The sequence below is a fragment of the Danio aesculapii genome, chromosome 7 (assembly GCF_903798145.1).
Source record: "Danio aesculapii chromosome 7, fDanAes4.1, whole genome shotgun sequence".
Lineage (NCBI taxonomy): Eukaryota > Metazoa > Chordata > Actinopteri > Cypriniformes > Danionidae > Danio > Danio aesculapii.
In genome coordinates, this window is record NC_079441.1 from 15,389,293 (window position 1) to 15,446,792 (window position 57,500).

General features: G+C 34.7%; 3 protein-coding genes and 1 long non-coding RNA gene across 4 annotated transcripts in view; 2 read left to right on the forward strand and 2 right to left on the reverse strand.

Annotated features, from left to right (window-relative positions):
- Positions 1 to 218, reverse strand: part of nitr8 (novel immune-type receptor 8) — a 3,536-nt gene extending 3,318 nt beyond the window's left edge. The window contains 2 exon segments of the mRNA XM_056462615.1: positions 1 to 58; positions 188 to 218. The exon segment at positions 1 to 58 is cut by the window's left edge and continues 293 nt beyond it. Of these exon segments, the coding sequence (XP_056318590.1) occupies positions 1 to 58; positions 188 to 218 (89 nt within the window).
- Positions 219 to 18,926: 18,708 nt separating this feature from the next.
- LOC130232413 (uncharacterized) lies at positions 18,927 to 19,560 on the reverse strand. Its single transcript, XR_008838111.1, has 3 exons — positions 19,469 to 19,560; positions 19,164 to 19,225; positions 18,927 to 19,085 (listed from the first exon to the last, which is right to left on the reverse strand). It is a non-coding gene; the product is annotated as an uncharacterized LOC130232413 (long non-coding RNA).
- Positions 19,561 to 30,943: 11,383 nt separating this feature from the next.
- On the forward strand, positions 30,944 to 35,056 carry nitr7a (novel immune-type receptor 7a). The gene is made up of 4 exons (XM_056462724.1): positions 30,944 to 31,007; positions 33,994 to 34,344; positions 34,460 to 34,504; positions 34,628 to 35,056. The coding sequence occupies exons 1-4, from the start codon at positions 30,965 to 30,967 to the stop codon at positions 34,768 to 34,770; spliced, it is 582 nt and encodes a 193-aa protein (XP_056318699.1). The 5' UTR covers positions 30,944 to 30,964; the 3' UTR covers positions 34,771 to 35,056.
- A 20,381-nt stretch (positions 35,057 to 55,437) lies between these two features.
- The window catches only part of nitr7b (novel immune-type receptor 7b), a 3,378-nt gene continuing 1,315 nt past the window's right edge, over positions 55,438 to 57,500 (forward strand). Inside the window, exons 1-3 of the mRNA XM_056462725.1 lie at positions 55,438 to 55,480; positions 56,954 to 57,304; positions 57,407 to 57,448. Of these exons, the coding sequence (XP_056318700.1) occupies positions 55,438 to 55,480; positions 56,954 to 57,304; positions 57,407 to 57,448 (436 nt within the window). The remainder of the gene's footprint in view (positions 55,481 to 56,953; positions 57,305 to 57,406; positions 57,449 to 57,500) is intronic.

Consider the following 57,500-nt stretch of genomic DNA (forward strand, 5'->3'; position numbering starts at 1 on the left):
CCAAGTGTGGTGGCCTGGAAGCGTTTTGGCTGCTTAATAACGTGTGCCCCGATGCAACCTGAAATTGAAAGGCAATAAATACAAACATAAAGCGTTCATCTTAGTTGCTTTGCATAAAAAAGTTAAAATAGAGACAATAATTGATAAGATTAGCAGTTCATTATGTCAATCTATTAATAATACTTACACACAAAGGTGAGGAATAAAACTGTGCTCATGTTGCTTTGATTTGCAAGTGAAGAATAAGAGACGATAAGCTGCACAATGCACAGTAAGAAGCTCAACCTCACTCTGATTGGAGGTTTTCAAACATTCTTCCATGACAAAGTCAGATTTCATTGGCTGTTACAGATTTGGGTGTAAAGTGCAACTCTCACTGTGGAAGGAAATGTTTTTTTGTTTTGTTTTTTTCTGATGAACTCCAATAATTAACATATCAATTAAATATAAGTTACTTAAAATATAAACAAAAATCCAATTGCCACTTAGAAATATCATTTTATCACCTTATTTGACTTTTCTGATGCTCTTTTACACGAGTAAATCTGGAGATAAATGTGCATGATCCTGGGGAACAGGCGAAATGTGCACTTTAGCCCGTGTTTAAAACCACAGCAGCTCTACTGTGTGTGAGGGGGTGTTGATTGACCTGTTTATATGGGTTACTGACTGTGTAGGCTGAGCACAGCTTATCAGAGTTGTTTTGTAAACTGTTTTATTGCTTCGTTTACTTTACACAGGAAGCAGCAGAAGTGCTGCACTGTTAAACATGTCCTGTCCATGGTGCTGAATCAGGTCAGCTGAGTTATATACATTATAGTTGTAACCACAATCGTATCTGTTAAGACTGAAACCGAGATAATGTGGCAGATTCTAATCACGAAGATTTTCAAAAGCAGACTGACGTAATGAAATTCATATTTGTTTGTTTACTTATTTATCTTGAAATATTGCAGTATTATTACTGTTATAATATTTGAGGTTTGTGGTTTATTTATTTTCATTTATTCTCAGCAATACTGAGTTTGAATTATTGCAGAAAATACATTTATATATAAATATAAAATACCTGAAAATTCAACATATATAGACATGCGCTATAGGTGAATTGGTTAAAACATATTGGCCGTAGTGTATAAGTGCTAGTGTATGGGTGTTTCCCAATGATGGGTTGTGGCTTGAAGGGCATCCGCTGCGTAATATATATGTTGGAATAGTTGGTGGTTCATTCCGCTGTGGCAACCCCTTATAAATAAGGGAAAAGCTGAAGGAAAATGAATGATTGATTGTTAAAAAGTTTAAACATTAAGCCCAAACATTATGTAGAACTAGCATATTCTTATAGTAAACATTTTCAACCCTCAAACTCAGTTTTTATTTTTTAATATTTAGAATTATTTTCAATTAATTTTATTTTAACTTTTTGTTTATTTAATAATTTTTATTAAACATTATTTTTATTCGTTTGTTTTTGTTGTTGTTGTTGTTTTCAGTATTATATTCCTAAGAAGTTCCATTTGACAGTGGTACAGTAAGCGAAAAAATAACAACAATAGGAAAAGACATAATAAGTGCATAAGCAGACAGTTGATTTAGGCCAGAAAATATTCATTTAGATTATTTGTTGATTTATGGAAGTTGTTAGCACAGTTGGTAGTTCATTCATTCATTCATTTTTCATTAAGCTTATTTTCTCTATTTCAAAGGATCACCACAGCAGAATGAACCACCAACTATTCCAGCATATGTTTTAATTCACCCATAGTGCATGTCTTTGGACTGTGGGGGAAACCGGAGCAGCCAGAGTAACCCATGTGAACACAGGGAATGCATATATCCAAGAAATGCCAACTGGCCCAGCCAGAACTTGAACTAGTGACCTACTTTCTGTAAGGTGTTTGTGCTAACCACCTGAGCCACCGTGCTGCCTGAAACAGGTAGTTACGGTATTCAACTTTATTTGTACTCACTAAAATTAGTTGAGCCAGAATTTGTGCAAAATATGGACTAACCCAACAGCTGGTTGTCATTTTTTGATTAAACATTTAACTGTTAGGCTCTGTGAGGCTAACAGCAGGCTGCCCAAATCTGTGTTAAACAGCAGATCATTTCTTAGGTGTAATGAGTTTACTCTGCGTTTTGGTGCCTTGATGTAACATGTTTTAACAGGACATATGTTGACATTCAGAGCATGTTTCAAGACCACTACAGAGGTGTGGAGACCCTTTTCATAGTTTTTTTCATATTGAAAGTAACAGTTTTATGTTCACATGTTTTTTATTTAATGTTGTTGTGGAAACTTCTGACCACAGAAGGTGAGCTGTGCTGGCATCTTCTCACTGCTCTTTTCTCTTTTCATTCACACAGACTGACTGCAAATTGAGCAATACTGTAGGTCAAGTTCAAAACCAGAATGGTTTGCATCAACCTCTGCAAACATCAAACAACAAATCACTCGCTGACATGTCTTTTGTTCCACTAAACGTAAGGTAAGGTTTGTTAGTGTAAATGAAATCAAATTCTGCTTAGCTACAACTGCTTTGTTCAATTTAATGATGTTTACAATTACTATTGCCTGTGAAATTAAAATGCCTTCTAATTTCTTTGAAGGATTATTAAAAACATTTTTAATATATAATTTATTTTTAATGTTTAAGTTAAGGCTATCAGAGTACAAAGTGCTCAGTTTTACAAACTGCATTGATAATGTAATTTTGCATAATTTCTGTTATATTGATGGCAGTGTGTTGTGAAGGAGGAGGGGATTTTGTTCAGAAAAAGAATTGTGTCGTGAAAAAGATTGCTTAGCAGACCATGTGGTTTTGAATGCAGTGTGAAGGGGTCTATCTTGCGGTTGGAAAACATCTACACATTGACGCACAAAAATTCAAATGCAAACAACACATGCTAGAGAGTGTTTTTAATGCAGGGCTAAAATATTCTGATCTGAATCTGAATTTTTTTTTTTAATAATTAGTATTATAACTCATCTGAATTACTTGCCAATTTTAATGTATAAGTTGGTCCGCTTATGTTCACATCAGTAGAGCTCAGTCTGTTCTGAACTTGTAGTTTCTCTTACTGACTGCGGAGGAAATGACTTCAGTAGCTCCACCTTCTGCTCTCACATCTCTTCTTTATACAGAATATTACTGTAAAGCTTCTGAGGCTTATGGTTTGTGGCTCTAAAACAGGAGTCTCAAACTTGGTGGGGGCCATATCAGTGACTGAAAACTCATAGGAGGGCCATTTTAACATTCTAGCACACGAAAAAAAGTGGAAACCTGATGTAATTGATGGACTCAGACATTCTTCCCCAGAGTATCAAAGCTCCTTTTTGTTTCTTGTTGTACATATTGAAGGGGTTGTTTAAATTGTTTTGAAAATACTATAATTTAATAATAGGCAAAATAATAATAAATATTATGTCCCAAAATTGTTGCTTAACCAAACATTTAACAGATAGTGTAAGACAACAGAAAGCAGTGTGGGTAACTTTATTGACTTTACTGACAATTGTTCTCATCAGTATTTTTCTCTTTTGTAAAACTTCAACAAAGAGGGGGAAGTATGTATATATTCACATTTACTTCAATTTATGTTCAATTTAGCCAGCAGTAAAATTTTACTAATGCACATTTTTATACAATTCTTAATATACTTATTAGGAAAATCTATTAATAAGGCCATTTGAATCGAATATTAGCAAAATGGTCATATTTACAGTATAGCGTGTAAGCCATGAAGAGAAGTTGGTACAACAAAATATAGGTGGTATAAAACTGATTATAATCAAATGACCTTTAAATATTTACAAAATATAGCTTTTGTAAAAATAGAGCTCTTACAAAGATATATTTTAACGTTTAAATCAGCCCCACAAATAATCTGCACGTGCGTTACTCTTGACCGCACGCTAAGAAACCCGAATATATATTACAGTACCTTAAATGTCCAGTAGGCAAAATCACAAGTTTATATGTGACTGTACAGCAATGATAGTGGTTTAAAAATGTTTTGTTGGGCCGAATCTTGTTATATTTTTCATGTCAGTTGCGGACCAGAGGGAGGAGGAGGGGCGGCTGCAAATGGCATGCCGGCAGTTTGAGACTACTGCTCTAAAAGTTTTTATTTATTTACAAATAACTAAAATCTCTATTTTCTTTTATTATCATTACTTATTATCATATTTTATTTATGCTCTCCATCCATTTTATGTTTTTTTAGCTCTAACATTAACAAACCATTACTGATGTTTGAGGTCAAACCTCTTCCCCTCTCGATGAAGTCATAAAAGACTTTTTTTATATTGTATTTTTTCTTGCTATTGACATTATTCTGCAATACAGAAGTGCACTTGTTTTCGCAATTGAACTTCTGATTCAGTTGCCTATGAGACAAATGACTAGGAATAATAAACGGCAGGCGACGCAGTGGCGCAGTAGGTAGTGCTGTCGCCTCACAGCAAGAAGGTCGCTGGTTCGGGCCTAGGCTGGGTCAGTTGGTGTATCTGTTTGGAGTTTGCATGTTCTCCCTGCGTTAGCGTGGGTTTCCTCTGGGTGCTCCAGTTTCCCCCACAGTCCAAAGACATGCGGTACAGGTGAATTGGGTAGGCTAAATTGTCCGTAGTGTATGAGTGTGAGTGAGTGTGTATGGATGTTTCCCAGAGATTAGTTCTGACTGGAAGGGCATCCGCTATGTAAAAATGTGCTGGATAAGTTGGTGGTTCTTTCTGCTGTGGCGACCCCGGATTAATAAAGAATTGAATGAATAAACGGCAGAAAAAGGTCAAACTACCTGCTCCACAATTACTATGGGTTCATGACTATACATAAAAGTAGAATAATATAATCAAGCAGCATACCAATCTGTTTTAACATCTAAAAGTCATAGAAGTGAATGAAAGCGAAAGTCTTGAGCCAAAAAGATTCCAATTGTGGCATCAGAGAGGTAAGGTTCAAAAGAAGTCAATTGCTTACCAACATTCTTCAAAATATCTTGTTGTGCTAATGGTTGATGTTGTTGTTTTTTCGTCTCTACATCTGTACACTAAAACAAAATCTTCTTTAATTGATCAACCGTTCCAGTTATTTTAACATTGATAATTGACTTTTGAGGCAGACCAGTCTTATAATGCAATTTTTTTTGTCCATTTTGATTTATTGGGGAAGACTTGTCAGTACTGGGGAAGACTTGTATACAGTGTTGTTGTGCAAAAGTCACCAGATTTTTTCATAGCTTGACTTCATGGGCAGATTTGAAAGTGATAATTCCAATTAAAGTGGCACATCAGAATTTTCACAATCTGGATTTTGTTATTCTTGTATTTGAATGGATCGGCAGATTTGCCTGCATGGGTAAGCGTGACAGTCCTGTAAACATTTGTTACTCAAATAATAAAACCTCTTCCTCTGAACGTGACATTAGTGCTGAGTTACAACACAACACAACACATATTGGAAATACTGTATGTGCTTCAGTCAACATATTTGCAAAACATAAAATACGATGCTTTCAGTAGGTATCGTTGCACATTTTAGATGACAAGTCCACTAGAGGGCACTATACTGTGTACATTTTGTGAATCTAAAACACATTACTTATGCCGAGTTTGGACTGCATGATTTTAGCTATGATTTTGACTTGCCGACAGGTTTTGAGAAATTGCTGACAAATGCTTGAAATCACAGGCAAATCGTTGCTCGTTCACGTGAGCAATCATACAGTGTGAACTATCAAACTATCAAAGAAGTGATCTGAAAGAATCGCAGATGAGAAATCATGTCGTGTGAAATGTGTTCTAATTGAAAATAACATTGGCGATTGCCTACAGACAATGAGAGAGCAGCATCCACAAGTATGGGTATCTGGATCAGCGGGAGGTTGGGAGAAATATGAAAAAATACCTTTACGGGATGATAGTGGGATAGAACTGTATAATTCTGGATAATTCCAGGAAAAATGGGAGGGTTGACAGGTATGAGAGTTGTGTGGCTTAATATAAAGTGAATGATGTCTCTTACTAAAATTGCTCTGCCTCCACACATACTACTAGAGAATATAAACTGGAATTTTGGAGATGGGCAAACTAAAATAACATTTTATTCCAGCAGATTAATGTTGTGTTATTTGCTAGACATATTGAGTCGCTCCGCTTAGCCTCGAGAAAGGCCATCGGCCACAATATTTTCAATACCCTTCTTGTGCTTAATCTCCAGATTGCATTTCTGAACCATCAGTGCCCACCGCATTAACCGTTGGTTGTGATTATACATCCGCAATTAAAAAAAACAGTGGATTATGTTCTGTAAAAACTACGACGTGGTGTAGATGCAGACCCCACATAAACATCAAAATGCTGTAAATCCAACAGCATTGCAAGTGTTTCTTTCTCTATAGGAGAATAGTTCAATTGATGCCAAGAAATAGGATACTGGATGTAGAAGTTCGTCAGCACCATGCTGCAAAAGGACAGCTCCCGCACCTGCCGCGCTCGCATCCACGTCAAGTGCAAATGACTTCGTAAGGTCTGGTGTCGACAGTACTGGAGCGCTGCAAAGAAAAGACTTGGCACAAACAAAAGCATGTTGACATTCCTCAGACCAATTAAAAGGAACTTTTGGACTACATAAAGCAGGCAAGGGTGCTACAATCGTCGAAAAATTCCTACAAAAGCACCTATAATGCCCAGTCATGCCCAAAAATCGCTGAAGCGCCCTCTGCGTTGTGGGAACTGGATAATCAAGAATAGTGGACACTTTTGCATCTACAGGCCGGACCTTCCCCTGACCAACCCGCTTACAGTTATTTTTACAAATTCACATTTCTTTAGATTAAGCGTGAGAGAAGCTGAATGAAAATGACTAAAAAACAATGTTCAAACGTCGCCATATGCTCAATCCACGTGGAGGAATAAATCACAACATCATCCAAATACACATTACAGCAATCAACATCCTTCAGGACCCGTATCATTAATCGCTGAAACGTCGCCGGCGCGTTTCGCAGACCGAAAGCCATACGTGTGTTTTGGGCAAAATTATCTGGTGTAACAAAAGCAGTAACATCAGACGCACCAGGACTTAACGGAACTTGCCAATATCCCTTCAAAAGGTCTAACTTGGTGATGAACTTGGCGGATCCAAGATTGTCAATACAATTCTCGGCTTAATTCATTCCAAGTTGCAATTGACAGAGAAATTTCACTGGGACATGCTGTAGAAGTGAACTGGAATATACATGGTGTGTGAGAGTTTAATGGTTTTACAGTATATATACATACAGTAAGTGAATTATATACAGTTGAAGTCAGAATTATTACCCCCCCCCCCACGCACCCCCCTTCATTTTTTTTTTTTATATTTCCCAAATTATGTTTGACAGAGCAAGAAAATTTTCACAGTATGTCTGATAATATTTTGTGTCTTATTTGTTTTATTTTGGCTAGAATAAAAGCACTTTTTAAATTTTTTAAAAGCCATTTTAAGGACAAAATTATTAGCCACTTTAAGATAATTTTTTTTCAATAGTCTACAGAACAAACCATCATTATACAATAACTTGACTAATTACCCTAACCTGCCTAGTTAACCCAATTAACCCAGTTAAGCCTTTAAATGTCACTTAAGCTGTATAGAAGTGTCTTGAAACACATATAGTAAAATATTATTTACTGTCATCATGACAAAGATAAAATAAATCAGTTATTAGAAATGAGTTATTAAAACTATTATGTGTAGAAATGGTTTGAAAAAAATCTTCTCTCCGTTAAACAAATTGAGGGAAAAATTAAAAAGGGGGCTAATAATTCAGGGGAACTAATAATTATGACTTCAACTCTATATATTCAATTCAAACTATGTTATACATAGTGTAGTGTATATATATATATATATATATATATATATATATATATATATATATATATATATATATATATATATATATATATATATATATATATATATATATATTAATATATTAATATATATATGATTATATATATATTAATCAGCAAAGCTTCTTGTGATATATAGTGTTGGTGTTGGTTTGGTGTTTGTCTTGTCAAAATTAGACTGGTCTGATGGTGGGATTCCAAATATATTTGAAACTAAAACGTTTGGGGTTTTAGCAAATATTTCTTCGTCCTTTTCAAACTCACCTGAATAAATTTTCCTTCACTGCTATTATACCTTCAAGTCATAATAAGAAATTCATTTTGGCTTAGTCCCTTTATTAATCAGGAGATGCCACAGCGGAATGAACTGCCAACTTACCTAGCATATGTTTTACTTTGTGTTTTTATGTTACTATATGTTTTTATGTTTGCCCTTCCAACCACAACCCAGAGCTGGGAAAACCCATACACTCTTGCATTCACACACACTCATACACTACGGCCAATTTAGCTTACCCAATTCACCTATAGCGCATGTCTTTTAGACTGTGGGGGAAAACGGAGCACCCGGAGAAAGTGCTAACCACTGAGCCTCAGTCCCCATAATCAGAAATTGACAAATCATAAGTTATTTCTAACGAACGTGCACCTTAAAGATGACAGTAGACAACCCAATAATTCATGTAATTCGCCAGTTAGAAATTGTTATAGTTCTTTATTATACTATAGTTCCCATTGAAAAACTGTATTATATCTAGCACGTTTTCAGTTGTTAAGCAAGCAAAACTTGTCATAATGTGCAATATTTCATGCATGCAAGTACTGCTGTTATCACTCTCTCATGTGGTTTGTCCTAAAGCGACTATGCTTAGCCAGCCGGGTGCAGGAATTACACATTACTAAGCCATACTTACATACTTTTTCAGACTGAATATTCAAAGTAGCATGGTGCACAATATAGGGAGTGTGTCACAATCAATGTGATGTGAATATAAAACCAACTTCAGCTCAGTAAAGCAGGCTAGGCAATACAGCGCTATTTACTGATGTTTTGTTCTTAAACTAAATAAAAATAGACATTATCGATGCTGTAAAAGGACCTTATGAAAATGAAAATAGTCACATCAATCGTTCAGTGGCTGAACAACACTTCTGTGCATATAACCCATTCGTAAAACAACACAATCTACATCAGCTTTGTGTGACTAAAAGAGTTTTAAAACAGAACATTACCTATCTGACAGAAACACTTCAGCCATGGTGTCATCCTTCCTCCAGCATGCAAAAGTAACTCCAATTATAATTCAGGATTTTTAAAAGTTTTGATTCAGCATTTATTTTTACCGCTGACAGTCATTCAATTCAATTCACCTTTATTTGTATAGCGCTTTTACAATGTAGATCGTCAAAGCAGCTTCACATAAAAGATCATAGTAAATAGAAACAGTGTCAGTTCAATTTTCAGAGTTTAAGTTCAGTTCAGTTTAGCTCAGTTCAGTGTGGTTTAATAGTCACTACTGAGAGTCCAAACACTGAAGAGCAATCCATCAATGCGCAGCTCTACAGATCCCGAACCATGCAAGCCAGTGGCGACAGCGGCGAGAAAAAAAAAAAAAAACAATTGGTAAAAGTGAAGAAAATAAAAACCTCGAGAGAAACCAGACTCAGTTGGGCACGATCATTTCCATTTCTCCACTGGCCAAACTCTCTCTGCTGTGTGCACGTGAAAGCATGTACATGTGCAAACCGCGGATCTGCATGATCGGGGTGCATAGATGTACAAGTCTACATCTGTTACATCTGATCTAAATCTACATCTGGTCAGTATAAAACAATAAAAGTCCTCATAAAGATTGCACAAACAATTGTATGTGTGTGTGTGTGTGTGTGTGTGTTCCAATTGCTTTGTTTATTTCCAAAGGGCATCTATTTTACCCATTTTTCAAGATTTAATATGTCTTATGTGTCTCCAGAATGTGTCTAAAGTTCCAGCTCAAAACACCCATCAGATTATTTATTATACCTTTCAGAATATTGGAGTTTACTGTTCTGAACACATTGCAGCTGTTTTTGTTGCCTGTGCCTTTAATGCTAGTTCTCCTCGCCCACCATTCCCATGTTCCTGTCAGAGTGTGCCTCAGTCTTCGACTGTGTCAGATAAACATTACAGTGACAGACATGAAGAAAGCAGATCTTATGTAACGTTTGTGAGAAATACTACAGTAAGAACTTTCCCAATGACAATTTGATGTGGAGTTAATTCAAGCCTTTCAATGAGTCACACAATGTCTTTACAAAGTTCACGCACACACACAGCATGTGCATTTAATTTTGTGCGGTTTATGCACAGCAAATGTGACAGGAGACATGTTAATATCCACTGCTGTATAAACGTCTATTATGTTAAAGGGCACCTAGGTTACCCTTTTTTCAGATTTAATATAAGTCTTTTGTGTCCCCAGAATGTGTCTGTAAAGTTTCAGCTCAAAACAACCATCAGAGTATTTGTTGTAGCTGTCTGAAGTGTCTGTATTATAGCCAGTAAAACCTAGTTGCAGTAAAACCTGAACATGCCTCAGTCGCCACCCTCGGCTGCCACAGGAAGCAGATCTCACGTCGCGTTTGTGAGAAATACTACAGTAAGAACTTTACCAATGAGTATTGAGGCATTTTTTTGTGAGTTGCAACCATGAGTCACACACAATGTCGTTACAAAGTTCACGCGCACACACAGCGAGGACACACACACACGCGCACGCACGCACGCACGCACACACACTTTTTGCACTCATATGTGACAGGACACAGGTTAATTCTCACTGCTGTATGAATATCTGTTATATTAATGTTCAAAATAAACCTGATTTAATGCCCAAAAACTGGGATTGAAGCATCTTACTTTATAATTGTTCTGACACGCGGCTGTGCTGATGAAGTAAAGCTAAGCTAAATCGCTGTACACATGCACTGTTTTAAAAACATTTTAAACTTGTAAAACTCACTCTTGATCATATTTGATGATGATTGATGATCCTAGAGAACTGAACAGACCTTTTATTCCCGGTTGCTTTGCGCACGTCTGGTCTTGTTGACATGATTATACACGTGACTACCAGGACATGTTAATACGCGCAGCTATCAATCAATTCAGTGGGCGGGGGGACCGCACTTCTACGTCAAGTTGCGGTCGGTCTGAAAACTGCTCCAATTGGTCCACCGTTTTTATGTTGTTAAATTTGAAAAAAAGGACTGGGTGTGTTTATATCACCCCAATATGACTGTCTATACACTACATCTACACACGTCTGTCCAAACAGCTTGAAAAAGTAGATTTTTCACCATAGGTGCCCTTTAATATTCAAAATTAACCTGATTTAATGTCCACAAACCAGGATTAAAGTGTCTTTTATAATTGTACTGACATGCGGCTGTGGTGATAAAGACGGTAAAGTCGCTGTAATTCATTACAAACATGCACCGTTTTAAAAATCGATTTAAACTTGTAAAACTCATTCTTGATCACATTTGATGATGATTGATGATCAAAGCTAGCTGAACAGATCTTTTAATCCCAGTTGCTTTGCGCACATCCTGTCTTATTAATATGATTATACGCGTTACTACAGAGACATGTTAATACACGGCTGTCGATCAATTCGGTGGGCGGGGAAACTGCACTCCTATGCCACGTTGCGGTGGGCCTCAAAATAAGAAGGATTTATATTCTATTTTATGTCAGAAACACAAGAAGTCTCTTTAAAATTTCCTATCTCCCCAATATGACTGTGGACACAATACCTACACACAATCCAAACAGCTTACAAAAGATCATTTTAATGGTTCTTTAAGACTATTGGTTTTTGAGCATGTCTTTATCCATCAATTTGGACAAAACACCATGCAAAATCCTCTACATAAATTAACCATGATTTTACTGTATTAAAATTGCAGCAGTCATGTTTTTGTGCACTCGTTACTATTTGCATAACCACTGCTTTAACACAAATACGTTGGTTAAACTAGTGCAGCAAAATCATGATGTGCAATTAATTATTAGTTACAGTTTAACAACTACAACCATGTTTTGTTTTTTAAGGACAATCTATCTTGTTCTACAAGAAAACATACAGCACTACAGTTTTATTTAGAAACTAAAGACTTATCTATCTGCCCATTTTAATGAATGAAAAATATACTGTACTGTACACTGCGATCGGCTGTAATTCTGCATTCCCTAAATGCATTGGTATCCAATAATATCTGCTTCTGTATCTGCTGAACTCACTTAATGAAATGTTACTAAATATTTAGTAGAGTAGCATGAAGAGTTTGGGGCTGATTTTATAATCCTGCAATCATAAAAAAGTATTTTAAAGGATTTCCCTTAACAAATCCTTTTTTTATTTTATATTAAAACCAATCGTCTTGCAAAACAGCTGAGGACCATATCAATCATCAGCATGTTTGCAATCAATCATGATTTCTTTAAACATTTGTTACACAAATACTTGAAGAGTATACAGCAGTCTGATTGGCTAGTGCCTTTACTTTTTTATTGAGCTCTTATTTAAGAGACTAAAACATTCTAAAGGTATAAGAACACTCTCACTGAACACAATAAAGGGCATCACAGGAGATCATCGGTATAGAAATGAAGGCTACAATTGCTTTTTTTGTTGTTTTTAATCTCTTCAGACTCAACACCAGTTTCAGAAGACACTTTTTTGTGACTGAACAAATGACCTGGAATGATGCACAGACGTACTGCAGAAAACACCACAGTGACCTGTCCACCGTGACCAAAGAAGAAGCACAGCTGCTCTCCAGTAATACAGATGCTACATATTTATTTAGCTGGATTGGGCTTTATGAAGATCCAGACCATCCAGATGTATGGATATGGTCTGGAGGTCAGGTGGAAAAAGTGGACAACTGGGATACAGACCAACCAGACGATAGCGCTCAGCATTGTGTTTCATTAAAGCAATCCACCTCTAAGCTACACGATACTCTTTGCTCTGAAACGCTGTCTTTTTATTGTATGGATGTCGTTGAGGCAATATTGGTCAGTCAGAATAAGGCGTGGGATGAAGCCCTGGACTATTGCAGACAGAATTACACTGATCTGGTGAGTCTAAGTTCGGAGATGATTGAGGCAGAGGTTATAAATAACACCGTAAAATCCCAGACAGATTTTGTGTGGACTGGTTTGCGCTTCATGGCTGGTCATTGGTTCTGGGTCAGTGGTGAAGATCTTCAATATAAAGCCTGGTCTGTGGAGGGGGAACCCAAGTGTCCTGCTGGAAATCTGCGCTGTGGAGCTCTGGATAGAAATAAGAAGGTTTGGAAAGCCATAGACTGTGAAAAGAGACTTAATTTTGTCTGCATCAAGAAGCCTTAAAATCGATGTTATATATATAGTCAAGCTCAAAAATATTCGTAACTCTTGGGTATAAATCATTTCAGGCTTGACTGTATATACAAATCTAACATACTGTATAACTGATTTGAAAACAGACGCTCTAATCAATCTTTTGTGTTTTGCATTGAATATATTTGTGCATATAAATTACACATATTGTGTGAACTTTTTAAATATTTGCATGTTAGTCAATATATACTGCCATAGCTCACAAAATATTGGTTTTTTATAGAGTGTTGTGCTGTTGATGAAACAGAATGTTGTAACGTTATGCATTTATTGCAGGCGAATCTTCAAATAATTGCAAATCGGATTCTGTTGCATTTTCCAGCATATTTCTTTGAGCAAAAGTAATTTAAAATTTGGCAGAAATAAATAAATATTTACAAAATATTTATTTTTATTTGATATATTTTTGACACCATGATTAATAATATTAATAACTTTAAAAATAATCAAAACAGTGATACATTTTAATGAAAACTATTCTTAACAAGTGACAAATATTGTGTCCATTTCAGCTCAGACAAAAACAAAGAAAAATCCTATCAATGCATCTCAATTCTTCTTAGCTATGACCTTTCAGCATACAGTATGTACTGTTTGGGTGTGTGTATATAACATTTTTACATATTTTATACAGATTTGTATCTAAAACTTTTACAATAGTAAAAGTTTTTATTTGAGATGATCCTACAAACATATTCAGAAGAACTATTTGATAAGCTGTACTAGCACAAGATCGCTTTATATCCACCAAAACTTAAAGAAATTTGATCAAATAAACCTTAACATTGGGGGGTTTTATTATAAATAGCACACAAATACCAATTGTTTTCTTTTTTGTTTTTATGTCACAGACAACTTTTTAGTATCAAAGTCTCTGGTAAACAAACGTACAACATCTATACAGAGTGAATGAGATATCAGAATAAGTGCAATAATGCCTTGTATTATGCAACATAATGTAAAATTATTTACAAAAAAATATTTGACAGTCTAGCAGTAGCTAGCAAATGTCAGTACATTGTTATTACATTTATGTCTCATCTTATTAACTCCCCCTACTGTCATTGGAAAGGCATTTGATCATTTTTCTGTGGACCATAAAAAAACATAATTTGAAGAATGTTTAAACCTTTTTTTCACACATTAAAAATAACGGGTGAAAAAACAGCTTAAATGAATACAAATATTAAAGTCATAAACATATAATGGTGATAAAATTATATTTTGAGGCTGAACAATTATTTAACCAAAACACTGACTTTTATTCTGCAGTGCTTATATTATGGATTATATTTAATTTTCTAAAATTAAATGTAATTGTGTGCTTATATCATGGATTAAAAGTCATCCTATTAATGCTTACACTAACTCTATTGCTTTCCCACAGGCTCGAGATCTCCCAGTCATGCACAATTTGCAGTTTGTATTTCTGATTTTGCATAAATGAATAATCTGCTCTTTCAGTTTCAGCAGATTTGTTTTAGCTAAGCGTGTCATTTCTTTAAAAATTTGTTACACAAATATTTGTAGAGCATGACCTACTGACTGTCTGGCCAGTCTCGTTTTTATTATTATTTGAATGGATTATTTTTATCTACAAAAACACTTTAATAACTATCAATGAATTGACAAAGTTGATGAGGGTGAACAGAAATGAGGGTTAAAATAACTGGCCTTTTTTAAAAAATTGGAGCCAGTTGTTTATTTATTTGGACGATACATATAGATTCAGTTTGGATGAAGAGGAAACAATTAACTAGAGAAACAATCATGCACGATACTCTTAGATTACTGTATATCTTTTTACTGTATATGGATCTTGAAGCCCATTCAGGTGTATCAGAGCAAAACAAGGCACGAATACTGTTGACAACTGATGTGGTGAGTCTAACCTCCAAGATCACCTTCATCATAACTTCAGGACAGTGTATGTGTAGACTGGACCGTGATTTATAGATGTTAATCAGCTCTGGGTCAGTGATGGTGATCTTCAATATTTTTGTTGGAAATCTGCACCATGGAGTTCTGGAGAGAGAAGAGAAGTATTAGAAACAGAGAGACTGAAAGAAACTGCATTCATTTTTTTAAATAAATAGATATTATATTAAAGTTGGTGATTCATTCCGCTGTGGCGACTCTTAATTAATAATAGGACAAAGCCGAAAAGAAAATGAATGAATAAGATATTACATTATTAATATGCAACACTTTTTGACATTATGAAGTATTAGTCTCCTTTCCACTCTCTCCAGGTTTTCCCTTTCACTCCACATAAACAAAATACATGTTTTTATTTCTTCTTTTGACAGACTTTGACAAATATAATGCTCAACAAAATACACATTTTGACATGAAAGGCATATTATGTAAAGTTTTTCTATGCTGAAGTTTCTTTTTAATAGTGGTTAATTGAAATCTTGCTTTTTAAGACAGCAGCTTTTTCTTCAGTAACAACTTCCACAGGTCAATGATAGACATTGGAAGAAACTCAGTTAATTGTAACAAAACTTTTGTAATTGTTTTAAATCAGAAATAATTTGCATGTGTAATGCTGGTTTTGGGGTGAAGGGGTTGGTAGGTTACTCCATGCAGGTCAATTCATAATTATTTATTCAAAAAGTAAACTTGCCGCTTCAGCTTTGAGCTGCTGAACTGTCTTCAATAGTTATTAGCAAAACACAATCATAGTTAATATGGATATAAGAGTTTTATACTGAAGGTTGAGTGTCAAGTAGATACTAATACAACATTTAAAATTGGGTTTATATACATTATTCACCACAATGGCGACCTTTGAGAATTTAAAAATAAAATACAATGTTTTCTTGAAGTTTTTATCAAAACTCCTTGTACTAAATGCCGGTCATCAATAAAGTGATGCACGCAATGTCAACACTATCTCTTGCCAATTTGTAACTATTTGATATAGTGGCTTATTCGTATGCATTTGTACAGTCTCATTTATACATTTTAGTACAATTTGCTCATCTCCCAATGATGGTTGGGTTTAGGTGTGGGCTTTGGTGCCACACTTACTTTTAAAAATCATACCTTTTCATGCGGCTAAATTTAGCCCAAACTAACAAAACAAAAGTTACTATTCCTCACCACAACATTTCCATTTGCTCATGGTCTGCTTGTATCACATTGTGTTTGAGGTGTGTCCAGCCAAAAATGTACGAGAACCTTGTTTCAAATACAATAAGTCAATTTATATTTGTCAATAGCAATCAAAGTTACTAAAATTAAGTGTGGAAATCCTTAAAGTGGCATTTTCAGGGGGGAAACCAACACGAGACTTCTGCTGCCACGTGCTCACGAAAAAACCCTTTGTGTACTCAGGAAAGTTCACAGCGGGCTTGCGCATTGCTTTTGTAAATAATGTGCATACTTTTCGACTATGTTGTTGCACGTAGCCTACCACATATTTTCTTTTGTGAGACATACTTTTAGGTAACTGTTGTGGCATTTTGGCCAGTATCATCTCCCAGCCTGATCAGCTAAGACCAGGCAATGGCTGAAACCAGCCTGAAAATGGCCAAAACCTCTATCAAACCAGGCAGCTTGACCTGCTAAAAACCGGTTTAGGCTAGTTTCAGCTGGGGTTTTTCCAGCAGGGAAGAATTACAATGCAGTCCATTTTTAAACTTTTTACTTCATATTTTCAACAAGAAGTTGAAATCATTAAAACTATCACAAGATTTAGTGTTTACACATTAAATCACATTTGTACATTTGAAACGATGAATGGCATTTCATTTGTGACCATTGTACACCTGTGACCTGTATTTTTTCACATACACATTCATATATACAGTGCATCCGGAAAGTATTCGTATCGCTTCACTTTTTCCACATTGTTTTATGTTACAACCTTATTCCAAAATGGATTAAATTCATTTATTTCCTCACAATGACAATGAGAAAAAAGATTTTTTGAAATTGTTGCAAATTTAATAAAAATAAAAAACCTGTACAGAAGTATTCACAGCCTTTGCTCAATACTTTGTTGATGCACCTTTGGCAGCAATTACAGCCTCAAGTCTTTTTGAATATGATGCCACAAGCTTGGCACACCTGTCTTTGGGAATTTTTGCCCATTCCTCTTTGCAGTACCTCACAAGCTTTATCAGGTTTGATGGGAAGCGACGGTGTACAGCCATTTTAAGATCTCTCCAGAGATGTTCGAGAGGATTTATGTCTAGGCTCTGGCTGGGCCACTTAAGGACATTCAAAGACGTTTGGCCACTCTACCATACAGGTCTGATTGGTGGATCGCTGCACAGATGGTTGTCCTTCTGTCAGGTTCTCCTCTCACCACAGAAGAACGCTGGAGCTCAGACAGAGTGACCATCGGGTTATTGATCACCCGATCAGTTAGCTAAGGTGACCGGCCAGCTCTAGGAAGAGTCCTGGTGGTTCCAAACATCTTTCACTTACGGATTATGGAGGCCACTGTGCTCATTGGAACTTTCAGAGCATCAGAAATTTTTTCTGTAACCTTCTCCAGCCTTGTGTCTCGAGACAATCCTGTATCAGAGGTCTACAGACAATTCATTTGTCTTCATGCTTGGTTTGTGCTTTGATATGCACTGTCAACCCTGGGACCTTATATAAACAGGTGTATGCCTTTTCAAATCGTGCCCAATCAACTGAATTTACCACAGGTGAACTCCAATTAAGCTGCTGAAACATCTCAAGAATGATCAGTGGAAACAGAATGTACCTGAGCTCAATTTAGAGCTTCACGGCAAAGGCTGTGAATACTTATATACATGTGATTTATCAGGTTTTTTTTTTTTTTTTATGAATTTGCAACAATTAAAAAAAAAAAATCTTTTTTTTCACATTGTCATTATGTGGTATTGTGTGTAGAATGTTGAGCAAATAAACTAATTTAATCCATTTTGGAAAAAGGCTCTAACATTAAGAAAAAAAAATGAAGCGCTATAAATATTTTCCGGATGCACTGTATGTTGCATGTTCAGCCAGCAGATTTGGGTAGTTTGCTTTGGATCGTGTGATGCTATTTGAAAAAAAATAGGCTTACTTGAACACTACATGTGAATCATTGACAGCTGCTTAATTAAACGTTAAAGGTTATTAGGATGAAAATAATTTGTACTGTATACACTTAGAAATAAAGGTACAAACCTGTCACTGAGGTGGTACCTTTCCAAAAGGTACAGTCTTCAGGTGCATATTGGTGCCTTAAATGTACAATGATGTACACAATTGTACTTTTTGTTATTATTATACTTTTAGGGCACAAAAAGTGTACATTTTGAAAAGGTACCACCCCAGTTATAGCAGTTCTGTACACACCATTACACAGCTGTATTTGCATATTGCAATTTTTGTAGTGTAGATTTGCTGTACAGTGCATTTATATATTACTGAAGAAAAAAACATGATGTTCTTATCTATTTGAAGGTCTGCATTAAGAAATTATAGATTGTAGTATAATCTGACATGGATGAAGAAAAGAAATGGATTTGTAAAACACCTTAGATAATTCAAAATTTTGTCCAAATGCATTCATAAACCATGTAATGTATTTATTTACATCTAGAACATATATAGCCATCAGACCTTTCCTCAGTCTTCCTCAGTGATGTTGGAGATTTGACATTTTAGGCTGGAATAAATAGTTTTCTTCCCTCTTTCCTCTCTCTCCTCATTCTCTGAACTCTCTGGATTTGTGTTTTCTATAGGAAACTGCAGAACTGTGTAGTTCACATCTATACTCTCTTGATCCTAGGAAGAAAAATAATGTTAAAACTAGCAGAAGCAAAGTTAAATTAATTAGATCAAAAGATAAACCCAATTACTAACGTCTGATACAGATGCGCATGGTTGAGGAGGAGCAGACACAGCACAAAGATTTTTGTGATGTGCTGTGAAAATCAAGAAGATAAAAATTAAATTATGAAGTCATAAAAAGCTATAATAATAATAACAACAACAACAACAACATAAACAAAATAATAATAATAATTAAACCAAAGAAACATGAAACTTTTTAACACTGCTATTAAATGTCCATTAAGTATCTACATACAAAAACCTACAACATGGTTTTATTTAGCATTTCTGAAAATACAATTTAAAGCGAGTAAAATGATTAAAATGTGTTTTACCTGTACACAGTTTACATTTTGTTCTTCTCAGTCTTTCACTGAGAATTATGTTCACGACTCCACTGAAGAGCAAAATCAGGATATTACAGGCAAACACTGTCTGAAAGAGGGCTGTGCATTCTACATTAACCAAAACAACAAGTCAGAATAAAATAACATAAAATATAAATGTTATTTCTTGAACAGGTGACAACGCAACGAATACACAGATAGAGGAAAAAAAGTTGTCTGTCTTTCAAATTTCTCAGGGTTCCACACAATCATTTCATGTTGTCCCAAAACAGATAATGATAAAGTTGACTTAATTTTTTATTATTATTATATTAAATTTTACATAAACATAAAACCATCAAGTTGTTAAAAAAACTCAAGAATTGTGTTGATTTTGCTCCTTTTACATAAGTAGTTTAAACAAGCAGCAAAAATTATTTTGAGTGTGGGTTTACAATTTATAGTTATGTGTTTAGCAAAATGTATTTTGTTTAATTCTGTAAACAACTGATGATATTTCTTCCAAAAAACAGTAATTTTTATATATATATATATATATATATATATATATATATATATATATATATATATATATATATATATATATATATATAATTTATTTTTATATATTTTTTGCATTTAATAACAAAGTGTCATTTTTTTAAAGACATGTTTATATTATTATTATTATTATTTTTTTTTTTTTTAGAAAACATATTACAATTTAGTCACTTCAGAAGGTTTTAAAAATAATCCTGATTTTTCCATCAAAACATAAAAATGTTGATTACTCTGAGCAATGTTATTACCTGGGGAATTTTATTATTATTATTATTTTGAAAGTTGGAAGAAATGTTATAACCCTTAATAATAATACAAATATTAACATTTTACTCAAATCCATAAATGCAGAGAAATGGATTATTTTCAAGTATTCTATTATTTGTTTCCATTATACACAAATCAATCTTGGAATAGATCTATAAATGTTTGCTTGGTGCAAAATAAGTTATCAGTCAAATATTTATCAAATAATACCATTCATTTAAAAAACTTAATAGAATTATCTATTGTGTTTCATTAAAATGTACAGTTGAAGTCAGAATTATTAGCCCCCTGTTTATTTTTTCCCCAATTTCTGTTTAATATTATTTGACTAGATATATTTCATGACACTTCTATACAGCTTAAAGTGACATTTGAAGGCTTAACTAGGTTAATTAGGTTAACTAGGCAGGTTAGGATAATTAGGCAAGTTATTGTATAACAATGGTTTGTTCTATCGAAAAAATATAGCTTAAAGGGACTAATAATTTTGACCTTAAAATGGTTTTTAAAAAATTTAAAACTGCTTTTATTCTAGCTGAAATAAAACAAATAAGACTTTCTCCAGAAGAAAAAATATTATCAGACATACTGTGAAAATTTCCTTGCTCTGTTAAACATCATTTTGGAAAATATTTTAAAAAGAAAAAAAATTAAACGGGGGGCTAATAATTCTGACTTTACTGCAAGTTGTTTTTCTATTACATTTAAACTTTATTCAACCAAGAAATTTCTTCAAATTAAGTTATCATTTGCATTCAAAAAGCTGTGCAGTTGATAGAAATAAGTTGCAACATTAATATTAAAGTCTTTATGTGTTTGCATCCTGCAGAACTTTTGACCGTTTGCAAGTTCAGATATTTAAAAGATGTTACTGTACCTGTCATTTTTTCAGCTAGAAAAGATAAACATAAAATGAAGTTAACATTTTAATAAACACATTTTTAACATGTACAACAATCTTGGAGAAATGGTTAGTTTGGAAAATGAACTTACGTATTTCCTGTCTGCTGTGAGAACTCATCACGTTCAGTGTTTAGAATTGAACGAGGCTTCAAGCAGAGCTTTATATAGGCCGACATTCACAGTGCAGAGCCTCAACCAGAGCAAAGTGCACAAGAGTGGGTTTGCTCTGAAAACAAGCTGAGAAACATTTAAAAAGAGCATTTAAACACAATCACGATTTCAATAAATGTCAGCTGTTAAACCATTCAGCTCTGATAACTGATGCAGACTTTCACTTTAATACTATTGCATTAGGCTACTAATGTAATAAATGATTTATGGATCTATATTTTGAGGGAATTACATGTTGTTTTCTGCATTTAGGGAAAATATGCTTTAAAGCATGCTAAACATTATTAATTTCAGTCAAGGTTTAATTCTAAATTAGTTATTTTACATTTAAATCCATTAGTTTATATCCATAATGTCTCTGAGATTATTAAAACAATATTATTTATTGTGAAATATTTATTAAATATTTGTTTTAATATAAATTATAATGGGTTACACAGTGGGTATAGAGCTATCGCCTAACAGCAAGAAGGCCACTGGTTCGAGCCTTGGCGGGGTCGGTTGGCATTTCTGTGTGGAGTTTGCATGTTCTCCACTAGTTCATGTGGGTTTCCTCCGGGTGATCAGGTTTCCCCCACAAGTCCAAAGACATGCGCTATAGGTGAATTGGGCAAGCTAAATTGTTTGTAGTGTACAGTATGTGTGGGAATAAGAGTGTATAGGTGTTTCCCAGTGATGGGTTGCAGATGGAAGGGCATCCACTGTGTAAAACATATGCTGGATAAGTTGGAGGTTCATTTCACTGTGGCGAGCCCTGATTAATAAAGGGACTTAGCCAAAAAGAAAATGAATAAATGAATGAATTAATTAATGAATTAATTAATTAATTTTTATATTTATGCTTTGCATTTTGTCATGTTATATGAAAAACAAAGCTGAATATTTGCTGCTATGTGAACAATGGTTGAATATATTATTATTTGTAATATTTAATAGCATTTTAGGTTGATTTGCTTACAACTAAATAACTATAATTAGAATAGCAGATAGACATTAGATTATTAAAAAAAAGACAGAAGTTCAACTTTCATAACATCCCATCATTTTCTATTCACAAATGTAAATATGAAATCAATAGCATATGGTATGTAATGTAATGTGTATTTATATTGCGCATTTATTGTGTATGGCCTTACACCCAAAGCGCTTTACAATCATGAGAGGGGTCACACACCACCACTCACCACACACTGGCAATTGGTGGAGCAGAGAGACAGTGATAGAGCCAATTTAATGGATGGGTATGATTGGGAGGCCAAGTGCCAAGGGATTTTTAATGGCCACAGAGCAGGGGCGTTGCTAGGGTCGAAAGGGATAAGGGGCTTAGCCCCAAAGAAGTTTCTGTTTGTTTGTTTGTTTGCATGTCATCAAATCTTAAAATATGATTTATTTTATAGTGTGAGTTGTTATCCAATGTGATACAAAGCTACAAACATTTTCATTTGGACAGAGTGATTAATTAAGGTGTAGTGTTGCCAAGATACTGGAATTTCTAAATTCAATACCTTAATATTTATTAGGCTACTTTTTTTTTGATATAACAAAAAAAAAATAAAGATCTATATGCTAGAAATATGGGCGATCGCTGGTTCGAGCCTCAGCTGGGTCAGTTGCCGTTTCTGTGTGGAGTTTGCATGTTCTCCCATGGGTTTCCTCCAGGTGCTCTCGTTTCCCCCACTGTCCAAAGACATGCGGTACAGGTGAATTGGGTAGGCTAAATTGTATGTGTGTGTGAATAAGTGTGTATGTGTTTCCCAGTGATGGGATGCAGCTGGAAGGGCATCCGCTGCATAAAACAAATGCTGGATAAGTTGGCGGTTTATTCTGCTGTGGCGACCCCTGATTAAGAAGGGACTAAGCCGAAAAGAAACTGAATGAATGAATGAATGAATGCTAGAAATATGTTTACTTCAAATTTCTTTAGAGCAAGATTGTTTTTTCAGTTTTCCTCAAAATAGTTTGAGGTGGGCATTGTGGCACTTTAAGTGCATGTAATGCCGGTTTCATTCATACTTGAGCAGAAATTCCATACATGCCTCACAAAAGTAGTTGAACATTCCAGGAAATCCCTAATATGGATGAAGGCATCCAGCTATTGCTGTAGTTGAATGAAAATAAGATCTGAATAAACTGAATAAAATGGCTTTAACTCATCATTTACACGACTGCGACAATAAATGGTTTATATGTGTTCTTCCAGCCATCATAGGTATTTTCATAAGAAAGTCGATTTATAGTTCAATGTTAACTGACATAGCATGTTACAGTAGAATATAGAATAATAAGCTAGATGCATGAACTCACTGTGATTTAACTATTACAGAAACAGATGTGACTGGCTATATCATATCTAGATAAATATGTCTAGATATCTATATTATATCTAGAAAGCTAGTACAATTTATGTTTTTCTGACTAATTCTCATGTATTTACATTTGTATGACGCACATTTTATTGATTGCAGTTATTTTAGTTCACCAAAACTACACACATTTTATCAGTAGTTAGAACTATTCAGTTTCGCGAAACAGTTGTATTATTACCTCATCAACCTCAGCTCCTAAAAATAATGGATAAATGATGACAGTGCAGTGGCGGGTTTTTTAACACCATGTGACAACAGTGCCACTCCCACCTGCCGATAGAAACAGGTGCTGCTGAACAGCTGACTATTTAATTACCCGACACAAACGCTGCGTTAAGTGGAATGTGCGTGATGTGGTAATTTTAAGTACTTAGATAACAAAATAAATGTTATACAACCTATTTTAATTTAAGTGCAACATATTCCAAAAGATCAGGGGCTTCTGACTATACATCAGGGGCTTAAGCCCCCAAAGTGCAGTTCTTGCTGCACACCTCATTAAATCTTTTGTTTTGCAAATGCATGCAAAGCAGAGCAGAGGCCATCATGTGGTGCTGTCGTGCATGATGAGAGAGTCAGTTATTACAATTAAAGCTTTCCAAAGTCACTGTGAAAATCAAAACAAACAGCTCTTCCTTTTATAGAGTACTATAGCTTATTTAAAACTATTTATCCACACATCTTCTGCCTATGTTTATTTAATGCTTGATCACAATAACTTCCCCTATTTCATGCAATAACATTTACGATTACATTTTTCTTCAATGCATGCTTTCAATTTGCCTAGAGGGTGAGTCAATAGCTTGTCATTCCCATGACATCCATCAATAATAAATCATGTTGATCCATTTAAATCCCAATGAATAAAACCAAAAGTAATATCGCTTGATACAACATCGTTTGATGTTGACTTTAGCCATTTTTAATGTTTATATTCTGCCTGCTAGATTATCTCAGTCTCCCATCTTTTACAACAATATGAAAACAAAATTCTCACAATTTCAGAAGTACTACAAAGCTGTATTACAATATACCATAGACACTAAATGCCTATATAAAACCAGCCAAATGGTATTAAAGTGATAGTTCATACAAAAAAAAAAAAAAAAAAAAAAAAATTGTCAATTTGTATTCACTAAGCAAAATTTTCTGAAGAATGCTGAAAAACAGAAGGTTATTGTGTAAGTAAATGATGATAGGATTTAGATTTTTGGGTGAACTATCCCTTTGCTGACAGCAATATTAATCTTCTTTTTTGAGTTTCTTGCTTGTTCTGCTATTGTGTGATGAGGTTGACAACAATCAGTAACAAAATATTCCAGTAGAGGGCGGTATGTCTTTAAATGTTTCCTTTTTCCTTATAGAGGTAAATCTAATTGACAAATGCACAACAATTTATTGTGCATTAGTCAATTATGAACATAATAAATTACATACCAGATGTTAAAAGGGTAGACTGAACCCACAGACTAAGACAGGAATTAACACATATACAACACATATCTGTTTTGTTAGAGTTTTGTAACTTTTTGATGAAATTCATAGAGTTTTGCAGTTTTTCAGTACTGTAGATCATTTGCAATAAAGCTCTTACTGGTTATGATCTCGAACTCTGAAGTATGTGTGTGTGTGTGTTTCAGATTATTTTGATGATAAACTGGGCAGTGGTTTGATGTTTCTTTAAATAACCAGCAGTGTTTGTCTGTTGAGGAGGATGTTGTTGTGGTTTTGATTCAGAGGGGCTACAAGGCTTCAAAACAGAAGCAAGAGGTCAGTGCCGTGGTTGGAAAATCATCAAACCACAATGTGCGCAAGCAATGCATGCATAAAGGTGCACAACCAGCTGCACACAAACATCTCACTGAGGCTTTCTTTTTTAACAATATAACTTTAATTTCATTTAACAGTTTTTTTAACTGAACATGTTAATTATAATTGAAAAAGTTAATCTGAAATAACATTTTTAATCAATGATTTATTTTAGAACACAATGACTCTATTTTCTTGATAATTTTAATCCGATTTCTAAATATTGTATTTTAAATTCTGCATTTTACTAGTGTTATTTATATATTTCTAAAGAGTTGTTTATAACAGTATAATAGCCTACACAGGTGAAAGTGAGCGGTGGCCCGCTGAAGTTATCAGCAGCTCTTCTCACTCTGTACTGAGCAGTTTCTCTCTGTCGCTGCTCTACAGGAAGTGATGCTGTTACAATATCCATTCATAGACACTGTTGAGGCATTGCGTGTGCATAATCACGTGGTTTAAGTAACGCCTTCTTTTAGCTATAACTTTATATCTATCTCTTTTTGTGATTTGTATTGTGCAGCAGATTGGTCCATCTTTGGCTGTGTTTAATAGTGCTATATAAATAAAATTGAAATATTACCTTTAAAAAGAATTATATTATTAAGCTGCACAGTTCAGAGAGTAATTATATTTTCTAGAGAGGAACAGTCAGGTTCAGGAAAAACATACATTTTCTATGTAGTCAAACAGATTTTTAATAATTGCTGAGTGATAGCTATTGTGAGCTCCAGGGTTGTTATTCTTTTGTTGAATACATCTGTTTACATTATTTATATTTTTATTATTCATTATATATTCATATATTTAAAAGAGCATTTGTGTTTAATTATAATTTCTGTACATTATATTCAGTTTTGTACCTTACATTTTATACAGTTGAATAGTGATGTGCATAAAAAAGAACAATAATAAACAGTGCGTTTGTCTTATATTTGAGTTAAGCAACAATGCAAATGTGATGGGGCAATTGATTTTAAATTAAAACTGTTTCATGTTTTAGAGTAAAGTTGATCTTGTGGGAAAATAAATTAAATAAACTGTAAATCCACTCCTGTTTGCTATATACATTTACGCACACGCACACGCACACACACACACTAGTGTAGTCTATAGCACATGCTGGAAATATATTCAACTAAACATTTTATAGTACATGTGAGTCACTCAAGTATCATCAAAGCAAAGGTCAAATTCCCCATGTGGTAAATAAGATTACTCAGATGAATCAACAACTTATTACTAACTAGATGTCCTGGAGGCTTTCACACACACTTTACTGTACATCACACGATCCAAAGCAAACTACCCAAATCTGCTGGCTGAACAGACAACATACAGTGCATCCGGAAAGTATTTTTTGCTTATCAGTTTTTTCACTTTTGTTTTTGTTACAGCCTCATTCCAAAATGGATTAAATTCATTTATTTCCTCAACATTCTACACACAATACCCCATAATGATGATGTGAAAATTGTTGTGAAAGTAAAATTGTTGCAAAAAAAAAAAAAAAAAAACACCTGTGTTTAGGGATTTTTGCCCATTCATCTTTGCAGTACCTCTCAAGCTCTACCAGGTTGGATGGGAAGTGACGGTGTACAGCCATTTTCAGATCTCTCCAGAAATGTTCAATAGGAATTAGGTCTGGGCTCTGGCTGGGCCACTCAAGGACATTCACAGAGTTGTTGTGAAGCCACTCCATTGATATATTGGCGGAGATTCTGCCTCCACCATGCTTTACTGTAGGGATGATATTAGCCTGGTGATGAGCGGTGCCTGGTTTTCTCCAAGCGCTACGCCTGGCATTCCCTCCAAAGAGTTCAATTTTAGTCTCATCAGATCAGAGAATTTTGTTTCTTATGGTCTGAGAGTCCCTCAGATGCCTTTTGGCAAATTTCAGACAGGGAGTGGCTTCCGTCTGGCCACTCTACCATACAGGTCTGATTGGTGGATTGCTGCACAGATGGTTGTCCTTCTGTAAGGTTCTCCACTGTGCTCATTGGAATTTTCAGAGCAGCAGAAATTTTTCTGTAACCTTCCCCAGCCTACAATTCCTTTGTCTTCATGCTTGGTTTGTGCTTTTACATGCAACCCTGGGAACTTATATCGACGCGTGTATGCCTTTTCAAATCATGTCCAATAAACTGAATGTACCACAGGTGAACTCCAATTAAGCTCCTGAAACATCTCAAGAATGATCAGTGGAAAAAGAATGTACCTGAGCTCAATTTAGAGCTTCACTGCAAAGGCTGTGAATACTTATATACATGTGATTTTTCAGCTTTTTTTATTTTTAATAAATTTTCAACAATTAAAAAAAATCTTTTTTCTTCACATTGTCATTATGGGGTATTGTGTGTGGAATGTTGAGGAAATAAATGAATTTAATCCATTTTGGAATAAAGTTGTAACATAAAAAATGTGGAAAAAGTGAAGCGATTCGAATACTTTCCAGATGCGCTTTAATATTTATATATGAATATTTATGATGACTAATTCTCCTGATTACAGTGTCAGTGTTTTACACCATCTCAAGGCTCATCTCTGGTGGGAAAAAAGCATTATAATTCAAAATATAAGAATGCACAAAGTTCAGTAAAAGACAATGGGGTGGGGCTAATTGAGCAGCCCCTCCCACCATTTAAAAATAGCCAGTAACATTCTGTTTATATTACAGGTCGACTGAAAATATGACGAGAAGCGCAGTGAGGGATGTCATCAAAATTATCCACAGGCCTACTACCAAAAGTAAGTGAATTTTGAAGCTGATTTGCAAATATTTCTAAATGCTAAATTCATCTCTCTACCATACTGTGAGCATATACTCTCACTGGCCACTTTATTAGGTACACCTGTCCAACTGCTTGTTAACTCACATTTCTAATTAGCCAATGATGTGGCAGCAACTAACACATTCATTCATCATTCATTTTCTTTTCAGCTTAGTCCCTTTTTATTAATCCGGGGTCGCCACAGTCGAATAAACTGCCAACTTATCCAGCACATGTTTTACGCAGCGGATGCCCTTCACAACCCATCTCTGGAAAACATCCATACACACTCACCTACACTCATACACTATAGACAATTTAGCTTACCCAATTCACCTGTACCGCTTGTCTTTGCACTGTGGGGGAAAACGGAGCACCAGGAGAAAACCCACGCGAAGGCAGGGAGAACATGCAAACTCCACACAGAAACGGCAACCGACTCAGCCGAGGCTCGAACCGGCGACCTTCTTGCTGTAAGGCGACAGCACTACCTACTGCGCCGCTGCGTAGCCCATCAACACATTCATAACAAAATAAAAAATATATTAATAATAATTTTTGACTTGCAGAATTAAATCTTCATTTCTTGGCTTTGTTTATTCATCCAGTGATAAACATGAAACAGTATTTGGTGTAATGTGTCTCTGTCCTTGGTGCTGAAATCACACTTATGACTCTTTACATATTAAAGATTTTGATTATAATAAATACTTATGCCTTGTGTGTGAAAATGTCACACTATTACATAGAACAGGCCTTTTATTTAGTGCCACTAGGCTAAAGCATGAGGTCAAACGCCACACCACTGCAGTTTAGTGAGCTGCTATCACACTTTACTCAGTGCGATCACACTTCAGTGGAAACTTTCATCCACAGAAGAGCTTTTCATTCTTATTGGGTGACTGCAAGTGGCCTGAGCTCATAGTCTAAAACCACAAGTGTGGAAAGTTTATTGCTACAGCTTCTACCAGCATCAGATATAAAAATATATATAAATAAAAGTTCACACTATACTGCAACTGTCTTAAAACACATTTTGATAATCCTTTTATATGTGTTATTATAGATTATTATAGTAAATTAATAATAATCTATAATAATAAAATAATAATTAATAAAATAATTTCCAAAATGCTCTTTAAGCAATATAAAGTGAAACATAAAATTTTTTCTATTATAAAATGTAATTATATAAATATGCACCTATTTAGATTTTTATAAATCAAACATAAGATAAGATATAGGATTTAAGATACAGGAAATTATGAATGTAAAATATACATTTGTTAAAATGTAACACAGATCAAAAATATAAAAATAAATCAACTACAGAATTTTAGAGTACGAATTCTTCCCCTTTTGCATTAAATATGCATTTTTAAAAATGTTTTGCAGTGTTACAATTTTCTGATGCTAATCAATATTAAATATATATATTACAATCAGAATTAAATTAATTTATATAATAAAATGACAGCTGTTTCAAATATAAAACAGGACTGGACTGTCATGTAGCTGTGTGGTTGTCCGGTGAATTTCTTCTCACCAAACCTCATTCTGAACTGCTATTTCCTGTCAGTCCCTACAGGAAATGATACTTTGGTTCCAGCCCCTGCCATCGTGTTTGGTAAAAGGCTGCTTTAGTTCAGACATGGTCATGTGGTCTGGGGTGTAGATGGTCTGCAATCACTGTGTAAAATTATAAAAAATTAATTTAATCACTGTTAAATTATAATAATTCAAGCAGCTTGCATGCATGTAGCATATTAAATGATGCTCTAATAACATGATGACCATGCAAAATTGTTTGATATTAATTAGCCAGTAATATATTCAAGTGTTTTTGCATGCACACTTCATTGTGGATTTCTCAGTTTATGTTAAATAAACACCATACTATATTGAAAAAAAAAAAAAGCAGTGCAGCGCAACAGTCCAACTATATAACCAGCCAAACATACTTCCTAAAAAGAAACTATGGCAGAAATGTCTCCACCTATTGGCTGACTTTTATTTTAATTAATTTATTAAAGGGATAGTTCACTTTGATGAAAATGTACTTATTATTTATTCACCCTCAAGTGGTTCTTAACCTTTATGACTTTCCTTTTGCACAAAAGCTGTATTTGTTTTAAATGGTTGACTTTCATAGTAGGAAAAACAAATACTGTGAAAGTCAATGGTTACAGAATTTCAGCATTTTTCAAAATATCTGCTTTTGTGTTAAACAGAAGTAGGAAACTCATAAAGGTTTGGAACAAGTAAAGGGTGAGTAAATGATGACAGAAGCAATGCTTTTACACTAGGATGTGTACTGTACAAACAGTTATCTATCTTTATTTTATCTGAATTTATTTATTTACATTATCTTATTAACAGCATTCTTTGAACTATTTTGCACTTACTTTAGAAGATAAATAAGATACAACTGAGTACTACTTATATTAAATGGATCTGATATTTTCTCTGTGCAAAAACAAGCAAGTTTGTTTATATTTTACACGTTTTAAGACAACCCTCCAGAACATGTTTATACAGTGTAGACTGCGTCCTACTTTCATACAGATGGAGCATGTAATGTAAAAGCCACTCCCTCTTCTCAAAATAAAGCTCAATTTCTTTGTTCTCAGTTGAGTGGATTCAGCTGGAACATAAACATGAATTTGTCTGGGCTACATCCTTTGATGCTCTTTTTAATAGGTAAATTCACTTTTACAATATTTTCTCTTAGAATTTGGGACACTGAAACAGAAAGATCACATTTACCATGAATTTAAATATACAGTACAGTATATAACAACAGCTACTGTGCAGCACATGACAAAAGCCAATATTTTATATGTTACATTTATGTTATTGGTAACATTTTAAAATAAGGTTGTATTAGTTAATGTTGGTTAACACATTTACTAACATGAACAAACAATGAACATGATTTTAACAGTATTACTTTAGTTAATGAAAATACAGTTGTTCATTGTTAGTATTTGTTAACTCACAGTTTATTAATGTTAACAAGTACGAATTTGGATTTGGATGGTTTTCAAAAAACTTGTTTTAAGTTTGGTGTTTTTTTTACCACATTGCGGAAGTGTATCTAATTCTAAATGCAATTCTAACTGCATCTTGCCATAAGAAAGAATTTATTTATTAAATGTTTAGTATTTTTAAAGGAAAAAGTACATCCTGAAATTGAAATAATATTATCATTTACCTACTCTCAAGTTTTCTCACGCTCAATATACAGTATGCAGCTGAAGTCAAAATTATTAGCCCTTCTCAGATTATTATTATTTTATTCTTTTTTTTTAATATCTCGCAAATGACATTTAACAGAGCAAGGAATTTTTCACAGTATTTCAGATAATATTTTTCTTTCTGGAGAAAGTCTTACTTGTTTTATTCCAGCTAGAATAAAAGCAAACAATTTAAGGTCAATATTCTAGCCCCCTTAAGCAATATATATTTTTGATTGTCTACAGAGGAAACCATCTTTATACAATGATTTGCCTAATTACCCTAACTTGCCTAATTAACCTAGTGAAGCCTTTAAATTGCAGTTAAAGCTGAATACTAGTATCTTGAAAAAATATCGGTAACACTTTATAATAACTACACACTATGAACCATTTATTAAGCATTAGCAAATAGTGAATTCATTATGTGTTAAGCATTAACTCTACATTAATAAACGTTAGTAAGCAGTGTATAACTGCAGATACAAATGCTGTATTCTTGACTTACAACCATGCTTATAATGTGCTTAATACTTGTACTTTCCTACTTTGTTAATGATTCATTTTTCATTACTAAATTAAGTATTGCAATATTTACAGACCATTTATTTAAGAATAGTTGGTGTTTTTTCAAGATCATTTAGAATGAGTTAGTAAATGATTAATAAACTATTAAAATTAACATTTATATATCTTATTACTCCGGCATATACTAATAGTTAATTATTATGTTAATAAATGCTTTATTAACTCAATTTCATCCAGGTTTGTGACCTAAAGTGAGGACTATTTATGCTTTATAAATCCCTTATAAATGACAATTAAAGGCTCAGTTATATTCTAAACTGGAAAAAGAGAAAATAAACTACATTATTCATTCTTATTCGTTTGAAGATACACAAATGAAACTGTATCAAATAAAAAATAAATCTTTGTAATCTTATCTAAAATAAAATTACTGTACAGTTTAAACATTGCATCTTATTATATTGTTAAAATATTATATTGTTGTTGTTTTATCCAATTTTATGTCGTATTTTGACACTCCTGTTATTCAGCAATGTTTAAAGTTTACAGTAATTTTACTTTTTAGATGAGATTGTAAACGATTACTGTTTATTTGATACAAAGTCTTTAATTGTTAATTATCAGGGATTTATAAAGCATTAATAGTTCTCACTTTAGATTAGGTCACAAAACTGAATGAAGTTGAGTTAATAAAGCATTTATTAAACGAAACAATTAACCATTAGTATATGCCTGAATAATAAGATATATAAACGTTGATTTCAATAGGTTATTAATCATTTACTAGCTCATTCTGAATGATCTTAAAAACCATCGACTACTCTTAAATACAACTGGTTTGTTAATAATGCAATACTTAATTTATTAATTAAAAATAAATCATTAACAAAGAATGAAAGTACAATTATTTAGCACATTATGAATGTGGTTGTAAGTCAAGAATAGATCATTTGTAGCTGCAGTTATAAACTGCTTACTAACATTTATTAATGTTGAGTTAATGCTTAACAGATAGGGAATTCACTAGATGCTAATGCTTAGTAAATGATTTATAGTGTGTAGTTATTATAAAGTGTTACCAAAATATCTAGTCAAATATGTGCTGTCATCATGGCAAAGATAAAAGAAATCAGTTATTAGAAATTAGATATTATATTTAAAATGTGTTGAAAAAATCTAATTAAACTTAACAATAATTCTGACTTCAACTGTATACTGTATATACACAAATATTTCAATTTGATTTGGCTTATTGCATAATTCTGTTAGTCAAATATCTTATTAAACATTGTAGGGTCATTAAAAGTCAATATTGCGCAAATATAGTGGACATGGGGAAGGCACAAATGCTGACATCAGTTTTGGCCCACTACTACATATCATAGAAAAATTATATATCATATAGAATATGTTTACAATTATAACACTGTGTTTCAGATGCATCTAAACATAACTTCTTATCTTATAACTAGAGCCAGACGGAATCTGCAGACATTTTCTGCACAGAATTGTGTTAAAAATCTGTGGATTTATGCAAATTTTGGGAGTATCATAAATAAACCCTTAATATATTAAATAAAAAGTAATACCTTTTAACTTTGATTTAATGTTTACAGTGTAAATCCAATTATATCCACTTTATTTGGTAAACAAAGCAAGTCTCTCATATACATCTACTAAAAGACAGAAAATATTACTGTACAAACTGTATTGTAAATAAATAAACTGAATATTTTCATATTAGTCAATAATATTACTGTAAATAATTAAAAAAACTGAATAAATATACACGTACACACATTTTTCACAAGAAACTAAACAAAATTAATGATGGGCTAAAAATCTGTGGAAATCTGCTGAATTCTGTGCATGCAGTTTCCGTGTGGGCCTACTTATAACTTACTGTTCTTCATTGTTTTTAGGTGTCATCTTTGTAAAACATGCCTCTTTCATGGAAATGGTGTACAGCGGGACTACTGTTTCTCTTCTGTGTTCAAACATCCTAAAAGAGGCCAGTTATATAGCCTGGTTCAAGCAGACAGATAATTCTCTGCCAGTCTGTGTTGTTACTCAATATGTGAGTACAAAACCTGCTGACTCCATATATTTGAATGGATTTCAGAAGAATCATATAGAGATGTCAGTGAATGCAACATTTTCTACACTGAGGATTATCAGCGTGGATGTTTCTGACTCTGGAACGTTTTTCTGTGGAAGTTTTATCACAAACCACATCAAGTTTTACAATCAATCTCAGTTAGTGGTAGTAAATGGTAACATTTACATCTTCATTTGATCTGTTAGCATCTTTTATTTACTCCAATACTATTTTGTGCTGTTGGTTTACAATGATTATTCATTATCTATATGTGTTTTTAATCTTCAAAGTGACAAATCAGTTCAAAGAAGAAGATATTGAAAATACAGATCGTGGTATTTGTCAAACAAAACACACATAATAAGCTGTTCTTTGCATTTTCTCTCTAAAAAGGAAAAGTAATTATGTTTTCTTTGTCTGTCTCTTTCTGTTTTTGATTACCTGAATGATTTTAACAGGAACAACTGAACAGACGCCTACATCCTGCTTTTTCTTTTGCACACTGACACTGATCTCGAGCGGCTTCATTTTGCTTTCTACTGTTTTTGCTATCGCAGTCATAATAAGGCTAAAGAAATCAAGCAAGCATAAAGGCATGTGAACGCTCTGGTTACTAAAGTAAACTTCGTTCCCTGAGGGGCACGGGACGGAAATGCTAAAGTGGATTTAATCTACTTATGGGAATTTCGTTCAGAAAGCCAATTGTCTGAAAGAGTTGTAGGTCTGCGCTCTGGTCAGCCCGCGTTTTGGGTATAGGTGCCTGCTATGCATGATCCCCACTAGGCGATCCCATATGCCTGTTCAGCCATGGTGCAGTCCCCCCTCACAGGCGGACCCCTGTCTTTCCTCTCCGCTAACCATCTTAATATATGCGTACTCCCCCCTCTCAGGGCTAGTCCATATACTCTTTTGCCACTATATCTTCCCACTTGGGTAGCAGGTGGCCTCTGCAGTGTCCTCCCTATCGGGACTGCATGCTTCCCAACGTACTGTCGTATTTAAATTCCTAGACATTATCTAGACGTTTTGCGGCTCCCAAAAATTATATCTAAATCCGTAAATCTTCTATTGAAGTGGGATAAGCCAGGGAACATGTTGGAAGACCGCGCCTCTCTATGATGCAGGTGCGCTCACGCTTTCCTGGCAAACCTCTCATCTGAGGCGAAGGTAAGGTGCAGTCATTATGGTGTTATCCAGACATTTCACCAAAAGTGGATTAAATCCACTATATCCGAAGGGGAACCCTCTCCTCGGGGAACGGAAATGCTATATTAAATCACCATAGTGATTGTTCCTTAGCTGTGAGGATCAGTCTCTTCAGCTTAAAAAGAATGCATCTCCTTGCTTCCCTGTGCTTTTATTGCTAATTTGATTGCAACAAGCATCAGGTGCGCAAGCTGACGCTGCCAATTCATTGGCATTTCTTTGGCCCGTTTACATACGTAATGTGCCAGCAAGTGACTCCTTCACTGAGTCACTGCTGGGGGCATCGGAGGAATCTCTGCAGGGCTCACCTAAGTGGGGACCTTTACTGACAGAGTGAATAAGCGCACGTATCTCCGTGTTAAGGAGAATGGCGCAGCAAGAGTGTTTCAACACCTTAACTAAGTTGATTCCTCAATCACCAAGAGTTATCTAATACCCTTGAGGAAACCGGCTCCATTCGCAGATTGTAAAACCTTGCAAATGTATTAGGTGTTGCCCAGCATGCAGCTCTACAGATGTCTGTTAGAGAGGCGCTGCGTGCACACGCCCAAGAGGATGTGATGCTTCGAGTGGAGTGCGCACACACCCCTGAGGGACACGCCCTGACTCTGGTAAGCAAGGGAGATGGCATCCACTATCCAGTGGGCCAACCTCTGTTTCGATACGGCACTTCCCTGCTGCTGACCACCATAACAGACGAAGAGCTGCTCAGATGATCTTAAGCTCTGAGTGCGGTCCAGATAAATTCGGGTCTGCCTCCTTCGGGGGCAGCGCTAGCAGGCTTACTACCTGGTCTTTATATGGAGTGGTAGAAACCTTGGGCACATATCCAGAGTGGGGTCTCAGGACAACGTGAGAGTAAGCCGGCCTGAATTCCAGGCACAATTCACTGACCGAAAATGCCTCCAGGTCCCTGACCCTCTTAATCAATGCCAACGCAACCAGCAGAGCTGTCTTCAGGAACAGAAATCTTAAAGATACTGAATCGAGTGGTTAGAAGGGATCTGTACGCAGGCTCGTGAGAACAAGGGCGAGATCCCAAGAGGGCATGAGAGGGGGGCGGGGTGGATTAATTCGCCTAGCGCCTCTGAGGAACCGAATGATGAGGTTATGCCTTCCCACGGTGCTGCCAGCCACCGCGTCATGATGAGCGGAGATGGCAGCCAAGTAAACCTATAGTGTGGAGGGCGACAGCCTGCTTTCCAGCTTCTCTTGAAGGAAAGACAGAACAACACTGATCTGGCAATTTCGGGGGTCTTCTCTGCGAGAGACGCACCATTCAGAGAATAGACTCCACTTCAGGGCGTAGGCGTGCCTCGTGGAGAGGGCTCTAGCCTGAGTGATGGTATTAACCACCGCAGTAGGTAGATTACCCAAGTCTTCCTCTCGTCTAAGGACCACACGTGGAGGTTTCAAAGATCGGGGTGAGGGTGCCAGATATTGCCCTGTCCCTGAGAGAGTAGGTCCTCTCTCAAAGGGATCTGCCAGGGGAAGGAGGCACAGGCGACATGGGGCAGCTTTCATAGGCGAGTGTTCTCGGTGACAAGCAGTGGATGTGGATGGTTCGGCGGGGGGGAGCGGCCTTACATCCCCGCCGATAGATAGCTCCCATCGTATCCGACTGCACCGCCATGAATTCCTGGGTGAATCCACTGACGCTGTCACCGAACAGCCCAGCCTGGGATATGGGGGAGTCAAGAGGGCGAACTTTGTCAACTCTGCGCATATCTTAGCCAGCTTTTAGCCCGAGGTGGTGCTCCTGGACCACTAATGTGGCCATTGTCCTTCCCAGGGCACACACGCAGCGGACTTGAGGTCCGTGGAGCTCAGTCAGGTGTGGTGCAGGGCTTGTAACAAGCCTGGGTTGGAAGCACCCTCGTGTAGCTGGGCCAGCGCACGCACATGGACCCTAGCGTGCAATGTGGAAGCTGCCTGGCCCGCGGCTGTGTGGGCTCTGACTCCGGGGAGGCAGAAAACCGACACGCTTTGGACGGGAGACGAGGCAGACTTCAACAAAAAGAGGCAACATGCGGGCCTCCAATTGCACTCTCATTCTGGGGAATCGACTCGAGAGTGGTGAGGTGGAGGCGCACGCAGATCGGGCAGAGAAAAGTGCCCTCCAGACTGCGTGAGCCCACTGCGCACTTTCAGGAAGAAAGGGATGGGAGGCTAGATTAGTCCTCCACATACACCCATCTAGTCGGTCCGGCTGCTGGGCTCGGGATAAACCATCTCCAGGCCCACAGCCGAAGCAACCCTGGAAAGCACGGTTGGATTTACTCCCACTGTAACCCTCAGATCTGCCCGAGTGCCCAGCCGCGGAACGGGAGACATCTGGGGTGGGTGGCTCTTTTGCAAGAGCAACCTGCGATCTTAACTGCGCAACAGACATGCCGCCGCAGTGACGGCATGCACTGCCCACGAGCACCGCATTAACAAACTGGACCCCAGACATGCAACGCAGTGCTCGTGCCAATCATCCAGGGACAGGAAACCACCGCATCCAGAAACGCACGGTCGAAACGACGTCCTGAAAAGGATGGCTGCACGACTGTGTTGCTCTTTTAGGTAAAAGTGCAATATACAAATCGCTCTGGAGGACCGGACCCAAACGCCAGGCAAGGAAGAAAACCCAGCTTGACCGTCTGCTGCCGCATGTATCACACTCTGGACTGGGAGAGTTTCGGTTCGCTCGGAATCGCTAATGATCAGCAGGAGGAACCCTCATCGACTCTCAGAAGGCTGTGAAGTCTCTGAAGAAAAAAAGATGCATCTCCTTGCTTCCCTGTGCTTTTATTGCTAAATTGATTGCAACAAGCATCAGGTGCGCAAGCTGAAGCTGCCAATGCATTGGCATTTCTTTGGCCCGTTTACATACTCTTTCAGACAATTGGCTCTCTGAACGAAATTCCCATAAGTGGATTAAATCCACTGTAGCATTGAAGTTCCCCATCCGAAGGGGAACCAGTTCAAATGCACTAAACTACACCATACAGCTTTATTAGTTCTTTTTAAAATGGTATTGATGGCTTTTTTTCCTAGACGCGAAGTTTCATGATGACAATGAAGAGTTACATCAAGTGCGAAAGGTATTTCAAATGATTTTTAAATTGTATTTTTTTGTATTTTATGTATTTAATTAATTAATTAATTTATTTTCCAGAATAAAGATTCAGACTTGAACTACACACTTGAATATTTTGCCAAAAAGAACAGTAGGCTCATAAGGACTTTCAAGGACCTTGAGACGCATGTTGTTTATGCAAGAAGATGATCTGCAGATTATCAGAAAACTATAGACCATTTTGAAGGATGTAAACAATAACAATAGTCCCAACACATTTCCTGTTTTACATTTTTAATTCCTAAAGCTTCAGAGAATCCAAAAAGAGACACATATTGTCAGTGAGGGAAAGACTACTGAAAAATCACACTCAAGTAAAAGTACCATTACTTGTCCAAAAATGTAGCGCAGGTAGAGTAAAATTATCTTTTGTAAATATTTCTCAAGATATGAGTAAAAAGTAGCCCTTTTAAAAGTACTCAAGAGTTATGAGTAGTGAGTATTACGTTGTAAAAAGCTGATGTGTTTACATGTAATGTGTGCATGTGTGTAAACGAAACATTCTGTAGTGCATAGTTATATTGGTGCTGCGGTTTCCACCACAAGTACAAAGACATGCACTATAGGTGAATTGAGTACCCTAAATTGGCCGTAGTGTATGTGTGTGAATAAGAGTGTATGGGTGTTTCCCAGTGATAGGTTGCAGCTGGAAGGGCATCCGCTGCATAAAACATATGCTGAATAAATTGCCGGTTCATTCCACTGTGGCGACCCCAGATTAATAAAGGGAGTAAACAAAAAAAAAAAAGACTGAATTTGTATGTTTTGTTATTGATTTTTCTGGATGTGCATGTTAGAATGAGTTACTGTATCCTAATACTATATTGATTAAGATCAGACAACATGATCTGACTGATCTGTCAGAGTGATCCTTGAATAGTGTTATGAATGCAGAGATTTGCGATGCAGATTAGACAGTTGAGGTCATCCGACTTAAATCTGCGTTGACTTATATACGACTAAGATTAAAAATCTTCCAACATTACATGCTGAATATTATTATGACTCAGATATGTTAGTGTATTTTATGCAGGACTTTTAAATTTTCATGCAAAAAAAAAAAACATGCACTGTGTGTTGAAGGGATATTTTACCAAAACTGTAAAATATTTCATCATTTACTCTGTGTAGACAACTATTGACTTCTATAGACAAAAAAAAGTTACTATGGAAGGCAAGCAGCTACCAGCATTCTTCAAAATATCTTCTTGAGTGTTCAACAGAGGTAAAAGGTTTTGAACAAATGAAGAGAGAATAAATGATGAAGGCATTTCAAGTTTTGGGTGAATTATTCCTTTAAATACTGATTTAATCCACTGTTTCTGATATTTAGTATTTTAAAAATAAATGTTTAGAATTATGAAAAGACACGTGTGGTTTTTACTAGTTTACCATGTTTTGGAAACTATAATATCAATATACACATTTATTATTAATACATAACGATACACTGTGTGTTTAAGAAAACTTTAATAGCACCATTCCTCAGATCACAATTTCATTTAAGTTAACTTTACTTAAATGACCTAAGTAAACGTGACTCAACATAAGTAATAATTACTTTTAGTAAATATGAGCTGATTATATTAAGTTAAATTTACTTAAAGGCAATGTGTTTGCAAAATTCAATTACGTACACTTAACAAATCACTTTTTAAAGTGCAGATGACGAGGTTATTAGATTTCACAGTATCTGAAAATGAGATTTAACTTATCTATAAATTTAAGTAATTATCTTAAAGTATATATATATATATATATATATATATATATATATATATATATATACATACAGTTGAAGTCAAAATTCATAGCCCCCCTGAATTATTAGCCCCCTGTTTATTTTTTTCCCCAATTTCTGTTTAACAGAGAGAAGATTTTATCGACACAGTTCTAAACATAATAGTTTTAATAACTCATTTCTAATAACTGATTTATTTTATCTTTGCCATAAGGCAGTAAATACTATTTGACTAGATATTTTTCAAGATACTTCTATACAGCTTAAAGTGACATTTAAAGGCTTAACTGGGTTAATTAGGCAGGTTAGAGTAATTAGGCAAGTTATTGTATAATGATGGTTTGTTCTGCAGACTATCGAGTAACAACATAGCTTAAAGGGGCTAATAATTTTGACCTTAAAATTGTTTTAAAAAAATAAAAACTGCTTTTATTCTAGCTGAAATAAAACAAATAAGACTTTCTCCAGAAGAAAAAATATTATCAGACATACTGTGAAAATTTCCTTGCTCTGCTAAACATCATTTAGTAAATATTTAAAAAAGAAACAAATATTCAAAGGGGGGCTGATAATTCTGACTTCACATGCATATATATATATATATATATATATATATATATATATATATATATATATATATATATATATATATATATATATATATATATATATAAAAAGTTTTTTTCTGAAAGCCAAAAGTGATACAGCTACTGTGTTAAAAATAATAAGTCTTTTATCTCTATTATATTTTTGTGACTCTTCATGCACATACTCAGGTAATAATCAAGAACAAATATTGATTTGGATCATAAATTCATATCTCTGATACTTACTCCGAGGAATGAGAGTGTATGGGTGTTTCCCTGCGATGGGTAGCAGCTGGAAGGGCATCCGCTGCGTAAAACATGTGCTGGGTAAGTTGGCAATTTATTCAACAGTGGCAACCCCTGATTAATAAAGGGACTAAGCCAAAAAGAAAATGAATGAATGTATGAATGACTTACCCTGAAAAGAGATCCTCAACTGGTGGAACTGATTGTGTCCAATATTGGTCAACAGTCTCCTCTGCTGGTGAAAAAGAGGAATGGCATGTTGAACAGTTTATCTACTTCTGTTTTCCTGTTGAACAGCCTACTGTGGCCATCCATCATATCAGAGGAACCACGTGTGGTTTGATAAGGTGAACATTTTATCAGGCAACAGTCTGAGATGTTAAACCTGGTCCTGGATGCAGTGACGCCACCAGAATTTCTTTTTAGGGGTGGGTGGCCAGAAGAGGCCACATCAAATCTTGGGGTGGCACACACTAAAAAAAAATATCATTTCAGTGTTATGTTATATTTTTGTTTCTGGTAAATGAAATAATGTGGTTTTAACTCATTTAATTAATTACTCTTTAAATATTCCAATTTATTCCTTGAAATAATTCAGCAAGTACATGTGCAAACCAAATAAATATCAATATTTAGTTTAAAAACCCTTTTTATATTATATAAATATCTTTTCAGGTATTTTTTACATACTTTTATTGTACAGCATACAGTATATGCCATGACTAAAATTAATGAAGATGAGTGAATTAATAATAAAACAAACAAATGAATAATCTGAACAAAAGGCATCACTACATACACAGGCAGTACTACACACACACACACACACACACACTCACTATACAGACCCTAATAATATAATTTATCAATATTCCTTTTTGAGCCACAATATTATTAATGCAGCTTCTTCTATTGATGTACCTTAAGGTAAATATTAAATTGCCCTTGCTGTCTATTGAAGGTGTGTGGGTACTGCCAAAGACGATCGGGGAGGGGGAGGGGCAGAGAATCAGCTACGTCAGTTGCACCAATCAATCGACAATTTTTTATTTATTTGTTGAAATATTGTGAATTTGATTGTGAAGTACATTTAAATGAATAATATCAACAGCAAAATCATATTGGGGTGGCAGATCTTATTCATATTTCCACTTCAGGCTAATTGAAGCTGAAATCTGCAGGACAGTGGCTCTCCAGGGCCGAGGTATAGGCTATGTCAAATTATAATTAACGCTTTTTAATAACACTTAAACCCGCTTTTATTCTGTTAACATGGATTTGTACATCTAACTATATTTGCTTTCAATTATCCTCACTCAATTATGTGGCGTTTGCGGTGTCTTGTTACCATAGTTACAGTAGATGTTTAGAACCTCATTCAGAAATGATCGTCCTAAATCGTGCTAGAATACTTTAAGCTGTGCAGCTCAGAGAAATCTTTTGTTGGTTTGCAGTAGTGGCGGTACTTGGTCGATATTTCACGGTTTCAACGGAAAGCGATTGTTATATCAAAATGTCTTGTTTTCTGTTCAGAAGAAAGAAAACCACGAAGGAAACACTTGAAGGTGAGTAAATAGTGAGTGGAGAGCGGGGATTAAACATTAACTAAAACACAGTAAACCAAAATAACACAACAATAGGGGAGAGTGGGGCACAAAGCAACACTTTTTGGTTTTGGCCAAATAAAGAACAAAGTAATGTGGATAGATAAACCATATTTTTAACCAACAACACACAAGCCTCTCCTACAATTACGCACTGAAAGTATGATCGACGGATCTTTTGTGCAGTATTACCAGGAGTAAAAATGTTACTATTTACCCCACCTGTAGGGCAAGTTGTAACAGACATAGGGTTAGTTGTAACACGTGCTTAAAAAGTCAGATTTCACACAATTAATTTAAATCCAGCTTACGTTAAATCGTGTATTTCCTCAGTAGCTATTTTTTAAAATTCTACATAGCACATTGTTTATTTATTTATCTATTGGAAAAACACATTTGTATTTATTTGCATTATTATCCATTATTATTTAATGCCTTTATTTGCATTAATAGCAATACAATATTTTTTTTCTATTAAAAAATATTTTCTTATAAAAAATGTATATAGTTTTCATTTAAAAAGTTCTCAACATTACACTCAAAATTCAGCCATTATTTTGTTTGTTTAATTAGTGTCTAACAATGTGTGGCCTAATTGTAATACCCTGTTAATACTAACCCTGCTGTGTCGTGTTTTCCTCAAAACTGGCAAGCAGTCACTGTGTTTTTTACACCTTTCAAAATGGTTCCATCTTTTAACCTAGAAGACAGTATCACAACAATATAAGATTTTACTAACTTTTTAAAATAAAAAAAATATTGACTTCAATAAAAAATACTTTCATGCTGCAAAAATAGTTTTTCATCCAAATTGCACCAAACTTTTTCAATAATTGGCAGGAAGACACTTACATTTTACCTGGCGTTACTTTGTGCCCCGCGCTCCCCTATGAGCTAGATTTAATAGCTTAATCTTGTTTATCTTAATAATATCTGACATTGTGAATATGTTAACTGTGTCATATTTTGTCCTTTATCTTTGCAAAAAAATTATTAAATTGCATGTTCATTTTGCATTTGGGTTCCATCAAATGTTTCAAAAGTAACCCAACAATATGAAATGTACTTTTGAAATGTATTTAGAATGTTTAATCATTATTGGCAGTATGCTCTTATTTGATAAAATGGATGGAAGTGAAAAACAAGGTATTATCAGTGGGGCATAAATAAGTGTTACTTTCATCCCCACTTATTTTTAAACTCAAAAACTCAGACAATATAAACTTAAGGATATGTTATTGCACTAAATAACCTGTAGATTGATCATTACTGTGACACATGAAAAGAGAAACACAACTTGTATTAAGGAAAAAAGTACCACTGCAATAATTTACTTTCTGTAAACTTTAGTAGATCTGGAGGAGAAAAAGAAGCAGAGGGAGGAGGAGAAAAAGAAAGAGAAGGAGGAGAAAAAGAGGAAGAAAAAGGAGGAGAGAAAGAAGAAAAGGAGCAGGATTGCTTCCTTTTTCAAAGCGATGTTCTGCTTCACTCTGGGTGATTCAACAGATACATGCTATGATGCTAAATAATAGACTTTAATGCTTTAAATGTATTTTCATGACCTGGTCTTACCTGGAGTTTAACGTCTCCTTGAAAATAGCAGATGTGGAGGAGGAGGAGGAGAAAAAAGAGAAAGAGAACATGATGGTGGTGGAGGAGGAGATGGAGAATAAAGAAGAGGAGGAGAAACATCCTGAGCAAAAATCCCTCTCCATTTCAGAAGAACAAGACACTGATGGTAAATTAGCATATTTATGTCTATATATATATATATATATATTTGTCACTAATGTTATTAATAAATTGTATTATTTTCCCCTCACCTGGTGTTTAACACCATCTGAATGTGTAAACTACAATCATTTCTCCTTTAACAGATAATGAAGAGGAGATCATGAAGGAGGAAGAGGAGAACGTTGAGGAGAAGGAGGAAATGAAGGAGAAAATTATTGAAGAGATAGAGACAATAAAAGAGGAGGAGAAAGAAACGGATAAAACTGAGATGGTGGAGAAGATGGCACAGCCGGAGGAAGAGGAGATGGAGGAGGTGAACACCAAGGAGGAGGAGGAGAATAGAATTGAGGAAAAGGAGATGAGTGATAAGGAGAAAAAGAGAATTAAGGAAGAGAAGTGGAAGAACAAGAGACGGAAGAGGGAGAGATATGGAAAGAAAGAGAAGACAAAGAAGAGGAAGGAGAAAAAGGTTGAGAAAGAGAAGACAAAGAAGGAGAAGAAGGAGAAAAAGGTTGAGAAAGAGAAGACAAAGAAGGAGAAGAAGGAGAAAAAGGTTGAGAAAGAGAAGTCGAAGAAGAAGAGACGGAGGGGGAAGAAAAGTAAAATAACGAAGTGGGACTTGATGAATGAGGAGGAGAAGATCAAGAAGGATTTGGAGAAATTGAAGGAGGAGGAAGAGGAGGATGTGGGGTTGGGTGTGGAGTTCTAAATAAACACTGCAAACCACAAACACTGTCCTTGTCATTTCTTTCACCTATTTTATTTTCATGCTTTCTCTCCTTTTTATCCTGATAGAGGTGATATAGTAATATATGCTTGTTTAATATTTACCTACTTTGTAGACAGTTGACAATTAATCCCCTCATGTGTTTTTAATTGTGGTTTAATTAATACATTTATGCTGTGATTTGCACTAGATTAGCTTGTCTGCTGGCATCAAAATGTGAAAAGTGTTGCTTACTAAATGATTAAATTACAGTTTTATAAATAATGTTATGATCAGCTGCTCCCTTTAGAAATGTAGAAATCTTGTATTTTCTATTCTGCTGTAGGGGTTTATGCTGTTGACAAACACAGGGCACTTTTTTGTCGATATTTGTTTACCATAAAATATCAAAACAAATTTGGGTAGTGTGAATTCGTGCCGCACGCACACACACACACACGCACGCACGCACGCACGCACACACACAAACCTATGTCGGTGCTCCAGGTTATTGTCTGCTGAGATGTTGTAGGCTACTGTCCCATACGGTAAAAACTTATATTTTCATGTATTTTTCAAAATAAAAAATTGTCAACAATTATATTTGCTGAAATATATTTAACAATAAATTAACAAATATATTGAATACAAATACATAGGCCATTTTTAACATTTTAAAATATATTTTTTACCCTCCATATATTTCAATCCTAGAAGATACATTCATGAAACATTAGGAGAATATTTATTTCCACATTAACCAATCAACACAGGCTATTTAAACATACATCATATATATTTTAAAAAATGTATTTTATTAAACAACACAAATACAACATATATCTAAAATATGTTTTGTCCAGGAAAATATATATTTGAGTGTATGAGGAATGACTTTTCTGAAAGCGTTCATAAACAATAATCTAGCTAGTTAACATGTCTTCAAGAAAAAAAAATATTTTTTTATTAGTTTTAATGTGTTTATTGTGATGTCGATAGTGCCATCATGCATGATGTCAGTCTAGAATTCAAGTTTTTGAAAGTCACTGTGAAAATCAAAACTGACAGCTCTTCTTTGTTTATCAGCCTATATTTTTATAATGCTTGATCAGAATAACTTCCCCTATTTCATGCAATAATGTTTACGATTACTTTTTTCTTCATTATATGTTCACAAGCAATGCATGCTGTCAATTTGCCATGAGGGCGGGGCAATAACCTGTCATTCACATGTCCTCACCCAATAGCAAATGATAATGATCCAATTAATTCCCACTGGACAAAACTACTTTTCATGCTCAAGAAGCCCTTTCGCTTAGATACACCCCACTGCAATATTTGATGTCAATTGTAGTCATTTTTACTGTTTATATTTTCCCTACTATATTTATTAAATCAGTCCCATCAGTACTACAATATTACACAAGCAAAACTCTCATCATTTCAGAAGTACTACAAAGCTGTATTACAATATACTGTTGACCCGATAGGCCTTTATAAAACAGGCCAAACAGTGTTGAAGCATCCAAAAATGAAAATTCTGTCATCATTTACTCACGTTTGAGTTTTTTTTTTTCTTCTGTTGAATACTAAACAATATTTTCTCAAGAATGCTGAAAACCATGTTTATGGGTGAGTAAATGATGGGTGAACTATCGCTTTGCTGACAGCAATATTAAAGGGCACCTATGATGAAAATCATCTTTTTGAAGCTGTTTGGACAGAACTGTGTTAGTGTTTCCACTGTCATAGGCAATAAGTCTCTTTTTTTTATTTTCTAACGTTAAAATAGGATCCAAATCCCTCCCATTTTGAGGCCCACTGCAACATAACGTAAAAGTGCAGTTTTTTCCCGCCCAATTATTTGATTGACAGCCGCAAATTACCATGTCTCGGTAGTAACGCACATAATCATTTAAACAAGACAGGACGTGCGTAAAACCATTTGGATTAAAAGATCTGTTCAGCTCGCTGTGATCATCAATCATCATCAAATGTGATCAAGATGAGTTTCACAAAGTTTTGCAGTTTCTCAGTGCTCCAGATATTTTGCAACAAAGCTCTTATTGTTTATTATCACAGACGCTGAAGTGTGTGTGAGTGTGTGTGTGTTTCAGATAGATTATTTTGACGTACCGTGTCTTGACCACAGAGGTGTGTGGCTGTGCAGTTATGAGGCGATGAAGAGAGCGAGCGATGATACGCATCACTTCCTGTAAAACTGAAGCAGCCACTCAGTGTAGATTGAGAACTGCTGAAGCGATGCTCGACCATTTTTTTCAACAAAGAGCGACATCTTTTCATGTGGTCAGCCTTTGAAAACCTGCAAAGAAGTATAATTGTGGTCCGTATCACAAACAATCGCTCTCTCGATCTCTCTCTCTCTCAAAAAGTGACATGAATCAAAATCTTTTTCTATTTATGCTAATAAATACAAGCAGATATAATGGCTTTAAAGAGCCCATATTATGGGTTTTTGAAAATGCTCTTCCATATAGTGTGTCACACAGCTCTAAGTGAAGTGAAATGTCCAGCTAAGGCTTAAATCTGTAAGTGTACAGTGTTTAAAACTATTGATTCATCTATAAAAGAGTCGACTCATAGTGCTTCAAACGAGTCGTCTTGATAACGAGTCATTAGGTGTTTCGTGATGACGTGGCTACGAAACACAAGTAGTTGCGCGCGCAAACCCGGGAGATTTGAAACCTGCGGCCCCGCCCACTAACAGGAAAAAAAAGCAACACACACACACACATGCAGATTATAAGACCATGAAAGTGTTTTTTGACCTTGCATGCATATTAGACTGTTGTTGGAGACCCTTACAACCTAAATATGACCCTATTTCATGTATAATATGGGCTCTTTAAATAAATTGTTTATTTTAAATTGTACAGGCTGTTTTCCCTTTACTAATTTCACCTATTTCTTGATTTTCCTCATTGCGAACAACAGTTTTAGCAAGAAAATGTCAGAATTAAGATTCTCTGGATCCTGCATATCTGCATTACATTATCCATACTTCATTACCAAAACAATTCCTGAAGTTATTTTTGTGTTAATCAATTATTTTATTTATTCACTGACCATTTTTTTAAAATTACATGAGATAAAGTTAGCAATGTAGAATCCTATTTGTCAAAAAAATAAATCAAACACAGAAGGCGTTATCAATAATCATCTTTCATTAAATATTGAAATGAGCAAAACCAGAATTCAAATAAAATATACCAATCCAGCCTCATTCTGAAAACGTACCACTATATACATTTTTGGAGAATGCCAAATACATTCCAGGAGCTACGTTTTTTGCCAGTTTTTGTGAATCCACCAGAGGTCGCTGTGCACACTTTTTTTAGATCTCTAATTTCGCTCATGAGTGCCATTCGCGCCTGCTGTTCTCGCGTAAAACTACCAAAGGCCGGTGTTGACTGACCGACTGATGGACTGACCAACCCTCCTCCTTCGCTAGACCCAACCAATCGTGTTTTCAAAAGCACTGATTGACCCGCCCACCCACTTCCTTAAACCCAACCGACAGTTTAAAAAATAATAAAGAAAAATAAAAGCCCTCGTCTGATTTTTATAGCCTGATCTCACGAGAAAACGCAAGTATTTTACGTTTTGTAAGTTTAGTGGCTAATTCGTACGAATTCAGTAGCGGTACGATTTTAAATAGGAGGCGTGGCACCTAACCCCACCCCTAAACCCAACCGTCATTGGGGGATGAGCAAATCGTACTAAATTGTACGAATTAGATCGTACGAATTTGTACGAATTAGCCACTAAATCAAAAAGTTACGAATTGCCGTGAGATTGTCTTGGATTTTTACCACGTTTTCAGATTTTACATTCTCACCCTGTTATTTACTTGTTAATCTTATCTTTTGGCTTCTGTTTTTGTCTTACCCACTTTCTGGAATCGTTCTTCACCGGACTCGAACCACATCATTGTGGTCAACTTCTCTCTGTGTCTCAAGTCCACCAACGTACATGGCGAGCTAACCGGACAAACTGGTAACAGCGGATAAGCCGTCCATACAGAGGAAAGTGATCAGCTGGTAAGCACGAAACATAGCGTTGTCAAACCACCCAGTAGCATTCGTTTTAAAGATGAAATGCAGCCATACGTACTTCTGGCTAATTCGCAATCTCCAGAAATGTATATAAGGGGACATTTTCAGAATTAGCTTATGTTGAAATATATTCATATTAGTCAGCTCTTACTAAATCAACACATCTATTAAACATGCAAATCAATACAGAAAAGGGGATCACTATTAATGTTCAACAGCAAAAAATAAATAAAAATCAATAGTTGGCGGTAAACTGGGCAGTGGTTTGATGTTTCTGGTTAAGTGTTTGTCTGTTGAGGAGGATGTTGTTGTGGTTTTGATTCAGAGGGGCTTCAAGGCTTCAAAACAGAAGCAAGAGGTCAGTGCCGTGGTTGGAAAATCATCAAACCACAATGAGCTCAAGCAATGCATGCAAGGTGCACACCCAGCTGCACACAAACATCTCACCGAGGCTTTCTTTTTTTAACAATATAACTTTAATTTCATTTAACAGTTTTTTAACTTAACGTGTTAATTATAATTGAAAAAATTAATCTGAAATAACATTTTTAATCAATGATTTCTTTTAGAACACAATGACTCTATTTTCTTTCCAATTTTAATCCGATTTCTAAATATTGTATTTTAAATTCTGCATTTTACTAGTGTTATTTATATATTTCTAAAGAGTTGTTTATAACAGTATAATAGCCTACACAGGTGAAAGTGAGCGGTGGCCTGCTGAAGTTATCAGCAGCTCTTCTCATCCTGTACTGAGCAGTTTCTCTCTGTCGCTGCTCTACAGGAAGTGATGCTGTTACAATCTCCATTCATAGACACTGTTGAGGCATTGTGTGTGCATAATCACGTGGTTTAAGCAACGCCCTGGTTTAGCTATAATTGTGTTTAATAGTACTATATAAATAAAATCGTCATAGACATTGTCAAGCACTGACCTTAAAAAAAGAAATATACTATTGAGCTGTATATTTCATATGAAGTGGAACAGCTTCAGGAAAAATGTACATTTTTGTAGTAAAATTAATTTTTAATTAACTGATTGTTTTGAAAACTATTATGAGCTCCAAGGTTGTTGTTAATTTGTCGAATGCATCTGTTCACATTATTTCAACACTTTTAAAAACATTTTTGTTTAATTACAGCTTTTGTACAATATACTCTGTTTTGTATCTTATATTTTATACAGTTGAACAGTGATGTGCATAATGCAGAACAACAACAAAAAATAATGCGTGTGTCTTATATTTGAGTTAATGAATATCACACTAGTGCAAATGCAATGATGGGGCCTAAGCCTGAAGTGTATTCATTTTTTATATGCTGTTCTCAATATACATATTCACACACACAAACACACTGCATATTTACCTAAAAGCCTCGCTGGTTGAGATCATGGCTTATAAAATTAAAATCCTCTTACTTTGAGAACTAACAAAAAAAATCCCTATGGAATAATGAATGGGAAGAATTCAGTGCTGCTGAAAAAGTGTGTGAGCACTAGTGTAGCCTATAGCACATGCTGGAAAAATGTGCAGTCGACCATTTTAACATGAAAGTCATAAGTATCATCAAAGCAAAGGTCAAATTCCTCATGTGGTAAATAAGATTACTCAGATGAGTCAACAACTGATTACTAAGCGCATCTCCTGGAGGCTTTCATGCACACTTTGCAGCACACAATCCAAAGCAAACTACCCAAATCTGCTGGCTGAACATACAAAATAATACTTTGCATATTATTGTTTATGATGACTAATTCTCCTAATTACAGTGTGAGTGTTTTACGCCAACTCAAGGCTCATCTCTGGTGACAAAACAGCTTTGTAATTCAAAATAAATAAAATATTTAATAAATATTAATAAAAGCTCCTCCCACTTTATTTTTTACTGGTCGATCAAGTGATGTCATCAGAATTATCCATATTGGTGAAAGAATGATACTGTAAAATTTGAAAGCAAATACATTCTGAATGCCCATTTCATCACTGTAGTACACTGTGAGTGTATAGATCACATTAATAATAAGTTTCAAAAATAAGAAAAGTAATCACTTCTGATTTGCAGAATTGCGGAAATATAAAATCTCATTTGGTAACACTTTATAATAACTACACACTATAAATCATTTATTAAGCATTAGCAAATAGTTAATTCATTAACTGTTAAGCATTAACTCTATATTAATAAACGTTAGTAAGCAGTTTATAACTGCAGCTACAAATGCTGTATTTTTGACTTACAAACATATTTATAATCTGCTTATTAAATGTACTTTCATACTTTAATAATTTATTTTTCATTACTAAATTAAGTATTGCATTATTTACAGACCATTTGTATTTAAAAGTAGTTGAGGGTTTTTAGGATCATTCAGAAGGAGTTAGTAAATGATTAATAAACTATTAAAATCAACGTTTATATGTCTTATTATTCAGGCATGTACTCAGGGTTACTATGTATGTTAATAAATGCTTTATTAACTCAACTTCATCTAGTTTTGTGACCTAATCTAGTGAGGACTATTTATGCTTTATAAATCCCTTATAAATGACAAATAAAGGCTCAGTTAAATTCTAAACAGGAAAAATGACATTATTCATTCCTTTTCATTTAAAGAAACACAAATAAAACTGTACTTCAAATGAAAAATAAATCTTTGCAAACTTATCTAAAATAAAATAACTGTAAAGTTTAAACATTGCATCTTATTATATTGTTAAATTATTATATTGTTGTTGTTGTTTTATCCAGTTTTATGTCGTATTTTGACACTCCTGTTATTTGGCATTGTTTAAACTTTAATTTTATTTTTTAGAAAAGATAACAAAGATTATTGTTCATTTGATTCTGAGCCTTTAATTGTCATTTATAAGGGATTTATAAAGCATAAATAGTCCTCACTTTAGATTAGGTCACAAAACTGCATGAAGTTGAGTTAATAAAGCATTTATTAACATATTAGTTAACTATTAGTATATGCCTGAGTAATAAGATACGTAAATGTTGATTTTAATAGTTTATTAATCATTTATTAACTCATTCTGAATTATCCTAAAAACCCTCAACTACTCCTAAATACAACTGGTTTGTAAATAATGCGATACTTAATTTAGTAATGAAAAATAAATCATTAACTAAGTATGAAAATACAATTATTAAGCACATTATATAGGTGCTTAGAAGTCAAGAATACAGCATTTGTAGCTGCACTTATTAACTGCTTACTAATGTTTATTAATGTAGAGTTAATGTTTAACAGATAATGAATTCACCATTTGATAATGCTTAATAAATGATTAATAGTGTGTAGTTATTATAAAGTGTTACCTCTCATTTTTTACTCTTGTTTGTTCAAGTGTAGTCTGATAAAAAGAAAAGAAAATAAAGCCTACTTGGTATACTGCAGGGATCACCAATCTCGTTCCTGGAGGTCCGGTGCCCTGCACGGTTTAGCTCCAACCTGCCTCGACACACCTGCCTGGGTGTTTCAAATACCTAGTAAGATCTTGATTAGCTTGTTCAGGTGTGTTTGATTAGGGTTGGAGCTAAAATCTGCAGAACACCGGACCTCCAGAAACAAGTTTGGTGATCCCTGGTAAACGGTGTATCTGTCCATGGTGCTGAAATCATACTTTTGACACTTTGTACATATTAGATTTAGATTATATGAATACTTTTTGCCCTAATCTGTGACATTTAAAACACATTTACATACAATGTATTTATGCTACATTGTGGGCCTTTTATCTAATGCCACCTGACTAATGCATGAGGTCAAAAGGAACAGCGCTGCAGTTGAGCGAGCTGCTATCACACTTTAATCAGAAGTGCTTCAGTGGAAACTTTCAACCACAGCAGCTTCTCATTCTTATTGGGTGACTGCGAGTGGCCTGAGCTTACAGTCTAAAACCACAAGTGTGTAAAGTTTAATGCTACACCTTCTACCAGCAATAGATAACACACACACACACACACACACACACACACACACACACACACACACACACACACACACACACTGTACTGTAACTGTCTTAAACAGCATTTGATAATTATGTATATTATTATTATTATTTATATTATTATTATTGGTGTTCATTATTTATATTATTATAGCTTATTATTGTCAATTCATTCATTTTCTTTTCCTTAGTCCCTTTATTAATCTGGGGTCGCCACAGTGGAATGCCCTTCCAAGCTGCAACCCATCACTGGGAAACATCCATACACACTCATATACTACAGACAATATTAGCTTACCCAATTCACCTATACCACATGCAAACTCCACACAGAAATGCCAACTAGCCCAGCCGTGGCTCGAACCGGCAACCTTCTTGCTGTGAGGTGATTGTCCTGCCCACTGCGCCACCATGCTGCCCTTATTGCGAATTATTATTAAATATAATACTAACTGACACTAATAATCTAAGGTTGTTTAAGTGATTTTTTTTCTATTAAAATACACACAACAATATGCAACTATTTTGGTTATTATAAATCAAACATAAGATAAGACACAGGGTTTAAGTTTAAGATACAAGACTTTGTTCAAATATTAATTTGTTAAAATGTACATTTAAATGAAATGAAAATAAAACTATTTAAAGAGCTTTAAGATCCTGTATAGTTACATTTTTACATGCATATCAATTTGGTTTCACCAAAAACACAGATATTGATAACGCTATTAATAAAACAGCAGTGATTTCCTTTACTTTTAATATATGTTGATGAATTGTACTGCTTGATACTCCTCACAGATATTAGTAAAACATAATAAAACATCATTTTGAATATAAGGACTGTTTGTTTGTTTTGTGACAAAAACAACTTCAGTTATTTGAAAGGAATTAGTTACTTAGTACTTAAAATTGTGGGTAAAGTTGTTGCTTTACAATTATTTAATAAATGAACTATATAATTATAAAAAAATTAAGTCACCTTAATATTTCTGAATTTAATAACTTTTTTTAAACTAATTGCTTTTTTGTGTGTGTAAAAATAGTCTGATAGTGTAAAACAATCAATACCAGACCGAACCACATGCAGCGATGACTTAAAAAACGAATAAACTTAAACAGCATTTCAAACATTAACTGGACAATAACTGGACTGGACTGTTTGTTTATGCTGAAGTTCACCTCACCAGACCTCATTCTGCTCTGAACTGCTACTTCCTGTCAGTCCCTACAGGAAGTGATACTTTGTTTCCAACCCCTGCTATTTAAATTGATGAAAGGCTGCTTTAGTTCTAGCATGATCATTGTGGTCTGTGGTGTGGATGGCCTGCAATCACTGTGCTTACATATCTCTAAATAATGAGAATAATTAGTTACATGCATGCAACTTATTTAATGATGCTTTAATGACATGACGACTATATGCAATTTGCTTATATTATTCAGCCAGTAATTTATGTTAGTGATTTGTATTCACACTACATAATGGATTTCTAAATGTTAAATAAACATCATTTAATCATATGCTTTATCTTGCAAATCTATGCTATGAAATGCAACACAGCTAAACTGACAGCCAAACACATTTGTTAAAAAAATGAAACTATGACAGAAATGTCTCCACCTATTGGCTGACTTTTATTTCAATTAATTGATTGGTAATATACATGTAATAGCAGGAATGCCATTAGATGTTTATAATGGGATGTGAACAAGTGAGATATTTAAATACACTGAACAACAATAAACTAGCTTATTTGTATCAATAAACTTCTTTATTTGTTCTACATGTACACTGTAAGTAGGAATAACATGACGGAATTAAGTTTATTTATTTAGTTTTTACAAATTTAAGTGGATTGCACATAAAACAATTAAGTTGCCACCAGAAAAACTTCAATAATTGTGTTGTTTCAGCTCATTTTAGATAAGTAGCTTAAACAAACATCAAATGTTGTTATTTGAATTAATAATTTTACAATTTCTTAATGTTTTAGCTTTAAAATGGTATATAAATAAGTTAAAACTCTTTGCAAACAAAAAACAAAACAAGGCTATCTTTAAATAAATCAAAAATTTAAAAACTTTTATTTTATTTGTATTATTTTCTAAAAATGCAACCAATTTTAGACAACCCCTTAGACTTTGTTTAAAGGTCATTTATACAGTGTAGATCGCATCCTGCTTTAATATAGAGGGAGCATGTAATGTAAAAGCCACGCCCCCTTCTCATAAATAAAGCTCAATGTTCTCAGTTGAGTCGATTTGACTGGAACGTAAACATGAATTTGTCTGGACTACATCCGCTGATGCTCTTTTTAATGGGTAAATACACTTTTACAATATTTTTCTTTAGAGCTTGGGACACTGAAACAGAAAGATCACGTTTGTCATATATTTAAATCAAGTATACAGTAATATAAAACTATAACGCCATTTATTATATTTATGTAATTAATTATACAGCTCTCATTATACTTTTCTTAATAATTGAATTTGAAAGTTGCCATGTTGTTATCAAAACGTGCTAAATCTGACATCTTCAAAATTTATCTTTTAGGAATTTCTTCAGTTTTTAAAGCAATAGTTTAGAATAGTTCAGAAACTTACGTTATATCATCATTTATATTGTTTTATATTCTACAATTTTAGATGATCATTTAACAACTTTAATGTTATTTTTTTGTACTGCTTGATACTCTTCACAGATTAGTAAAACATAATAAAACATCATTTTGAATATAGGGATTTTTGTTTGTTTTGTGACAAAAACAACTTCAGTTATTTGAAAGGAATTAGTTACTTAGTACTTAAAATTGTGTGTAAACCTGTTGCTTTACAATTATTAAATAAATGAACTATATAATTCAAAAACAAATTAAGCCACCCTAATATTTCTGAATTTAATCAGTAATTTTAAATAGTTTAGAATAGTTCAGAAACTTACATTCTATCATCATTTATATTGTTTTATATTCTACAATTTTAGATGATCATTAACAACTTTAATGTTATTTTTTTGTTCTTTGTGAAGCTCAGAAAGGTATATTTTAAGGCAAATTTGGGAAGTGTGTCACAATTTTTTAAATTCTTTTTTTAACGACATCAGCTTTGTTCAGATAGCTATAGTAGCCAAAAATGACCTTTGCATTTGTAAAGGCACATATTACTTTAATGTTGATGTATGTTTTAAAAGGGATAGTTCAGCCAAAGATTTCAATTCTGCCATCATTTACTCACACTTTGCTTGTTCAAAACCTGTTTGGGTTTTTGTCTTCTGTTGAACACAAAATAAAGTACTTTAAAGAATGCTGGTACTTTTAGTACCCATTAGCTTCCATAGTCTTTTTTTCTACAATGGAAGTCATTGGGTGCAAATGACATTCTTTAAAACATCTTTTGTGTTCAACAGAAGAAATAGTCTCATAAATGCTTAAAACCACATGAGCATAAATGATGAGGCAACTTTCATTTTTTTGTGAACTATAATCCCAGTTCTGGGAAACATCCATACACACTCATTCACTTACATACACTACGGCCAATTTAGTTTATTCAATTCACTTACAGTATAGCGCACGACTGTGAGGCAAGAGTGCTAACCACTGAGCCACCTTGTCACTCCCTAAAGAAATTATATACTGCTCAAAATATAAAACAACACTTAAACAACACTTAACTCCAAGTGTTCCCTTAAATTTTTTGCAGTATATTTAGATTACATACACCGTGTTTCAGAAGCAGCTTATTTTAATTACTATTTCCTACTTCTTATAACACATTGTGTTTTGTTTTTAGGTGTCTTCTTTGTAAAACATGCCTCTTTCATGGAAACGGTGTACAGCGGGACTACTGTTTCTCTTCTGTGTACAAACATCCTAAAAGAGGCCAGTTATATATCCTGGTTCAAGCAGACAGATAATTCTCTGCCAGTCTGTATTGTTACTCAATATGTGAGTGCAAAACCTGCTGACTTCATATATTTGAACGGATTTCAGAAGAATCATATAGAGATGTCAGTGAACGCAACATTTTCTACACTGAGGATTATCAGCGTGGATGTTTCTGACTCTGGAACGTTTTTCTGTGGAAGTTTTATCACAAACCACATCAAGTTTTACAATCAAACTCAGTTAGTGGTAGTAAATGGTAACATTTAAATCTTCATTTGATCTGTTAGCATCTTTTATTTATTACAGTATTATTATGTGCTGTTGATTAGTTAATAGTATGTTTTTTCCATCTTCAAAGCAACAAATCACTCCAAAGAAGATATTGCAAATACGGATTGTGGTACGTGTCTAACAAACACATAAAAAATGGCCCTTTGTTATTTGAATATTCT

Excerpts from the sequence above, each read along its gene's own strand:
- nitr7a (XM_056462724.1), top strand. The coding sequence starts at position 30,965 with ATGAATTTGTCTGGGCTACATCCTTTGATGCTCTTTTTAATAG. Across the intron at positions 34,345-34,459 it reads TCAGTTAGTGGTAGTAAATG|TGACAAATCAGTTCAAAGAA; the intron begins GTAACATTTACA and ends TAATCTTCAAAG. Across the intron at positions 34,505-34,627 it reads TATTGAAAATACAGATCGTG|GAACAACTGAACAGACGCCT; the intron begins GTATTTGTCAAA and ends TGATTTTAACAG.